General features: G+C 37.6%; 5 protein-coding genes and 1 non-coding gene across 6 annotated transcripts; 4 read left to right on the top strand and 2 right to left on the bottom strand.

The window, feature by feature from the left end:
- The first annotated feature begins 5,081 nt into the window (after window positions 1–5,081).
- LOC141722277 (small nucleolar RNA R71) lies at window positions 5,082–5,188 on the top strand. Its single transcript, XR_012575296.1, has one exon. It is a non-coding gene; the product is annotated as a small nucleolar RNA R71 (small nucleolar RNA).
- An 8,822-nt stretch (window positions 5,189–14,010) lies between these two features.
- Window positions 14,011–23,241, bottom strand: LOC141717975 (uncharacterized). The gene is made up of 14 exons (XM_074520291.1): window positions 22,750–23,241; window positions 21,950–22,024; window positions 21,745–21,852; window positions 20,925–20,957; window positions 20,751–20,840; window positions 20,231–20,356; window positions 19,226–19,369; window positions 18,603–19,004; window positions 18,088–18,222; window positions 17,627–17,848; window positions 17,219–17,494; window positions 16,386–16,523; window positions 15,976–16,275; window positions 14,011–14,635 (listed from the first exon to the last, which is right to left on the bottom strand). Exons 1-14 carry the CDS (start codon window positions 22,933–22,935, stop codon window positions 14,417–14,419), a joined length of 2,454 nt encoding a protein of 817 aa, XP_074376392.1. The 5' UTR covers window positions 22,936–23,241; the 3' UTR covers window positions 14,011–14,416.
- A 4,495-nt stretch (window positions 23,242–27,736) lies between these two features.
- LOC141718541 (uncharacterized) lies at window positions 27,737–29,411 on the top strand. The gene is made up of 3 exons (XM_074520922.1): window positions 27,737–27,929; window positions 28,284–29,229; window positions 29,363–29,411. Exons 1-3 carry the CDS (start codon window positions 27,737–27,739, stop codon window positions 29,409–29,411), a joined length of 1,188 nt encoding a protein of 395 aa, XP_074377023.1.
- Window positions 29,412–42,863: 13,452 nt separating this feature from the next.
- On the bottom strand, window positions 42,864–43,457 carry LOC141718540 (uncharacterized). The gene has a single exon (XM_074520921.1). It carries the CDS (start codon window positions 43,455–43,457, stop codon window positions 42,864–42,866), a length of 594 nt encoding a protein of 197 aa, XP_074377022.1.
- A 3,133-nt stretch (window positions 43,458–46,590) lies between these two features.
- LOC141718539 (uncharacterized) lies at window positions 46,591–49,521 on the top strand. Its single transcript, XM_074520920.1, has 6 exons — window positions 46,591–46,756; window positions 46,910–48,094; window positions 48,174–48,467; window positions 48,606–49,041; window positions 49,126–49,231; window positions 49,324–49,521. The coding sequence occupies exons 1-6, from the start codon at window positions 46,591–46,593 to the stop codon at window positions 49,519–49,521; spliced, it is 2,385 nt and encodes a 794-aa protein (XP_074377021.1).
- Window positions 49,522–61,147: 11,626 nt separating this feature from the next.
- On the top strand, window positions 61,148–61,501 carry LOC141718538 (uncharacterized). Its single transcript, XM_074520919.1, has one exon. It carries the CDS (start codon window positions 61,148–61,150, stop codon window positions 61,499–61,501), a length of 354 nt encoding a protein of 117 aa, XP_074377020.1.
- The last annotated feature ends 10,588 nt before the right edge of the window (window positions 61,502–72,089 follow it).

Here is a 72,089-nt window from a genome sequence, read left to right as displayed (position 1 = left end):
ATGTATATATAGGATGTGGAATAGGTGAAATTAGATTAGGGTTTGGGGATTAAGGGTTAAAATGATGGCGTAGTGGGAACAAATCGTGGGTTTATGGGCTACAATTGGTTTTTTTTTTCTGAACTTAAAAAAAAAAAATCTGGCAGTCCACCCCTGAGCAGTCGCTCAGCAAAGCTGAGCGGGCGCTCAGGGGGTCACTGGAAATTTTTTTTTCAGCCCTGATTTTCTGATTTTTTTGTGGTTTTGGATAGGTTATTAACTTCTAAGGGTTCCTGTAATAACAATTCATGGGTTGCCTCCCACGCAGCGCTTCTTTTTCGTCATTAGCTTGACGTTGCGTACCCTTCTCAAGTAGTCAACAAAATGGCGCTAGCCACTTCTCGGTTTGCCATGTCCCCATAGTAGTGCTTCAAACGCTGACCGTTAACCTTGAATGCTTGGTCCGGATCATTCTCAAAAATTTCCACCGCTCCATGTGGAAACACAGTTTTGACAATAAAAGGTCCAGACCACCTCGATTTCAACTTCCCAGGAAAAAGTCGGAGCCGAGAGTTGAATAAGAGAACTTGTTGCCCGGCACAAATAACTTAGGATGTAGCTTCCTAACGTGCCACCTCTTCACCTTTTCCTTATACATTTTGTTATTCTCGTACGCTTGAAGTCGAAATTTATCAAGTTCATTAAGCTGAAGCATTCTTTTCTTACCAGCTGCATCTAAATCCAGGTTCAACTTTTTCAATGCCCAGTAGGCCTTATGCTCAAGCTCCGCAGGTAGATGACATCCCTTACCGTACACCAACTGAAACGGGGACATACGAAGTGGAGTTTTGTATGCTGTTCTGTAAGCCCAAACAGCTTCATCGAGCTTTAAAGACCAATCCTTCCTTGACAGACAAACAACCTTCTCTAGAATGCGCTTTATCTCTCTGTTAGACACTTCCGCTTGACCATTTGTTTGCGGATGATAGGCAGTAGCCACTCGATGATTCACATTATAACGCTGCATCATAGAAGTGAACTTACGGTTGCAGAAATGCGACCCTTCATCACTTATGATTACCCAAGGTGTTCCAAACCTTGTGAAAATTTGCTTATGAAGAAAATTTAGCACTGCCTTTGCATCATTTGTCGGTAAAGCTTTAACTTCTACCCATTTTGATACATAATCGACTGCCAGCAAGATGTACTGATTATTGCAAGATGAGATAAAAGGCCCCATGAAATCGATTCCCCAAACATCAAAGACCTCGATTTCAAGCATCACATTTAATGGCATCTCATCCTTTCTTGTCAAATTTCCCACTCTTTGGCAACGATCACACCTTAAAACAAATTGATGAGCATCCTTGAACAAAGTGGGCCAAAAAAAACCTGCTTGCAGAATACGAGCTGCCGTCTTCTCACCACCATAGTGACTACCATAAACCGTGGAGTGGCAGTCTCGTAATATCCCCTCCGTCTCACAGAACGGGATACATCTCCTGATGATCTGGTCAGCTCCCTGTCTAAACAAATATGGTTCATCCAACATATACCACTTCACCTCATGCAGAAACTTCTTCTTTTGAGCGGAGGTCAAATTAGGAGGCATTACATTGCTGACGAGATAGTTTACAATATCTGCAAACCATGGTTCTTCCTCCTGAACTGCAAACAACTGCTCATCCGGAAAAGATTCATTGATTAGTGTCCTATCTTGTGAAGTAGAATCGGGATTCTCCAACCTAGAGAGATGGTCAGCTACTTGATTCTCAGTACCTTTTCTATCCTTGATCTCTAACTCAAATTCCTGAAGTAAAAGCACCCAACGAATGAGTCTCGGCTTCGAATCCTTCTTGGAAACCAGATAGCGAATAGCCGCATGATCAGTGAATACTGTTACTTTTGTACCAAGTAGATAAGATCGAAATTTCTCGAAACCAAAGACTATAGCCAATATCTCCTTCTCAGTAGTGGTGTAGTTCATTTGGGCCCCATTTAAAGTCTTACTCGCATAGTAGACCACATGGAAGAGATTTTTCTTGCGTTGTCCCAGAACTGCACCTACCGCATAATCACTCGCATCACACATCATCTCAAATGGTTCTTTCCAATCTGGTGCTGTAATAACTGGTGCAGTGATCAAACTCTTCTTGAGAGTCTCGAATGCTGCCAAACATTCCTCATCAAATTTGAAAGGCACATCTTTCTCAAGCAAATTGCACAACGGCTTAGATATCTTTGAAAAGTCCTTGATGAATCGCCGATAAAAACCCGCATGATCAAGAAAACTACGGATTCCTTTCACAGAATTAGGTGGTGGAAGATTTTCAATGACTCCCACCTTGGCCTTGTCCACCTCCAGACCCTTGTTAGAGACCTTATGCCCAAGAATAATGCCTTCACGCACCATAAAATGACATTTCTCCCAATTGAGCACCAAATTAGTTTCCACGCACCTTTTGAGTACGGCGCGCAAATTATTCAAACATTCATCATATGAATGTCCAAAGACGGAGAAGTCATCCATGAACACTTCGACATTATTTCCAATCATGTCAGAGAATATAGCCATCATACATCTCTGAAAAGTGGCCGGGGCGCCACATAACCCAAACGAAACTCTGTGAAAATCAAACGTGCCAAATGGACAAGTGAAGGTAGTCTTTTCCTGATCCTCTGGTGCAATACAGATCTGATTATACCCTGAATAACCATCCAGAAGACAAAAATACTCATGACCTGTCAACCTGTCAAGCATCTGATCAATAAATGGAAGAGGGAAGTGATCCTTCCTTGTGGCTTTGTTCAATTTTCTATAATCCATGCATACTCTCCATCCTGTAACTGTTCGAGTGGGGATGAGCTCATTCTTTTCATTTGCTACCAAAGTGATACCTCCTTTCTTAGGTACACATTATACGGAGCTTACCCACGAGCTGTCAGAAATAGGATAAATGATGCCTGCATCCAGCCATTTCAGAATTTCTTTCTTCACCACCTCCTTCATGATAGGATTCAGTCTTCGCTGTTGTTCCACAGTCGGCTTACTACCTTCCTCTAGCAGAATTTTATGCATACAATATGAAGGACTTATCCCCTTGATGTCTGCTATGGTCCATTCAATAGCCGATTTGAATTCTCTCAAAATCCTTAAGAGCTTGTCTTCCTCACTACCTGAAAGGTCAGCTGAAATAATGAGAGGTAAAGTAGATGCATCACCTAAAAAAGCATACCTCAAGTGTTCAGGTAATGGCTTGAGCTCCAAGGCAGGTGCTTCCTCTATTGATGGTTTGAGCTTTCCTTCAGCATTCTTGAGGTCAGAAGTACCAAGAGATTCAAACGGCATGTCCAGCTTTCGCTTCTAGGGAGAAGCGTTCAGATATTGTAATTGCTCATTGCCATCTTCATCGTCGCTGTCAAAATCCCCCACTAAGGCCTTTTCCAATGCATCAGACATTAGCATGCGATCGAGTTCCGAAGTAACCGCAGAATCAATCACATCCACTTTAAAGCACTCCTCATCTTCTGTAGGGAATTTCATTGCCTTGAATACGTTGAAGGTCACATCCTGATATTGTACCCGCATAGTAAGTTCACCTTTTTGTACATCTATCAAGGTACGGCCAGTAGCCAAGAAAGGTCTTCCCAAGATTATGGGAATCTTCTTATCTTCCTCAAAATCCAGAATAACAAAATCTGCAAAAAAGAAGAGCTTATCCACCTTGACGAGCACATCCTCCATTATGCCTCTTGGGTAAGTAATGGAACGATCAGCCAATTGTAGAGACATGTATGTGGGTTTTGGATCAGGCAGATCCAGCTTTTTAAAGATCGACAACGGCATCAGATTAATGCTTGCTCCCAAATCACAAAGGTACTTGTCAAAAGTCAAATTGCCAATGGTGCAAGGAATGGTGAAGCTACCTGGATCTTTCAGTTACGGTGGTAACTTTTGCTGCAGAACAGCGCTGCATTCTTCCGTGAGAGCAACGGTCTCAAGGTCATCCAGTTTCACCTTCCTTGAAAGAATACTCTTCATAAACTTCGCATAACTAGGCATTTGCTCCAGAGCCTCAGCGAAAGGTATATTGATGTGAAGTTTCTTGAACACCTCCAGAAACTTACCGAACTGTCTATCCAGCTTTTGTTGCTGCAATCTCTTAGGAAAAGGTGGTGGAGGATAGAGCTGTTTCTCCCCTGTATTAGCCTCAGGCAGAGTGTGTTCAATAGTAGTCTTCCTTGGTTCCGCCACTTTCTCCTTTTGCTTAGCTTCTTCATCTCTAATTTCACCTTCTCCTTCTTTTGCCTTTTCAGCATCAGCAACTTTTCCAGACCTTAAGGTAATAGCCTTGACTTGCTCTTTAGCTTCCTTCCTGCCTGGTACTTCCGTGTCACTGGGAAGAGTGCCAGGTTGACGATTGAGCACTGCATTGGCTAATTGACCGATTTGATTTTCCAAGGTCTTGATAGAAACCGCCTGACTCTTGCATAACAGCTTAAGTTCCTCAAAATCAGCACTAGTAGGTGCAGCTGTACTTCCCTGTTGAGGATATGATTGCCTTGTAGCATACTGCTATGGTTGCTGGAATCCAGGTGGGTTAAACTGTTTACTCACTCCTTGCTGATATGGTGGCTGAATAGCATTCTGATTATTCCCCCAGCTGAAATTTGGATGATTTCTGTTATTAGGATGATAGGTCGCTGGCACAGGCTGTTGTTGTCGCTGATAATTATTCACATACTGAACAGATTCGTTGACAAGAGAACATTGATCCGTAGCATGAGAACCTGCACAAAGCTCACAAACCATAGCTATTTGATTAACTCCATATGTAGCCAAAGAATCAACCTTCATTGATAGCGCTTGAAGCTGGGCTGCAATAGCGGTGGCTGCATCAACTTCCAGAATACCTGCTACCTTACCTGACGTCATCCTCTGAGTTGGGTTTTGATGCTCATTTGCAGCCATAGTCTCTATAAGATTATACGCCTCAGTATAGCTTTTAGCCCATAAGGCGCCTCCAGCTGCTGCATCGAGCATGGGCCGAGATTGGGCCCCCAAACCATTATAGAAACCAGTGATCACCATCCAATCAGGCATTCCATGATGTGGACATTTTCTCAACATTTCCTTGTAGCGTTCCCAAGCCTCGCACATAGATTCTGTAGGTTGCTGCGCAAACTGAGTAAGAGCACTCCTCATAGCAGCAGTCTTTGCCATCGGATAAAACTTCACCAGAAACTTTTGCGCAAGATCTTGCCACGTAGTGATGGACCCAGCTGGTTCAGAATGTAACCAGTCTTTAGCCTTGTCCCTCAGTGAGAATGGGAAAAGCCTCAACTTGATAGCCTCATCAGTCACGCCATTATACTTAAAAGTGCTGCAGATCTCGACAAAATTCCTTATGTGCATGTTGGGGTCTTCAGTCGCCGCTCCTCCAAAAGAAACAGAATTCTGCACCATCTGAATAGTGCCCGGCTTGATTTCAAAGGTGTTAGCTTGAATAGCCGGATGAAGAATGCTTGACTGAATGTCATCAATTTTTGGCCGAGAAAAATCCATAAGAGGTGGATCAGCTTGAACAATATGATCACCCATGTTTACTGGTTCTTTCCGCTCAGTTCCTGAATCCGAATCTTCAAAATCTAACTTCTCCGGAATATCAAGAACTTCGTCTGTCTCCTCAGCTGTTTCTAAAGTCCTCTTGCGAGTACGAGAACGAGTTTGCATAAACGCTTGCTAAAGTACCTGAAACACAACCGGAAACAATAAGTAACTACTACGTCCTAATCACTGAGTCCTAATGACCAATGATGGTGAGTACATAAACTAAACAAATACGCCGAGTCCCCGGCAGTGGCGCCAAAAACTTGTTAGGGCGAAAATACACGCTAATATTCACGCAAGTATACGCGTTCGCAAGTAATATAGAATACTTTCTAGTTCGTTCCCACAGGGACTCAGACTAATTTATTGTCTAATTAAACTCACTCACCAATGTATGATTACTTCTCAATGTTAAGACACTAACACTTAGAATTGTTGACTAAATATTAACTACTTAATTAATCACTTAATTAACACTTCAAATTATCAATAATAAAACACTCATGAGATCACAACTTCATTACTACTTCCTTCAATAGTCGTTGTTATTACCTTTAGCATGTGACAGTGATGATATTAATCGAATAACACAAAACTGATAAAAGCCAACTTTCATTGTACTAATACCATTCTACCAACATCCACAATCAAGATAGAAGTTGAATAGTCATCAATTATGTTGAGTTCCTATATGTCTACAGAAATTGACAACACAATGATTTAAGCACAAGTTATTCCTTTTGATTACATAGGGCAAATAAAACTGTTAGAGTTACCCACTAATCATGCACAACGTACATGAACCTATGCTAGCATGGCAAGTTCTAAATCTCAAGATCCACCGTCGCTTCACAAGAGATTAACACCCTATCTTATATGTTCGCGACGCACATAAGACGAATACGCACAACCAAAACTAGATATCATACAATCATCATACACTAAAGTATTAAACAATTAACTAAAGAATTCCATAATAAATCCGTTGCAACCCCATGATCAGGATTAGCCCATAATAGCACTTATCGTCATCATGGGTTCATATGAAATCATGATAAACAAACACAAGAAAATATAACTAAACTAATTATATTAAATCAGAGTACGTCACAAGAGTAAATAGGTTCAAAGTAAGAAAACTAGCATCCAACGTTACAACGAAACAAGAATCACAAGAAAATATGCTTCCTCTCCGTTGCTGTGCACTAAACGGTCTTCTTCCTTATCTTCTTCTCTCCTTGCATAATACCACGATCCTCTCTCGTGAAAACGTCTCCAAATCTACTTATATAATAGTCCCATAAAACTCAGATTACATAGAAGTGGAAGCCAAACAGAAATAGAAGTCCTAAAATAAATTATTTTTTTCCCCGACCCTGCGCGGCCACTCAGCATAGCTGAGCGAGCGCTCTAATATTCACGCAAGTATACGCGTTCGCAAGTAATATAGAATACTTTCTAGTTCGTTCCCACAGAGACTCAGACTAATTTATTGTCTAATTAAACTCACTCACCAATGTATGATTACTTCTCAATGTTAAGACACTAACACTTAGAATTGTTGACTAAATATTAACTACAATTAACTACTTAATTAATCACTTAATTAACACTTCAAATTATCAATAATAAAACACTCATGAGATCACAACTTCATTACTACTTCCTTCAATAGTCATTGTTATTACCTTTAGCATGTGACAGTGATGATATTAATCGAATAACACAAAACTGATAAAAGCCAACTTTCATTGTACTAATACCATTCTACCAACATCCACAATCAAGATAGAAGTTGAATAGTCATCAATTATGTTGAGTTCCTATATGTCTACAGAAATTGACAACGCAACGATTTAAGCACAAGTTATTCCTTTTGATTACATAGGGCAAATAAAACTGTTAGAGTTACCCACTAATCATGCACAACGTACATGAAGCTATGCTACCATGGCAAGTTCTAAATCTCAAGATCCACCGTCGCTTCACAAGAGATTAACACCCTATCTTATATGTTCGCGACGCACATAAGACGAATACGCACAACCAAAACTAGATATCATACAATCATCACACACTAAAGTATTAAACAATTAACTAAAGAATTCCATAATAAATCCGTTGCAACCTCATGATCACGATTAGCCCATAATAGCACTTATCGTCATCATGGGTTCATATGAAATCATGATAAACAAACACAAGAAAATATAACTAAACTAATTATATCAAATCAGAGTACGTCACAAGAGTAAATAGGTTCGAAGTAAGAAAACTAGCATCCAACGTTACAACGAAACAAGAATCACAAGAAAATATGCTTCCTCTCCGTTGCTGTGCACTAAACGGTCTTCTTCCTTATCTCCTTCTCTCCTTGCGTAATACCACGATCCTCTCTCGTGAAAACGTCTCCAAATCTACTTATATAATAGTCCCATAAAACTCAGATTACATAGAAGTGGAAGCCAAACAGAAATAGAAGTCCTAAAATAAATTATTTTTTTCCCCGACCCTGCGCGGCCGCTCAGCATAGCTGAGCGGGCGCTCAGGACCCTTCTGGAAAATTTCTGAGTTTGCTCCGTTCCTTCGCCGTAATCTTCCCATTTCTTCCCTCTCTCAATGATGAACACATGCCAAGGCTTATTCTTGATGATTACTCCCCCAAAATGCAACTAATACCCTGAAACGCATAAACACTAGAAAAATGCATCAAATACACAAAATACTTGATTTCAAGACACCAATTTAAGCCATTTTAAGACGTTCTAAGTGGTATAAAATGCCACTTATCAGTATACCATCATCAAATCTTAAATTATTCGAAATCTATGGATAGAATACTTCAATTCAATATTCATCAATGGTTTGATTTCCAGGTAGTGGAGGAGTCACATCGGTCTTGCTTAATACACATAGCCTTACAAGTTCGATGAACCCGTTTTTGAAAAAATCGCCCCATATCAGAAATAAAGAAAATTCGTATTTATTCCTTGTTTTTAAAACTTATTAATTTAAAAAGTTTGTTCTAGTAATTTATATAACATTCTAGATACCATAAATTACATGCCACGATGGGTGACGTATATATAATTTATATTCGTCTTTATGTTAAATTACATACAAACAATAATGGAGACCATGGGATTTTATTTCATATTAAATCCCTCTCCTACTTAGTATTTACTTTGAGGATTTTAATCTAGATGCATCATCCTATGTTATTTCTTCGAAGTCCACATGTATTATAACAACACAAAGAACACATAACATAATAGCATACTATCATGATTAAAGCATTAATAAAAACATCCCTATGTCCATGTCATTCTAGCATGCAAAGGGTTAGTATCACATGGCATAACAACACAGATAAGAAACAGATAGTAGTAATAATCAAGAGAAGCAGAAATTATGTAAAACATAATAAAACACATCCACTATTATGGCCCCAGAATTTATCCTTCGAAAAATTCTGGAAATCTTCGAGAGCACGGTTGGAGGCATAAACAGCCTCAAAACACCTTGAAATAATGGGTCGATGGTCTTTCGACCCTTTGATTTCTGATCGTCTCGTTATGCCGTTTCCGAAAAAGTATTGTACGCCCAAATCGGACATCGTATGCAAAATCTGCATCCAAAACAGCGAAGCACCCCGAAAACAGAATGTAGCAGCGAAAAATCTTTGTTTCTTGCAGCTCCATTGATCAAACAATTAGATGCAAAATAATACAGATGAACCAGCCTATTCTATTACATCAGATCATAATCTAAAACAATTACAAATTAATTTACAAGATACAAGATCAGAATAGGGAAAAACAAAACTATCACGATCAACCATCGTGATTTACAACAAAACCACGATAAACAACGTGGAATCCAATCAAAACAAAATAACCACGATTAAACCACGTGGGATCCAAACACATAATTAAAACATGGCCATAATAGTGAATAATAACCTGCATCACAGAATCAATACAAGCATACCACTATATACATGCATATATAATCATGACATGGACAACATATCATAAAATGCAGAACCTAGAAACAGGCTCTTGATACCAATTATTGGATCTATCTAATCTTGGCCCTGCGTTTTATGATATTAATTAAAAGAGTACGAATAGAACATTAACTTTAATTGCTACGGCGCAAGCGATTCAAATCCACGTCTTCTACTATATTCCCTGATTCTTCTTGGACGAAGTGTGGGCTTCGATCTCCCATGGTGTACCTCTCCCAAAGCTCCGAAATTCCAAAACCCTAGCTGGCTCCTTGAGAAAAACGGTTGCCTCTCTCAAACCCTAGGATGTGATTTCGTTTTTTGTGTGTTAACCCTAGCTTTAGGAGAATGAGAATATATATAGGCTACAGTAGGGATCATGGACCATTAGGTCAGGCCTTCCAATGACATTCTGGGCCAAGCCCAATGTCATTAAATATTAATTCAATCCACTAAAGAATTAATATTTGCAACCTTTCCTAATTCCGTAAATTAATTATTTAATTCGGCTCCCATATTAATTGCTTATAAATTCCCCATATTTAAGATATCGCATGTCCATTAATTAAATTAATTTCTGATAATTAATTTAATCAATATCTTTTATCCTTGATCATCCACTCAACCTTATAATTATGCAAAAACAAATCTGCCTGCAGGACTAAAGCATAATTATCTTTATGAGCTTTCAAGAGGACATCATCACCCGAATATATTTTTCGGACACAGTTTCCTTTTATAGTTAATATCTCACTCTGCATATAATGTCGTTTCCCATTACATAAATTCGTAATTTAAAACAAATTGCTTAATGTATGAATCAAGGCATGTGCATTAAATACAAGTGTCAATTACTACATCCAGATTAAGAACCTAAGAAATAATAATATCGTAGAATCTTAGTTCTTCTTTATTGTCAGAATAAAAGAAATAATTATTCTACTATTTTGATCCCATTCAATATACACAAAGTATACAAGTATTATTCAATAGTCAAGATAAACTATTTCTAAATAATACTTCAGCCGTTCTAGTGGTTTGTCTAATACCACTTAGACTGTGAACCTTTATTATATTATATAAGGAGTTTGATAATCTAATCTTCTGCTATCCCATTTGATACTAGATTATCTACAATATATATTCTACATACAATGTGAAAATATGCATTCAAGATTCTCAAATAATTATTATTAAAGTATATACTTCAAACGAATATTTCAGTATAAATCCTAACAAGAACATCATCTATAGTTTGAGACTTTTTTCTTAATTATGCATCCCTTGAGGTTGGAGATCGTTATTTTTTTAATCAATGGTTGGGTAATGGGGATCTTCGTTCCTGAGAGATTAGTCCCTCAGATATTGAGGTTTGGCTGCGGTGGAATCTCAACATTGGATGCGACGTTGCGCATCTCAGCAGGTGGTATCTCGGTACTTCTTTGTGCTTTCATGGTTGTCGTCGTTTTCCCACAGACGGCGCCAAATGTTATGGATAAAAAACATGTATTTATTTATTGTGTGTATTCAATGTTAGGGTTTGATAAGCTTCGAGCTTTAATGGCTGCGCTTGTATTTCGTGGCTTGAATCTGCCCTTACAAGATGCCTACGTACCTTGGCATATGCCAAGGATCAAGTCAAAACGTAGTTCTTGGTGATGCTTGCCCTCGGGGCTATGGCAGCGAGAGCTCATCAAGGACGTAATGACGTTAATGTCCTTCAAGGACTAAGTCTACAACGTTGTTCCAGGTAATGGCCTTGTGGCTTGTAGGATGCCTTCACGGCTTTGTGACGTGTGGAGCTCTTGTCCAGAAAAACGTCCTCCTGAAGTTGAAGGGGTAAGACCCTTTATATATACGTCGAGAGTCTAGAAATTAGGGTAGAATTGAGGACTTGGTGGACAAGTCTCCTTCTTTGATTGGACTTTGGAATCCTAGAAAGTAGGAATTAGTTTCCTTCTGAATTTAGGTTTCTTGTAGGCTACTTCTTGTAGAAGTAGTCACTTATTTGAACAATTTCGTTGGGTTGTTTAATTAGCCCCTTTATTAATTACGAAAATAATAAATAATTAGGGTTTTGGGCCTCATTAATTGGGGTTTTCCCTTTGACCAAATCATGTCTAATTAATCTGATATTAATTCTGCAATTAGGATTATTTTTATACCCTATAAGGTTGTATAATGAATATTCAAATCGATGTTAAAGGATGCGATTTATTTTTATCAAACTTTTGTTAGATATTTGTTTTTTGAACGAAAGTTGAGGGCTCCAAATTGAATTATAGCTCAAAAATCAAATCAAGCCATAATACAGTTGGGGCATGTGCTGTCTATTTCTTTATACTTTATTTTTTGATAATTTTTATAAATTTTACATTTCAAAACTTTTAAAATAAATAAAATTTTGTAATTTTAAAATTAACCATATTCACTCTTTTTCTCCATTATACTTATTCTATTTATTAAATATTGATCAATCGCATTAGTTTATCCATTTTTACTCGCTTTTTGTATTTACTATATCATATATATGTAATTGGCATAAGAGAGTTTACATAATTTCGTTGTCGAGTAAAAGTAGTAATTTAATAATTTGGATAAATTAGTAATTTTAAAGCAATTAAACATTACGTGTATGCACTGACTAGAGACGGCGGGTGCCATAAAACAACCTGCAGAATTAGAAAACAAAGGATATATCATTTGCTTGGACAAAGATGGAATAATGAAAAAGAAAAAAGTGAAATAAAATTTATGTAGCACCGGACATATTTGAATATACTGTGTCTATTTAATAATTAAAAGAAATTTAATTAACAAAAAGGTGAGATATTTAAAAATTTGTTAGTCTAAATTTTATAAATTACTTTAGAAAAAAATAGTGACCTCAAAAATATAAAATATAATTATTTTGAAATTTAGATTTTAAAAATTAAATTAAATAAACATTTTCATGTAAAAAAATATTTATAAATGATTTCTGCATCGCACGGGTATAAAGCTAATTTACACTAATTTGCACAATATAGAAAATTGTTTTTTCCCAAATAAATAAACAATTTTTATTAAATCATTGTAACACGACAAACCCCCAACTGCCGATATAATCAAGTTGGAACATACTAAAAATAATTACTCATTCTGTTCCACTAGATTTTTTTTAATATTTTTTTCTCTTATTCTGTATAAAAGTTTATATATTATATTTTTATTTAAAAGAAAAAAATAGTTAAAATTATTTAGGGAGCCATGTTTTACAGGAGTCTTAAAATGCGTGTCAATTTCCCGCCCCCAGTATAAAGAATCTAGTGAGACGGAGGGAGTAACTGATTTGTTTCCTGATTGTTTATTTAACACAGAGAATTAAGAATTCTTGAAACTAAAAACGAAATTAAAGACATTATAAGCGATCTAAACCATTGCGAGCCCATTGTTTAGAAACCTGAATCGCATAAATTGAGGTTAAAGCAGCAACACGTCATCTTTTTACATGCCAGAGATACCCAGTTATCTACATGCCGGACACCACCTATAAACATGCATACCGGAAGTATAAATCCCTAAAAGATTAACACTATTAGTTTGTGAAAGATAAGCTCTTGCAGTAATCGTCAACCTCCCTAATTCGATAATGGCTTTACAGATCTCCTAAAATATCAGTATAATTATTTTAAAATGATCCAATACCGAATATACTCAATAACTAAACAAACACGTAACAAAACACACCATCAAGAGCAGGAGAGACAAGACACACACTTCAGAAACAAACACCAAAAAATTAGATTTTATTGAATGAAAATCAACGAAAACGAAAGAAAAAAATAAGAGTTAGGGCTTTATACCGAAGAAAAACTAGGCCGAAGAAAAATCGGTGAAAGCCCCTCGGCTACTATAAAACCAAACGAAAATTTATTAATTCTAATATTTTATATAATATAGTAAGATTTTTAAAAATTTATCTCCTATTTATTTTTAATTTTGTAGTCAAATTTTTTATTTAAATAAAAATAATTGGTAGATAAATTTTTAAAAATCTCACAAAACCATCTAAAATATTTTGAATTCATAGCTTTTAATTTGGTTATAATAAGATTTAAGAAAAATATTTAGAACTCCATAAAATAAATTTTAATTCTCGAGTACATATTTTGAGATATATATTTGATATTTATTATGATTTTAGTGATTTAAATGATATCCTGTTTAATTTGATGATTAAATTGATAAACATTTTGATATTTAAACCTTTTGAAGTATACATACATACGTATTGATAAATGAACACCATTGGCAGTTTATTATCCATTTTTGTTCTAATGGCCTACCGAAAAGGCTCGATCCCCACAATACTTCGAAATTCCACTTCCAATTATATAGTTCAAAAACTAATGGAGGCTGCAGCTCTATGTGGAATAAGAAACTGATAGACATCTATACATTTAAACCATGTGCAAGATGTATGGGAAGTAAAGAATGCGTATCTCGGTACAAAAGATACCGATAATGCTAGCTGAATCATGACAGACATTAGGAAATTTACATAACTATTGACATTCAACAATATTACAGTATTTGACATTACCAGACAAATGCAGCCAACAAGATATAATGAGAATTGTGCCTATAATTCCCTTGTGGCCAAGAATTATCAACTCACGTACATTATGCACGAGAAAGTTGCAGACGTGGTCTTCTGTACCATACAATACTCGCTTCCTATATTGCAGTTGTTTGAGTGGCAGCTGTAATAATTTCCTGCACAATCAAGTTCTAATGCAAAAAAGATGGAAATATATGGTAATTAAGATTTGGGTTCAATCATCGGAAGATCTGTTTAGGGAAGGTGACGAGTTTATGACTTCCTGACCAAGCTCGTTTATCTTGTTGAGTAAAAGTTTCTGTTGAGTTTCAAGCTGGACCATGTACTCTTCTTCTGTATCATGGAGGCTTTCCAGCTCACTAAGCAGTGTATGGAGCTCTTCAACATTTTCATCATCGAGTAAAGATTGAAACTTGAGCATCATTTGCTTCATCTGAAGAGAAATCATTAAGATCTTAAGGAGTAATTAAATGTGATTTGCTAGGTACATGATTCAAACTTAGGTGCATAACACATATTCAACTGAGTATAAGGTATTGACATGTAGAGCTAATCACGCTTGGCTTGAGACTAAGTTGACGCTTGGTGTGAGATTGCTCCATCAGTAAATTAGCTGAGAGTGTGTTCTAAATTACGATGACCATTAAAGCAGAGACATAGAAGTCTCTTTATTAAATCTTGGGGTTAAAAATCGACCATTAAAGCAGAGACATAGAAGTCTCTTTATTAAATCTTGGGGTTAAAAATCAAAGTGGTCACTAAACTGAAAGCCATATATCAATTTAATCATTGAACTTAACTAGTTATCATTTCAATCATTAAAGTCAAAATAAATATCAAATAGATACCTCTAAATATGTGCTGAATAACAAAAAATTATTTTTATGGAGTTTTATACACTTTTCTTAAATCCTACTACAATCAAATGAAATGTATGAATTATAGTATTTTAATAATATAGTGAGATTTTAAAAAAATTATCTACTATTTATATTTAATTTTGTAGTTATTCTTTTCATTTAAATAGAAATTAATTAGTAGATTAATTTTTAAAAATCTCACTATATCAACTAAAATACTAGAAATTCGTAACTTTTCATTTGGTTGTAATAGGATTCAAGAAAAATGTATAGAACTGCATAAAAATAATTTTTAATTCTCGAGCACATATTTTGAGGTATCTGTTTGATATTTATTATGACTTTAGTGATTCAAATGATAACTAGTTTGATATTTATTATGACTTTCGTGATTCAGATGATAACTAGTTAAGTTTGATAATTAAACTGATATGGACTTCAGTTGAGTGACCATTTTGATATTTAACCCTTAAATCTTATAAACACATATAGAACTCGTCTTTTAGCAGCGACAAGTATTTTCAAATTTTAGCAATTCGAAAATTTATAACACACCAAACTTGTTTACATATGACACATAGATTTGTTCTCCTGTCTATGTTATTAAGTAATTTTTACTATAGTTAGGTTACAAACTTACAACAGGGTTGTGAACGAGTCAAACTGAATTCATGAGCTATTCTAGCCCGGCTCATAAATTACTAGAATTTGACTTGATACTAATCAAGCAGGGCTCAAGCTATGCTTTATATGTGTTTCTATTCTGGTTAAACTTATAGGTTAGTTATGAGCTATTTAATTCATTTTTATTAATTAGCCTAATGATACTTTGCAAATGTAAAATATCAAATTCTTTTGAAATTCCTCAACTGCATTAAATAATCGAAAAGTACATGCTGCTACATGTTGTTACCTGGTTAGATATCTTCTTTGCCTTAGTAGCTGATTCTGGGTCCAAACTTGATACTTTCTGTATTTCAGGAACTTTTCTAGTGATTTGAATATGGATTTCCCCCTTTTTGACTCCCTGCAGTGGTATCCACTTGTCGAACATCTCGTTTGCGGGCAACCCCTGGTATTCGACAACACAATCACCTATGTTTGATGCAGGTAGCACGGGATTGTGGTCCTTCACATGCAACTCTAAAGTGCTTCCATTGTTGGAAAATTCAAAGGTCTGGTTCCACTTTGGGTTAAGAGTTTTATACAAAACCTGCAAGGAGACGCATTGCCGAGCAAGTCACACAGTGCAATATTTTACTAGCTTATCATTGAAAATCATGGGGGAAAAGGCTAAATGCTACTGTGTTTCTTAATTTTCACCTTGGTCTTTCTCGTTACGTTTCCATATTGTAACCTAACATATGGATCGCTTGTCCCCCTAATATCTGCAGCCACCAGGTCTCGTCCTTCAATAAGAGAAATTTCAACCAAGCCACTGCCCGCAGCTCCATTTGAACCCTGAAAATGAGCAAGAAATGGTACTTGACAACATAACCAACTTTAGGCATGCAATAATACCAAATAGAAAGCCTTATCATTTTAAAGTCGGGAAATCATTACTAAACATATTATTAATACTGACCTAAACCAACATATCTTCACTCTGAAACATCAAGATAAACCTGAATTCTGATCAGCGTGTAAAATCTCTACATATTGCAAAATTACCAGATTTGGGTATTTAACCAAATGCAATTGTTTGTAGGAGCATTATTTACACGAAATGATGAACTCTCCAAATTGAAACTAAATATTGTATAGTGCTTTAAATTGAATATTAATAATCAGGAAGAAGCCTATACAAATGACAAACGTTGTGTTTGGTTGGGGAGAATGGAATAGAATGGAATGAATCAAATTAATGAGGAATAATAGAAGTTGGAGGGATGATCTGAGAAAAAATGTGTGAGTGCAAATTTGTTATCATAGAAATGGAAGAAAATAAGTAAAGTAAGGAATGGAGCATTCCTTCTCAAAATGGGGTGTTTAAACTTTAGTTTAGGGTATTAGAAATGGAATGGAGGAAAGAATATAAAAAGTGAATAATCATACATATTAAAGTTCAAATTTCATTTCATTCTGTCCACTTTCATTCATCCCAAGTCCCAACCAACCACAACATTAATAGATTGGGAAAAGAAATGAATGCATACCCTGGATCCTTCATTATCATCCATTTTTACTGCTTCTATTAGAAACCGGAGTTCTCCAGATTTAACTTTTTCAAGGGGTATCCACACATCCTTGATTGACCCTTCAATGAGTCCTTCCAAGTTTACTCGTGCACTGCCAATGTTATCATCTGAAAAGGTATCTTCACTATAGCACCGTATCTTAAGGTATTCACCCTCTCCTATCTCATCAAAATCAAACTTCTGATTCCACGTAGGATCTGAAGTACGTTGAACAATTTTGGTTCTTTTAAAAGTCTGAAATGAAGATTTACATCATCATAATTGCTGAGTTATCCAATTAACTAAACTTTTAATGCTCCATTCTATGTAATTCTAATATTAAAAGGAAAATACAGTACTAATTACCAAGGGGAAAAAAAGACATACCTTCCCGTATTGAAGTTTCACGTATGGATCACACTTCCCGAATCTGTCTTTTACCATTAAGTCCTTACCTTCAACAACAGTCACGTATATTTTCCTTCCAGTTCTTGTCAGCAAATTTGAAGAGCCATAGAGTGATGATGCTCGAGAGTTGAAATGGAAATTATTTATACTATGTGAACCGTCAGAAAACTGCCATTCTTTTAGTACAAGTTTCACTTTCAACTGCAATACAAATTTGTTAGCAAATTTACGTGGTAAGAAAAAAATATATATATGAATCTATAAAACATGTGTTTGTATAGCAAGTACAGTTTTTATTATCAAAAAAATATTTTATTACTGATTTTATGGCAGGATGTCAGGTTATGATACAACTCTGTATATATCATATTATTAGTTATATTCTTGTATAGATCAGTTTAACTGCTTATCTGAAAAACTGCATGGAGAGTAGATTGTACCTCTCCTGAATTTTCCACCTCAAATGGAACCACCATTTCAATTTCTTTGCCACAGAACTCAGCATGTTTGACTATGATACTGGAGTCTGCTCCAACTGCCCAGAACATGGTTGAATCATCGGCGACATATTTTATCTGTGATAACCAGACAAAAGAATACATATGCTCTTAAATATCGACAATACTTTATCATCAAAAAGAAGCCTTATCATTTTGTTTGTTTATATGCACATCTAGTTGTGCATGTTAATAAGGAGCTGACAAAAAAATGCACATTACACCAGGACAAGGTTCTCGGGTAGTAAAAGTCAAGAATTTTTGGCACATCTCATTTTATAGCTTGTTGTGCAAAGTGTGGAATAATTTACCAGTACATTACATGATCCAAATATAAGCATGACTAACACCCTCCCCCCTCCTTCCTGAGATTTTATTATCAGTTGCACAAATATTTGCAAATTAACTATTATGAAATTGGGCTGGTAATCCAAAATTCTTCTAATTTGCACCAATACCTTGATTTCACAGCTTGTTAGATAGACGTAATTTACATTGCCTGAAGTACATTCATAAAGATGGAATTTGACAATCCCTGTATCATCGTGTAGAACCATATTATGTGTTGAATCCCATTTAGGGCCTGTCCCAGATTTTACGCCTGTTCTCCTGGTCAACTCTTCGAGTTCGACCTCTACAAATGTCTGCATCAAAGTACAATGATTCTCTTCCACAAATCCATTATTATGGCACTGTTGACTTCTGGCACAGTTATCCTTTGAAAGTTTGCTGGCTGATATTACAGTCACATACACTGTGCCTCCAACAGCCCTCTTGTATAGGTCTACAGCTGGCATAGAGTAACATCGCCGCCGAGGTTCGACCATTGTCTTAGCTAAGCTGTCATTAATAACTTTAACCTGTGCAGAAAAACAAGAGGTACTTGCACTTGTAAGATATACCTAGAATTAGTAGTAAGATTTTTCACCAAGTTTTCTTACAATTAGCATTAGTAACAAACATAGAATTCTGTAGTTTTCTTTAGAACTATAATGTCTTTTTAGGAAGAGCAAGGACTCAATTCGAAGACTAATAATAAATATAATGTGATTGATATTAAAGCATGATACATTAGACGTACCAGCCAAGATGAAACCACCGGCAATTCTGTTGCAGGTAATGATTGGTTTCCACCACTTCCAAATGCGACATTTATTCTTACCTCGGGAGTCGACACAAAAGAGTACAATAGTGCCTTTCCTTCCAGAACTGGCATCAGGAATAGCTGAATATAAAAATTGATAAATAATTGAAGTAAGAATTTAACATACTCGATATCTTTCATTAATTTCATAAAATATAAAAAGAAACGTAAGTATGGCCAACATTTTTAGACTTACTAAAAGACTATCTAAACGATTTGGATCTAATTATTTTCCTTCTATTTGCACGATTTAATATCTTCTCGATTCAAGATATAACTACAAAATTTTCTTTGCAAGTACCACCAGTATACAAGCAAGGTGGCAGGTCACAATTTCATTATGAATCTTATCATAACTCGTTGGGTCTTTGGTTGGAGTTTAGATCTTCACAGATTAGTCATATGGCTGTATTGGTATTAACATTGCCTTGTCATGGTGCCTGGTGAATTAATTATATTTTGGGGGCTATCCAGCATTTGAAAGCATTTTCAGAACAGCATGTTTTAGTAGTTGCCTTATTAGAACTTAAAAGCCACAATATGGTACAAACGAGAGAGATAATTAATATATACTCTCCACGACATATGTGACTCAAACTTGAAGTAAATCAAGTAATATGGAGATCCTTTACAACACCGATTGCTAACAATAACAGAAACTAATTAATTTAGTTGCGAATTAATTTTCCATTTATATAGTGCAGTTTTCAGTACTGTAGGTTGTCATTTGCAGGTTATTAATTATTAAATCCAATTCACATTATCAATAATTACCATACTAGAAAAAAGATATAGTGAGAAGAGCATTACAAACGTATATGGTACTCAAAGAAAGTAGACTTAGTGATCCACAGACAGCATACATCTACTTCATAGAAAGAAATATTAGCAGCAGCCACATTTTACCACGGCAGTTCAGTAGAGTATTGCAATTGTACTTACATCACCCTTCATGTGGAGGCTGTTTACGACAATCCGAGCAGTTCCCAGTAATGGCTTTGCTAACTTAGCAAGCAACTTGATACTCACATCGTTAGTGTCCCAGTCAAAGCCCATATGCATGATTTTCTGAAATGTTTTTTAAGGTGTTGGTGAGTGTTGTGTACTAATTTTTTAGAATAAAGCATTATGTCATGTTTGACCTCTTAGCCATCTTTAGGATGACTTCTACTATCCTAACACTAATTACAACTTGAACTTTGGGTGCCTGAATAAGATATGTTTATTTTTATAAAAATTATATCAAGCCAACTTGGGCTATTTGGCCTTTCATATACTTGAGGCTTTGGAAAGCCAAAAACCAATTATTTATTCAATTTGTATTGATTAGTTTGCAAGTAGCAAAAAGGGCCTTTAAAGTCAATATCCACAGTAACTAGAATACTCAGATCTTATCCTGTATAGCATCCCAAATGGGAAAAACAAATTGTAGAGTATGCTAATGAAACTAATATAGACATACCCGATCACCTAAAGTAGACCACCTAGTCCCATGAAGCCCCAAGAGAGGAGCTGTTGATCCAAGTGAGAATTCTTGCAATTCTATTGTTTCCTAGAAGTAGCAGAAATAATCATTGTTAAACTTAGAATTCAGAATGCACTAAGGAATCATTGCTTCATCAGTATGTTAGCTTACAATTAGCCTGGATTTCCGGTCCTTTAAGCGCCTCTGCAGGAAAAAAATTGAGTATTATATCTTGAGCAAAAAATATTGTTTCTAAAAATGGCACAATGTACTCTAAACTCTACTTTTCAGAAAATTTTCAAAAAAACAGTTTTGTATACTTAAAGATAACCAGAATACAGCTTTGTGTAACTCAAGGAAAAGGATTCCAAATTAGTTGTAATAGTTACATCAATTGTAAGCGTACTTCCCCTTTATTGTAGATTTACAGAAGAAATATTAACCAGCATTTTTTAATCCTGCTCAAAAACATAGATGTAGTAGATATCCTAATCCAATTGGTTCTTTAAAAATGTGTTCAGGTTAAATGGAAATTAAGGAACTTCTCGTCAACGTTTATCCAAGTGGAAATGTCCAACCAGGTTTTGGCTGCTAAGCATGCTCTGTTCTTACTAAAACCGTTTATTTGTTAAATAAATATGTGAAAAGCCTTGCAGGTGTCACCAGTTTCACTTTTGAAAGCCTTGTTTCTAAAAGACCTTTTCGTTCTCTACAATTTTCATTCTTTATAAATTTTCCATAAAATATCGTTTAGAGGGTCAAATTGCTTAAATAAAGGTCTGATCATATTTAAATATTTTAAATTTCCCATAATACCTCTGAGACTTATAAACGGAAACGGTCAAAATTAATGGAAAGGGTGCTAATTGACACACCAAAAATAGTAAAGACATGCACAGTCCAATTATCCAAAGTATAGGTAATAAAGTGCATTTGGCTCAAAAGAGCCGCAATAGATGTGACAACTAGCAGGGAGAAGAGAATGATTTACCTCCACAATAGATGTGAACCTAAGAGAAAGCTTGGGGCTGATAAATTTGGGCCAAACTTCTATTAATAGCTTGCTAAGCCACTCACAGTGCTCTAAAGGAGTCTCAGCCTGAACAAACATTGCAAAGATGCTTCAACAATGTTGAATTAACATTACAAACAAAATTCAGTAAGAGAAATGGAATTATAACAAGCGGAAGACCTACTGATGTTTGCAGCATGACTTGCTTCCATTTCTTATTCAAGTCTTCCACAACAATACGCTGTTGATAACTCTTGTACTGCATGCAATTTCACATCTCATATTTATTTTGTGCCAAATTCATGAAAATTTGTGCATGCTTATGTGTAGAGATTACATTTTTTTCCTGTTCTTTCATATAATTTAATTCTAAACAAGAGACATAGCAAAATAGGATACATAAAAACTGCAGAAAAATACAAAATTGATTAATTCAACAGAACATGTATTATGTTAAAGATGGGTGATCCAGCTAAACCATACTTTTAATATCTAACGCCTGAACTCTTTAGGAGAGACAACGAGTTAACATGCTATCAGAGGTCATGTAATCTTGGAGGTCTCACTTTTAAGCAGCTACCTTCTTAATCCGTAAAGAAAGAAAGAAAGAAAATACTGCTCATCTAAATCAATCAGACGTACTTGAAATGCCTGAATGAAGTCAAAGAGGAATGCTAGCCCAGAAATAAAGTTCTATACAGGGATATGGTGTTATTATCCAGGTAAATGATGCACTTCAACAATAAACTTATATAAATGCACACTTGAAACTTGCAGCTTATCGAACTACACAAAATAGAAACCAGGCAATTACAATGCAAAGCTCGAACCAGCACCCTCCTTAAAATTAAATAACTCTATTAACACACAATATGTACATCAAAATGATTGTAGCAACAAACTCTAAAAACAAAACAAAAAGACTCATTTTTTTTAGTAAAAATTCAATAACTTATACAATAACCAAAAGGGAAAGAATAGAACCTGAAAAGTAGCCCAAACAGCCATAGCAAGAGGAACCCAATTTGACAAAGAAAAAACCCATTTCTCAATTGTCCAAACCACTAAAACCAAAGGAATCACAAAGGGAAGCAAAGGGTTTGTAACCAAGAAATTGTTAAAGAAAGCTATTGCATCATTCAAATCATAATATTTGTTCCTTCTCACCATTCTTAAAACAAAACCCAACTTTGTTGAAAATGATCAAGAATTTTAAACTTCAATAAACCGCAGAAACTAGATGTTGTGTAAAGTGGAAGGGTACAAATGATTCTTTACTTGAGAGAAGAGAATGATCTTAAGTAACAGTGTTTGTGGAAGGCAAAGCCAGGAAATGAGCCGAGGGAATTGTCACAATGACTGGGGAGAGAGAGATGAGAAGTCAATATAAGTCAGCAGAGTACTTTAATTTCAGTTCGTATATTAGTTTGTCTGAAACATGATGGGTCACTTTTAGTCCTGGTTTTTACATTTTGTAGCCCAACGAATTTCTAGGAGATATTCTGCCAGGAATACATAAAGATACACACTGCTTACTCCCCTGATGTTGTTTGATTTAGAAATCGACATGGTTTCAAATTAGGAATCTAGTTAGGCCGGTATAGGAATTGGTCTACAAATAGGATGAATCTATTTTATTTTAAATATAATTCAGATCTTATTTTGATTCTAATATTCTGTATAGGTATATATTGTATATTGAAAATAAGTTTTTACACATTTAAAAATAAAAATTTAATAAAAAAATATTTTATTAAAAGAATATAATTTAACCAATTAAATAATTATTTAATATTCTTAATAAATTAAATCTTACATATTGGCATTAAATAAATATTATTATGACTCTATTTAAAATTAAATAATTTTTCAAATTTAAAATATGTGTGCAGAAATTGTATTTAATCATAGAAATAAAGATGAATAATAAAAATAAATTTGATACCTCATACCCCTTCTTCATTCTCACCCTTCCGGTTACGTATCAAAATCTGATTCCCAGTGGGTTTCAGATATGGGTGTCGGCCAATAAAAATCATAACCATACACGAGGTTTTAAAATAAACGAAACCCATATGTGATACCCAAATTTTCTGAACCAAACTACCTCTACCTCGTTTTCGATCCCTCATTTGATTCAGGTTTCGAGTGATTTGGGTTTGAGTTTCTGAAACTTTTATTTATTTTCATTTTAAAATTATTCTTAAAAATAGCTCAAATGATTAAAGATATTCTATCGTCCCAATTTTTAAGTTTGATTCTCGCTCATCAGTCATCAATAAATTCCAGAGAACATATACTAACAGTTAAGACATGTAAACTTATTTTTTTCTTAAGGAAATTATGATAAACTATAATAATCGGAATGAGATATATAATTTATTTCAACCTCCATTTTAGTTATTCCATTCCACGACCGTCGGATCTTTTTAATTAAATAATCAGGATCGTTAGATATTGATATGGATAGAAAATACATCCTAAAGACATATTAAATATCGCATTAATTACACTTGGACTTCTTGTCTAAAAGTCCGGTATAGACCTGTTTGGTCTGAACTCATAGCAGACTCAAGACAGCCCATATAGACAAGGCCCACTAGCTGAGGTCGTCAAGGTCCACGAACACAAGATGTTCACGGACTAGGCCCAATACGGCTGGAAGAGTAGAGACGTGTGTTCTAAACGGACTCGAAGTCCTACACAGAAGGTTCTGGAGCTCCGTCCTCAATAGGACTCATAATCACCATCTAAGTTGGAGACTTGTCCACCAAGTCTCCCAACAGAAGTCTAACCCTAGACTCACCTCTATATAAAGGGCTCTTCCCCTCAACCTAGAACTACGTTTTTGGCTTGATTATCTACAATATAGAGATACGTAGACATCTTGCAAGGATTGATAGTCCTGAACGCAAGAGCAACCATTAAAGCTCGAAACTCACCAACCCTAGCATTAAATACTAACGCACTCAGGTTTTTGTTCCACAACATTTGGCACCATTGTGGGAAAACTACAACAACCATAGTGAATACACGGAGCAGAAAAAATAGTGGAACAGACACTCATGTTCCACTGCGAACAATCGCATCAGCGGTGAAAGTATCACCAAACTCAACTTATGCCTCCACCCAAGGAGGAACCCTGGTAAGGGCAACCGAGGCTCATCCACAAGGGACGAATCCCCTGGCTCCTCAAGGGACGAATCCCCTGGCTCCTCAAGGGACGAATCCCCAATTTCAGTAGCTACATGAACCTGTAAACTCTCAACCCATTGGGTATGAGTACTCGACGATTGTGACTATTAACCCCCCTTACGGGATGCCTCTATACCCCGAAGTTGGAGGGAGTGGACACTCTAATAGGAGTGAAGCACGAGGGCGGACGCCCCAATACATACGTGGCTTGGCTCATATTCCGAAGGATCAAGAATTCTCTGGACCTTATACTGAAAGAGACTCTGAATCATCGGATGATTATGTTGCTCCAAGAAGGAGGCGTGCTGGCAAAGAGCCGATGGCTGATACTGAACAACGCTCCGAGAGCACTCAAGGGACAAATCCCCAAAATATTCAAGAGAGGATCCGGGCCCATGAAGCTGAGATCCAAAGGCTGAAGCGTGACCTGGAGACACATCTGGCCCCAAGACCCGCACTCACTCCGAGGCGGAGAAATCCTCCTCCAGTCATAGACCTGGATGGTCCAATACCAATAAGGCCAGTTTCCCCAAGGGTTGATCCAAGTGATCTTATGCCCCTAGGAGATCCCGATGATCCAAACCCACCATTCACTGATGAGATAATGAATGCCCACATCACAAGGAAGTTCAAGATGCCCATCATCAAAGCATACAATGGTACTGGAGACCCTGCTAATCATGTTAGGACATTCTCTAATGCCCTGTTGCTACAGCCCGTGAACGGCGCTATTAAGTGTCGGGCCTTCCCTCAAATCCTATCGGGCATGGCTCAAAGGTGGTGCCGCCGTCAGCCCCCAAACTCTATTGGATCCTTTAAGGACTTGAGTCAAGCTTTTATCAAACAGTTCATAAATGGCAGAGTGCACGAGAAGAGTTCAGTCTCTCTCATGGGCATAGTCCAAGGAGCGAATGAGTCCCTAAGGAAAATTCGGACGTTTCACCAAGGGTGAAGAGGCTGGAGCCCAAAAAAGAGACAATGATCGAAAAGATGACGATCGAAGGGGTAACGATAGAGATCATAACCCACAGCCCCCAGGGCTAGTAATCAATATGATCTCAGGAGAACCTACAGCAGCTGGTACTACAAGGAACTCCCGAAAAGCTTATGCAAGAGAAGTAATGAGCATAGTTGGAGAGCCATCCAAGCGTTCTAAGTCAGAGATGACACTTGAATTTGGTGATCCAGGCCTTGAAGGTTTGAAATTTCCTCAGGATGATCCTCTGGTTATCACTCTGATAATTGGAAATTGTCCTATTATGAGGGTCCTAATGGACAATGGAGCTTCCATGGACATTTTGTTCCATAACACATTCATAAGGATGGGCTACAATGATTCTCAACTAACTCCCTCTAACGCACCCATCTACGGGTTTAATCATGTGGAATGTAAAGTCGAAGGAGCAATACAACTTCCCGTAACTATCGGGGAAGAGCCCAGGGAGGCCACTCAGATGTTAAACTTTCAGGTTGTTAAGGCAACCTCTACTTATAATGCTATCATGGGTAGAACGGGGATCCATGCTTTTAAGGATGTTCCCTCAACCTAACACATGGTACAGAATTTCCCAACTAGAAATGGTGTTGGAGAAGCGAAAGGAGATCATAAAATGGCCCGCAGTTGCAATGTTGCAGCACTTAGGCCCGATGGAACCGGGGGACAGGCTCTCCCCATAGAAGACATGGATTTCCGAGAGAATGACGAACTGCGAGGGAAGCCAGCCGAGGACTTGGTCCAAATTCCTTTAGATCCTTTAGACCCGGAGAAGGTCACGTATATTGGGGCATCTCTGGACAAGCCCTTGAAGGGCCGAATGACAATTTTCCTCCAAGGAAATAGTGATGTATTTGCTTGGACAGCAGCTGATATGCCTGGGATTGACCCAAACCCTATAACTCATAGGTTGAACATTGATCCAACTAAGAAGGCTATAAAGCAAAAGAAGAGAACTTATGCCCCTGATAGGCTGGAAGTCATTAAAAAGAAGGTTGAGAAGCTTTTATAAGCTGGATTTATTGAGGAAGTACAATTCCCTGAATAGTTGGGCAACCCCGTAATGGTTAAGAAGGCCAATGGGAAGTGGAGGATGTGCATTGACTTCACTGATTTGAATGATGCTTGTCCGAAGGATTGTTACCCCCTACCAAGGATTGATACTCTGATCGATGTCATTGCTGGACATGAGATGCTAAGCTTTATGGATGACTTCAGTGGTTACAATCAGATTAGAATGCATAAGGATGACACCCCCAAGGTATCCTTCATATCTGACTTTGGTGTATTTTGTTATCTTGTTATGGCTTTTGGACTTAAGAATGCAGGAGCTACTTACCAAAGACTGGTAAACAAGATATTTGACCATCTAATTGGGAAGACCATGGAGGTCTATGTAGATGACATGTTAGTCAAAATCCTAAGCAAGGTCGATCATATTAGCCAGCTCAGAGAGCCATTTGAAGTGCTGAGGCACCACGAGATGATGTTAAACCCAGCCAAATGTGCTTTTGGCATTGGGTATGGAAATTTTTTGGGTCGCATGGTCTCTAAGGGGGGAATAGAGGCCAACCCTGGAAAGATCAAAGCCATGTTAGACATGGATCCACCACGCTCTCCATCAAGGACATTCAAAAGCTGACAGGAAGAATCGCAGCTCTAGGGAGGTTCATCTCCAAGTCTGGAGACAAATGCCTGCCCTTTTTCAAAACCCTTAAGAATGTGAAGGACTTTGAATGGAAAACTGAGAGCCAAGAGGCCTTTAAAAAGCTAAAGAAGTACATGGCCGAAGCCTCGTTATTGGCCAAACCAAGTTCGGAGGACACTCTTTATTTGTACTTCGCGGTATCTGAACAAGCCGTGAGTGCAGTCCTCGTGAAGGAAGAACAAAAGCTCCAGAAGCATGTGTACTACGTAAGCAAGGTGCTCCATGGAGCAGAGTTGAATTACTCCACCATAGAGAAGTCTGCGCTTGGTCTCATCACAGCCTCGAGGATGTTGAGACCATACTTTCAGACTCACAAGATCGAAGTCCTGACGGACTAACCCTTGAGGAACATTCTTCATAGCCCGAAGGCCAGTGGGAGGCTCATCAAATGGGCAACTGAGCTAGGAGAATTTGATATCAAGTACAAGCCTCGAATGGCCATCAAGGATCAGGACTTAGCAGACTTCGTGGTCGAATGCACCATTAACGACCAAGAAGTCGGGGGGCGAGAGATAATAACCCCAAAAGGAGGAGAGAAGGAAAAGGATGAAGAAACGACCTTGAAAGAGTATTGGGTTCTCCATTTTGACGGAGCGTCAAAAAAATAATCTAGTGGTGCAGGCCTAGTATTGAAAAGCCCAGAGGGGTTTATGATTGAGTATGTTTTGAAGTTGGATTTCCCAACTACGAACAACGAAGCTGAATATGAAGCATTAATAGCTGGCTTAGGCTTGGCTAGAGCCGTAAGGTCCAAAAACCTGAAGGTCTGTGGAGACTCAAGACTTGTAGTTTCCCAAATTAATGGAGATTTTGAGGCTAAGGACGATACTATGGCCAAGTACCTGAGAGTCATAAATCTGATAACACTAGTTGGTGTGGCAAGCTGTTGGATAGACCCAATAAAGACCCACTTAGAAACTGGGTGGCTCCCCGATGACGCCCAGGAGGCACGCAAGCTATCGGTTAGAGCATTAAGATACTTATTGATTGAAGGCCTTCTTTACAAAAGGTCATTTGTTATTTTGTACTTGAAATGCTTAAGACCTCTTGAAGTGGAGGAGGCACTTAAAGAAGCCCATGAAGGGATTTGTGGACAACACTTGGGGGGCAGGGCCCTCACTCACAAGATAGCTCAGTTGGGATTCTACTGGCCAGTTATGCTAGCCGATGCAAAGGCTTATGTAAAGAAATGTGACAGATATCAGAGGCACGTTCCAATAGTACGACAACCCCTAGAGAGACTTACATCGATCAGCACACCCATCCATTTTGCAATGTGGGGAATGGCCATACTTGGACCATTTCCTGTAGCATCAGGACAGAGGAAGTTCATTGTGGTAGCCATAGACTACTTTACAAAATGGATTGAGGCTAAGGCACTAGCCAAGATAACCACTAAGAAAATTGCCCAATTCTTCTGGGAGAATGTGATATGCCGATATGGAATCCAACGCATCCTTGTCACGGATAATGGGAAACAATTTGATAATGCAAAATTCAGAGAGTACTGCGATGATAACAACATAGAACTTCGCTTCACCTCGGTTGCACATCCTCAGGAAAATGGGCAAGCGGAAGTTGCTAACAGAATCATCTTGATGGACTTAAGAAGAGGGTTGAACGCTCGAGAAACACTTGGGTGGATGAGTTTCTGCCTATACTATGGGCATATCGTACCACCTGTAAAGTGACAATTGAAGCTACCCCATTCATGCTCGCTTACGGAGCCGAGGAAGTGGTGCCCCTTGAAATCACACATGTATCCCCTAGGATCGAAGCCTACGATCCAGAGACCAATGAAGAAGGCATGAGGCTCGCTCTCGATCTCACACATGGTCCCGAAAATAAAAGACAAACATGAAATGAAATTTAACAAAGTGCATAGATTAAGATCCTGAAGGATCATAAGTTAAAGTCCCGAAGGACCAATAGTTTACAGACCAATAATGTTCGAATAAATAAGTTCTAAAAATCAAAGCCACATATGGCATTCAAAGCCATGCAAGGCCACATCATTTGCTCATCAGAAGAATCCTCCCCCTCACCATCCGAGCCTTTCTCAGAAGAAGAACCACTGCTCCCTGGAATCGGCTCCCTAATCTTCCCGCGAAGGGCAGCCCTAGATTAAGGGCTACCCGAGGGGGCCTTACCCTTAGAACCGGAACCGGAACCCTTGTGATTGGAACTTGATTGAGACCTCATGCAAGGAGTCAAGGGCATAGATCCGGAAGCTTGTCCGGATGGATCCATAACAGGTAGCTTCCAGGGGAAAGATAAAAGGCTTGGATCAACCACATCCGGCCATACGCCCTGAGCGTCTTTGATTCTCTTATTCCAACATATGGCCAGGTTAACAGGGCACATCTCATTATCATGCTCGTCCATTATTTTGGTGAACCTAGAAGATCGGTGATAAGCTCCCTCGAGGTCTTTCCACTCCTTCTTCCTCTTCTCCTCTGAACTAGCATATTTCCTCTCCATAATAGTGAGTTTGCCCTCTAATTCATGATCCTTGGACTCCCACTCCCCCGTGGAGATAGTCATTTTGTTCATGGAAGTTTGCAGTGCAGCATAGTCACCTCTCATCTTGACAGTCTGGTTGGAAGACGCCGCAAAATAGGCATTGGCCTGACAAGGAAAACATAAGTTTAGTTATAAAAAGTTTAAGTAAGAAGGGCCGAGCCCCCAAGGAGTGATTCCTATAACATTTTCCTAGTTCTAAGAAAAGGAGAACTTAAATAAAAATTTACACAAGGAGAGGTATACCTGATACAGGGCCTGAGCCCCTAGCATCTCGGCCTCGAGAAGCTTCTCACCAGAAGAGACAAATAAGAGGTCAGGAGGAGTAATGAAGTTATTAGACCACTCAAGGGCAAGGCCCGGGTTGCCAAGAACGGAGTCATTGGAGGAGATACCCCATCCTGGCTCAAAAGGGGTCACGGCGCTCCCGTCAAAGTCTTTAGTCATCTTCTAACCAGATCCCGACGCCTTAAGGAAGGCAAGAATCTTAGGAATATGGTTGGCCTTCTTAGCTGCATCTCAGGCCATCCTGCCCGTAACAGCATCGCTCGCTTGGGTTTTGGCATCGAGAGCCTCAGCAGCTGAAATAAGATAGAAAGAAAACAGATATAAGAATAAACTTGCACAAAGTAAGGGGAAACAAAGATAAATACCCTCTGTAGAGAGGCAGCTAAGGCAAGCTTCAACAAGCTTGACTTCTGTCATGAACTCCCAATAAGGGGTTCTCCCGTCATCATCAATGAGGAGATCTCGGGCCAGAAGCTCGGCATCCGAAAGGTTGAGAATGAAGTGAGAATTATCAACTGGGCTGCTAAAGTCACGTCTGAAGTACGCCCCGCTATCTCCATCCTTCCACTCAACGACCACAAACTTCTTGTTCCACTTGTGGTTTGAGTCGTTAAGAGAACTGGTGCTCAACATATGAGGAACGTAGGCTCTGTGTTGTATCACAACCCAACCGGGCCAATTCAAAGGAGAAGCCTTCATCATGAAGATACTACGGAACATCGTCACACTCAAGGGGATGCCTAGGTCATGACATCTCACTATGAATAGAATGATGAAAGACCACCCGTTAGGGTAAACCTGGCATGGATGAATCTTGAGTTTAGCTAGAAGCCTCAGAGTGAATGGGTGCAGAGGAAACCGTAGCCCGGACTTAAGGGACGCCATGAATACAAATAGCCTTTGGTGGCAAAGGTTACAAGCCCTCTCACTTGGCTTAGCTTTACGAACCTTTAAGCAGTCGGGCCAGAAGTAAATCGACTTAATCTCCTCGACATCCTTCTCACAGAGCATACTTCTGTGATAAAACGCATCGAAATGGACAATACTAGGGTACTCGTCCACCCTCTCGTCTAACATACTCTTCAAGCTGTTCGAACAACGGTTAATGGAGAAGGGGGAGACAAGAGCTATACCTTGGAGGGAGCGAGGAGTAGCCCTCTTGTGCAGAGCTTCCTTCTGGGAGAAAGAGGACTTGTTAGGACCTTGTCCGCTAGACATTCTTGAAGAGCTTGAAGAAAATAAAATCTTGGTAGAATTTAAGAATTTGAGAAGTTGAGAAATGAAAGTGTGAATAAAAATGAGCACTTCTCATCTTCTTTTATAGGAAAAAGGTCACCTGCTACATCAGGTCATAAGTCTTCCTGGTTCGCGCTAACAGGTACCTCAATAAAAGAACACCGAAAATGGTGGAGAAGAATGGCATAACAAATGAAAAAAAGGGTGCAGGACATCGCTTATCGTATTAGTCTTTCGAAAAAAGCCTGGCTGAAACTGAATACAAGTCATTAGTCTTAACTAAAGGAAAATTATGTTAATCACCATGATTGGCAAAATTGGTAAAGATTAAGACCAAATTAGCTTTTCGGCTGAACTTACGAGTACGATAACAGAACGTTCTCCTCCTGACGGATCAGACTACCCTACAGGAGACTCTCAAGGTCCACTAAGAATACTCCCGTCCGACCATCCCACACATGGGGGGCATATGGCATCATATGGCCAACCAGAAGCCTCCGTATCAGAGCCGTGACAGCCATAATTTGCATGCGGGGAAGCTCCGGTTGAGTAGCCCACAAGTTGGGGCCTTTTCGCCTACCAGGAGCCTCCGTAGCAGAGCCATGACGGCCACAACTTGCCTTTGTAGTGGCCTTGGCCTACCAGCCAACAAGTTGAGGCCTTTTAGCCTATCAGAAGCTCCTGAAGGAGAGCCCTGAGACCTTCAAAAGTTGTTCCGGAGACCCTCTTGAGAGGCCCTTTGGAAATTTCATGAAAAGGATAACTCTCAGGAGAACCAAGTTTCGTGAAGACTAGAACATCTGCGAGAAAAAGTTCGTTGAAGTGCATAAGATCCTACAAAGGAAGTTTGGACAAGTTCAATGAAGTGTAAAGACTTCCTATAAGGAAAAGTTTAATGGAACACAGAATGTTTAGCAAGAATGAGTATCAAACGTCCACTAGGATGAGTACAGAACGTTCACTGAAACATCCGTAATAAATCCATGAGGAACTCAAAGGCAACCATGAAATTAATTCCATGGACAACCAAGAGCAACAAGGGCATGATAAGGTATGTAGAAGACCCGGACTCTGAGTGGGAGATTCAAAAAAAACATTTGGTGGGCAGGGACCCCTGGGAAACCTCCTCCAGGCTGACCAAAAGCCTCTGCTCTAACAGGCCAACCAACCCTCATTTGGGGGCATGAGGCCAAGCGGAGCCTCCTGCAGTAGGAGGTTCTGCTCAACCCCGGTGACCCCCCTTCAAAAATTTTGAAATTTTTTGAAAAAAATGGAAAAAAATCAGAACTTTTTTGAAATTTTTAAAATTTTCAGGATTTTAAGATTAAGCCCAGATTAGGGTCGATTAGTGAAACTAGGCCTAGGGCCGATTAGAGAAATTAGGCCTAGGGCCGATTAGTAAATATTAAGCGTAATTAGCCCGAATTAGGGGGAATTAGTGATTCGTATGACCAAATTAGCCCAGATTAGGGCCATTTAACCATTCACTCTTATAATTAGTGTGAATTAGGGATAATTAGTGTCTCATGTATACTGATTAGTCTTAATTAGCCCCGATTAGGGCAGATTAGCCTAGATTAAGGCTAATTAGTACATTCTAGCTTAAAATTAGGCTCTTTTAAGCCTGACTAGCAAATTGTAGATGGAAATCAGTCCCGATTAGGGCCGATTAGCCCCGATAAGGGCTAGTTAGAAGCTTTCACCCTATAATTAACCTTGACAAAGGTTAAGGGGTGATAAACACTCGCTTTTTAGCCCCGGATAGGGCCGTTTAGTGTTAAACACTATCCAAATAGCATGTGCAAAGGCCTTAAGTGTATATACTCGTACTAGCAAGTTGTTGTAAATGTGTAGGTCGCTCCACACTTTGCGATAAAATGACGATACCCATGAAGGGCTGATACCCATGAAGGGCCGATACCTGAAAAGGGCCGAAAGTACCCCGAGTCGTGAATAGACCATTATAACTTTCACAAAAACTTGAGCAGTATTCACGGAAGTTAGGGGGCAAATGGTATGGATAGAAAATACATCCTAAAGACATATTAAACGTCACATTAATTACATTTGGGCTTCTTGTCTAAAAGTCCAGTACAGACCTGTGTGGTCCGAACTCATAGCAGACTCAAGACGGCCCATATAGACAAGGCCCACTAGCTGAGGTCGTCAAGGTTCACGAACACAAGTTGTTCACGGACTAGGCCCAATACGGCTGGAAGAGCAGAGACGTGTGTTCTAAACGGACTCGAAGTTCTACATAGAAGGTTTTGGAGCTCCTTCCTCAATAGGACTCCTAATCACCGTCTAAGTTGGAGACCTGTCCACCAAGTCTCCCAACAGAAGTCTAACCCTAGACTCACCTCTATATAAAGGGCTCTACCCCTCAACCTAGAACTACGTTTTTGGCTTGATTCTCTACAACACAGAGATACGTAGGCATCTTGCAAGGATCGATAGTCCCGAACGTAAGAGCAACCATTAAAGCTCGAAGCTCACCAACCCTTGCATTAAATACTAACGCACTCAGGTTTTTGTTCCACAACAGATCTTAATAATTAAAATAATGCAATACTCATATTCACAGGTTCGAATTTTTCTAACAAATATTTATGTTATTATTTATAAAATTACAAATAATTATTAAGTTTCGAATGCCAAAAACAACAAACAGTATTCGATATTAAAAAAATGGACCCAAACTTTCAATTTCTAATCCCTCCAACACCAAAATATCATATTTTTCACCGTAAGAAGCGTTTATATTTTTTGTAGTGTTAAAAATAAAATTAATATTTTTTTATCGTAGGTATTAATATTTTAAGTTTCTCATAAACAACTTTACTATTATATATAATCTTGAAATTACATGCATTCAAATAAAATTTATATTCATACAGTTATTATTTAATATATAATCATTTACATCAAATTTTTAATAAAGTTTTTATAATATAAATAAAATATATGAATATTATTACTGTTTTTTATAAAGCATTATCTGTTATTATAAATGATACATGGTTATTATTACTTCCTCCATCCTATTGAGATATATACAATTGGTTCGGACACAGATATTAAGAAAAAGTGGAATATTGTAAGAAAAAGTAATAAAAATGGGTGAAGTAATGGGATCAATCAATATTTAATATATAAAGTTAGTGTAATGAAAAAAGTAGTGCATATAAGTGGGTGTAGTTAATTTTTGTATTATAATTTTTTTATTTTTGGTAAATTTTGAAATGTATATAATTGAATTCAATTATCTCAAAAAAAAATGTATAAAAATAAATAAACGACGAGGTACTTAGATGCATGTCACTAATAGTGGGAGTATAATAATGTACCAGGACAACAACTATAAGTTAGTAATATTTGTTTTGGCACGTTTTGGATCTCACTGCTTCGGTCCCCATAAAGTGAACGTTTCTTAACTGCCTAGTTTTCATTAATAAATGGTTAACCAGAAAAGTTGTAGAAATTTCGTAATTCCAATTTGTTAACCTGTCCAAATACAAATGTTAAAATTTTTTAATTATTGAGTTGTTAAAATTTTATGGGTGAAGAGTTTATTAATTATGATGAACCCTGCATGCACAAATATTTTCATCAATAAAATTTTGACAACTCATTAAATACGGATTCTTTTATCGTGTGCCCTAGTTAACTAGAAAAGTTGTAGAAATTTCGTAATTCCAATTTGTTAACCTGTCCAAATACACATGTTAAAATTTTCTATTTATTGAGTTGTTAAAATTTTATGGGTGAAGAGTTTATTAATTACGATGACCCTTGCATGCACAAATATTTTCATCAATAAAATTTTGACAACTCATTAATTACGGATTTTTTTTAGCGTGTGCCCTTAGATACACACTAGAAAAATTGTTCATAACTTATAAAATATTAATGATTAGGGATGACAATTTGTACCAAATCGATGGATATCTGATATGTACTGATCTGATTGGATTTTACCGAACCCTATTTTTTTGGGTATGGGTTCTGGTTCGGATTTAATTATTAAACTTGAACTAATTTCTAGTCGGGTTTGGTTTTGGACCGTACCGTTTTAAACCCGACCCGAAAACCATTTGTACCGATCCGAAACTGAACCCGATCCAAAACCCGTATTAATATATAAATAATTATATTTCTATATATGTATTATTTTGTAACCATAAATTATATTTTAATATAATATGATATATATAGGGGGTTGTTCAAATAGAAACAACCTTAAAATAAAAACTAGAAACTACTCTAATTAAATAATAGCCCAACCCAACTAACAGCCCAGCCCATTTGTCAATAAAAACACGCACTTCGTTATCAGTTATCACTTTCCCCATCTTTTGTTACAACCAACCTACCACCATCTCAAATCACTGTCATTATTTTTAATCACTCCGTTCATCTCTGATCTATCTACGACACCATCTGTGATCTATCTCTATCCACCACCATCTCCGATCTATCTTTGTCCACCACTATCACCTACCACTAAATTTTACGATTTCTATAAACACCCACCTTCAATCATCATTTATATTACGTAAATCACTAATTTTTATAGCAGGAAATGATGAATATAATCGAAGCTGAATGTATAGGGGAAAAAGTGTTGGAGTTCTGAACAATTACGGTGAAATATGGGGATATATATTAGAATGAAATATAAAAATCATTAAAAAATTAACAATAACCCCTAATTTTCAATAAAAATTACCTGATCTGAAATTTGATGATATATGAGTAAAATACCAATTCGTATAAGATAAACCACAAGATCTATGATTCAATCACTAACGACAATCACTGATTTATATAACACAAATCACCATATTATATTATATATATCACCAAATAATATATACGAGACATATACATACAAACATATAGTTTTCTGTATTGATAAAAATTGTCAATCTTGTTGGCCGTAGAAGATATAGAGATGGTGGATGAAGTATTTCGATTAGTGATCGGATATAAAGATTATATGATTGGGAAAATAGGTTGAACGATGGAGAAATGATACGGTGATGGACAATGAGGAAGGGGTGACTGTTACAGGACTTATATAAGTGCTTTCTAGTTTTTATTTTTAGGTAGGTTTTTATTTGACCATGAGTCTGTGTGTGTGTGTGTATAAGTAAAATTTTATGGAGTCCACCTTTTTATTTGAGTCCTCGGAGTCCATCTATATTCTGCAAATAAAATTTCTTGTAAAAGATGTTATCTTGCAAAACATGTTTCACAAATATCATTACTTCATAAAATCATGCAATTCTCATACATTTACAAGTACAATATGTATGTTCTACAACTAAAAAAGTATGTTATGTAATTTGAACATTTATGTTTTGCAAACTAAGTATGTTTTGTAGAATAATATATTTTACAATAATATATATCGGTCGTATGGTCAAAGCTACTTGTGTACTGGAGGTTAATCAAGTTGGATAAACTAAGTATTTATATTGATTCATGTTTAATTTCTAAAAGACTTATAATAACACACAATCAGACCATTAAACTATCCTCACCTGATAACTCCTGGTGGCGGGGCTGCTCCCTCAGTGTCGTACCTGGATCCTTCACCGCGATGGTGGTGTAGCTGTCGTGGGGTTCCTACAAAATAATACCAGAAGGGGGTTTGGGTCCCGCGGCGCCTTCAGTTTGGGAGTAAGAACTCGCTTTTGGGGAAAATGAAGATAGATAGAATGCAAGGTGTCTGTGTGTGTATATGAGTGTAAGAGAATGATTAAACCCAAAACCTTTCCTCCTTGGGATATTTATAGCCCAAGGATAGTGTTTTGGGGTTGGTACCTTTGAATCGTAGTCGTTGGTTCTAGGAGTAGAGGATTATTGGCCGGGCCGCCGGGGTGGATGCCTTTCACGTGTCAGGATAAGAATGGTTGAAGAATGTTCTAAGGATCTCCTGACACGTGCCCTGATTATGCTCATGATTGATCAATGACAGTTGTCCCTATCAATAACAGTTATCCCTGTCATGCGTTTAGGCATGTGCCCTACATGCTAGGACTTCCCAAGGTTGGGTTGCCTGGACTAGATAGTCCGGATTAGTGGTGTGCGAGACTGGATGGAGCTGGAATCTGGACCTAGTCCTTCTAGGAGCCATATGTACTATCATGTGCCCCCACTCCCTTATGCAGATTTTATGGATTGGGGAGAAAGGTTGATGGTGTTTGTAGTTTGTTGCTTGTGAGACGAATTTTGAGCTTTCCTTTCCGTCCAGTCCGAGTTGTGTTGAGGTTGGCCAAGATGGACTAATGTAGATTGTCTTTAGAAGAATTTGAGCTTTCCTTGCCCCCAGTCTGGATTGTGTTAAGGTGGGCCAAGCCGGAGTAAGGTAGATTGTCTTTAGAAGGATTTGATCTTTCCTTGCCACCCAGTGCAGATTACGCTGAGGTAGGCCAATCCAGACTCGGGTTAATTATCTTTAAAAGAATTTGATCTTTCCTTGCCCCATAGTCCGGATTGCGCTGAGGTAGGCCAATCCGGACTAAGGTTGATTGTCTTTAGAAGAATTTGTGCTTTTCTTGCCCCCAGTATGGTTTGTGTTGAGGTAGGCCAATCCAGACTAAGGTTGATTGTCTTAAGAAGAATTGAACTTTTCTTGCCCCCAGTCCGGATTGTTTGTTTATGTTTTTTGTTTATATGTATGTTGGTTTTGTTTTTGATGCTCATTGTTTAGAATCTGTGTAAGTATAGGTTTTTCGACCATGATTTGGTGTTTGATTTTGTGTGTGGGGTATTTCTGGTGTTAGGGTTTTGCTGATGAATCCGGACTATTGAGTTTTAGTCCAGATTCATAATTCTGGTTTTAGCTTTGTACTAGAGGTATGCTCGTGTTTGTGGTTTTGTCTTTATGTCCGGACATGTAGTTTGAGTCCGGACACGTTTTTTGTATGTTTAGGTGATATTTGTTTGGAGTATTTATTTTTATATTTGGTTTTGGGATTCAGGGAGTAGTTTGCCTTAGGCGGGATACCTTCCCAGACTAGTGGATTATAATTTAATAAAATTGAACTAGGGTAGTCCGGACCATTGTAGGCTATAAAAATAAAGAATTTTTAGCTATTTAGACTAACCAATCTCATTAGTTTTAGGTTTATGGTCCGAAATAAAGCTCGTGCCAAGGTGTACTTCTCCTGCTACCCGGGTCCTTCTGATTCTGAATCTGATTATGATTCTGACCGGATAGAGATGGGGAAGAGAGCTTCTACTTCAAAGTTCCACGTGATTAAAAAGTTGAAGGTTGCTGAGATCTCTCCTGGGAAGGTCCCTTGCATTCCGGACGGAACTGGGTAGATATTCTGAACTACTTTATTACTAAGAGTTCCGAAATTGAGAATAGCTAGTCCTATAGAAGTATTAGGTCTGGGTACGTGAGACAGCCTAATGGGAGTTCGGGCAAGTATGATGAGGCTGAGTTCGACTGGAAGTTCCAAGGGATGATTGTGGCCAAGGAGATGTATTCTTTAAAGGAAGAATACGCAGATTTGGATCATGTTGTGCATGACTCCTCTGTCTGAGCTGCTTTCCAACTGGATTCCCGGGTTGAGTGGAGGTGGCCGCTTCCCGGAGAAAGGATTTATCACCGGCCCGGTGATGGCTTTGTTCCCGTATGGTTGGAACACTTGAGGTCTGTGTGGAATCCTCATTGGCATCTGTTTTTGAAACACCTTTGTAAGTATTTCTATAGGTTGTCACCAATGCAGATAAACCCAAATGGTATAAAATGGATGTCCTGGTTCATTGCCAGTTGTAATAAATTCCAGGTTCAGCCGACCTTCAAGCTTTGCCACCATATTTTTCCTTTAGTTAGGTCAAGTCAAAGGCCTTTGTATGAATTGCGGTTCTGGCTGCTGAGTGCGGCTATGGGTCCGAATTTCGGCTAGTTATTCAATAGTCTTCCTTGAAGCATTGGAACCGGGAGATGATAATGTTCAAGGGTTTGGACCTATTTTACATGCCTCATATCGCCAGTGAGGGTGTCTAGACTCGTTTTCTGAGGGCCGAACTCAGGGGTGAAGCCCTTGAGTTAATTTTCAATTTCTGTTAATGTCTTGGGGTTCAGGTTAGCCAGGATTCCTTTATGAACTATAAGTTGATGAACCGTCTATGCTATAAGTTGATTTTCCTCTTCCCCGGAGTTGTTTACTTTGTATGTATCCGGGGCCATATCTTTTTCTTACTTGTCCAGACTAATGTGTTTTTTTATCTGGAAGGTCTTCCAAACTAAAATCCGAATATGTCTGTTTCTACATACAGCGACGCTCTGTTGGGTTTGGGTTCAGCTTTCAAGCTGACCAAGAAGGCTTTTGCTGGTGGGTCTGGATCTCAGGCCCATCCCGAAGAAGGGTCCCAAAGGAATTTAGTCTCGAAGCCGGACTCTGCCGAAGATGGTTGTGTTGCGGACCAAACTAATGATGTTGAAGCTGGGGATGAGTTTGAGAACCTTGAGGAGATAGAGCTGCTGGGTGAAGTTCCTGAGGTTGATGAAGTCCGGAGAAGGAAGAGGCTCTGGACTGTTGGTGCCAGACCACCCCGATCTGGCAAGGGTTGCACCAATTCTGGTGTTGTTAGGGTTCAGGAGAAGGGGAAGGGCGTTAAGGAGGATGATTTGAGGAAGATCGGCCCGAAGCTGGAAGAGAAGGTGGCCCGGTTCATGTCAGAAGGCATGAGATGAATAAGGTTGGGTTTGATGCAGTTCTGAAGGATTGTACCTGGGTTTGGGGTCAGGTACTATTATCGCTCTTTTTTGTTTTTTGACTTTGCTTTTTACCTTTGTTTGATTTTGATTTCTATTATTTTTTTTATCTGCAACTGGGATCTTCTATGGCCGGGGCGGCCGCGATCTCCTATTTGGAGCTGAAGCATCTTCATGATCTCCTTGATGATAAGGACAAGGAGATCGGGAATCTTGGGTCCTCAATTTCTTCTAAGGATACTTCCATTTCCAGATTGAATCAGAATTTACTTGACGTCACTCACCAGGCTAAGTCTGCTTAGAAGGAGTCCGAGGATCTAAAATTTGAAGTTGTTGAGTTCCGGAGGGAGCTTAGTGCGGTGAGGTCGGAGTCTGAAATCATAGATTCCTACAAGAAGTCAGAGGAGTATGACCGGGATTTAGCTAATGCTGGTACTCCCGAGATGACTTGCTATTGGACTGTTGCCGAGCGTTATATCAAAACTGATCTGGAGGCCGACTGGGGCAGCTTTGTGCATGAGTTTCTTAAGGCAAAGAATAACGTTGAAACTGGACTCGGTGAGCCAGAACCGTATGATGGTCCGTGTCCGAGCTTCCACCCTGCCACTGCTTCGAGCGCCTAGCTAAATATTTGTAAGTTTTGAATTTTTGTATCTGATTTGGTCCTTTCCTTTTAAACGTGATACTCTTGTAGTGCTTTTGTCCGGACTTCTCTATGTCCGGGTGTTTATTTTAATTTGTTCTTGTTGCCTTTGTTATGCTTTTATTTTGATTAATTTTTGTAAGTGTTTGCCTTCCTTAGAAAGTATTCTAAGTGAATGGTGACTGCTTTCGCCTTAGAAAAATTTGAAAATTTTTAAAGTATAACTTTTGCTTATAGTCCGGATTCAATGTTGTTTCCGGACTGAGGTTTCCGAGGTTGCTTTTACTTAGAGAAATAACTCTAAGTAAAATAGGTGACTGGTCCGGGTTCAAGATTAGCCCCGGACTAAGGTTGCTTTTACTTAAAGAAATAACTTTGAGTAAAATAGGTGGCTAGTCCGGGTTCAATGTTGGCCCCGGACTAAGGTTGCTTTTACTTAGAGAAATAACTCTAAGTTAAATAGGTGGCTAGTCCGGGTTCAAGGTTAATCCCGGGATGAGGTTGCTTTTACTTAGAGAAAAAACTCTAAGTGAAAATAGGTGGCTGGTCCAGGTTCAAGGTTGATCACGGACTGAGGTTGCTTGACTGGTCCATGTTCAAGGTTGGCCCTCGACTAAGGTTGCTTTTACTTAGACAAATAACTCTAATTAAAATTAGGTTGCTGGTCTGGGTTCAAGGTTGATCTCGGACTAAAATTGCTTGTAAAAAATTGCTGAGTAAAATAAAAAGTGTTTCTCATTGATTTCAAGTTTGCTTCATACAAAATGTAGATTAATAAAGAGTTTGTTTTCTATAGGCTAAAATTGTTTAGTATCTAGGGTTGCTTTTCTCCTTGCTACTGATAGAACTTTCTTAGCCTGAGTCCATGCCATGTGTTGGGAACTTCGGAGTCATCCATGTTTATTAGCTTGTAAGTTCCCGGTCTTAGGACTTCTTTGACCTTATATGGTCCTTCCCATTTGGGCATTAGCTTGCCAGTGTTTGTAGGATCCGAGACTTCTGTGTCTCGAAAACCAGGTCTCCAACTTGAAAGTTTTTAACTCTGGACTTCTTACTGAAGTGTTCTTTTATTTTCTCCTTATATTTCTCCATCCTTGCTATAGATTGGTCCCAGACTTCGTTAATTAGCTCGATATTTGTTCAGAGTCCTTCTTCGTTTGCTATTTTGTTGAAGTTTTTTGCTCTGTGAGAAAGGGATCGCACCTCAATGGGTAGCATTGCTTCTGTGCCATAGGCTAGCTTGAAGGGAGTTTCTCATGTGCTTGTCTGGGGGCTTGTCCTGTAGGACTATAATACACTTGGCAGTTCTTCTAGCCATTTTCTATTGTTTTCTTTGAGTCTTTTCTCGATGCCTCGGAGCAGGATTCTGTTTGTGACTTTTACTTGACCATTTCCCTTGGGATATGCTACTGATGACTTTTTGTGCTTGATACTAGGAGTAGGAATCAAATTCTGATCTGACGAACTGTGGCCCATTTTCTGATACTAGGACTCTTGGGATCCTGAACCTCATCAAAATATTGTCCATAAATTTTATACAGTCCTGTTGGTTGATTGTCCTCATTGCTTTTGCTTCAGCCCACTTGGTCATGTAATGAATTAAAACCAGCAAGTATCTAAGGTCTCCTCTAGCCCGGGGGAATGGTCCCATGATATCTATGCCCCAAACATAAAATGGGATTGGAGAGAGGACTGAGGAAGGTAAGACTGGGCTCATCCGGGACACATTGCTGATGAGTTGGCATTCCTTGCATATTTTCACGAACTCTACTGCATCCTAATGAATAGTTGGCCAGTAGTAGCCTTGTCTTATGATCTTATGAGCTAGGGCTTTTGCAGACATGTGATCTCCACAGATCTCTTCATGGACTTCCATCAAACAATAGTTAGCTTCTTTTGGGCCGATACATTTCAAAATAGGGGATGAGAAGGTCCGTCGGTGTAGTCCTTCTTCAAGAAAGAACTTGGCTGCTTTGGCTCTTAGTCTTTGAGCCTTTCCTTTATCTTCTGGGAGCTCTCCTTTTTCCATGCAGTTGATGAAAGGAGTCATCCAGTTTTTGTTATTCTCAATTTCCATGACTTCTTCAACTTCAACATATGGTTTTTGCAATTCTTCGAAGTAAACCGAGCAGTCTAGATCTGATGAGTTCCGGACTAGCTTGGACAAAGTATCGGCTTCTTCATTTTCTTCTCGACATATTTGCAGGACTTGATGTCTTGGGATTGATGCTAAGTAGCTTTGAACCGGGGCTTGATACTTTTCCAGAATCAAGTCTTTTGCCACATATTCTCCGTTTGTTTGCTTGACCACAATCTGGGAGTCGATGTAGATATTTAGGTCCTGGACCCTGAGGGTCCTGGAAAGCTTCATTCCTGAAATTAATGCCTCATACTCCGCCTGGTTTATTTCCGGAAAGCCGAAGGATATAGTTGTTTGTATCACGAATCCCTCATTTGAGAATTCTGTAGTAGCTTGTATGAAGCATCAATCCCCCTTATTTCTTCTAGCCCATCTAGATAAAAATTGATGTCTGAGAGTTCTTTGATGTCACCTATAAAAAGTTGATCCTCCTTGTTGAATGTAGGCTTAGGCTTGGAGATGGATTTGAATTAAGGTGGATTAGAATTGATTCCTATGTTTTTTTGTGATGCCCTCCAAACCCTGGTTAGAAGTTTGGGGTTCACAACACACACACACAATATATAAAACTGTTTAGGAAATTAATATATGCAATGATCCGACTTACCATAACCACGGATCACAACAGGTTAAAGTATGCACACAAGCCACAACCTTAATTACATTACAAACGTACCAATCCAAACTACTTTAACTTATGAAAATAAAATATTCTTACAAACTTTCAAACTAAAAACTAAAAAAAAGTCTTCTGCTAGCTTATTCCGCCTCAACCTGGAATCCTAGCTCGTACACTTGTCTGGGGATCCTCGCTACCAACAGTTTCCTTCTTAACTGGAAAAGAATATAAACAGATTCACAAGAGTGAGCTAACTAGCTCAGCAAGTCACAATGACAATACTGAGACAATGATTGAATGAAATGATTTAAAGAATTAAGCTTCATGTTAAGCAATGATTAGAATTTGATATTCACTTTTATTTTAAAACCAAGGTTAGGCTGCTGATTAGTTATGCACTAACCCCGAGCAAGGCACACAACTCTGCTCTATATACTGGATCCAAGGCACATATTGGCCTAATACGACCACGAATCTGGTCTGACCATGAATCTGGTCCACATTTATAAAATAATGCAATTCCATAATAACAACATAATAAACAATGTAAATCAATAAGTAGAATCATAAATAACATTCGTCTCAAAACATAGGGTGTTTCGTAAACACCATAAAGGTATAACAAGATGTTTACAAGGATTGGCTTCTACTCTATAAAATAATCAGATAATATAAGAACAAGGGTTTGATGATTACAAAGTACAAAGCTTTGTATGTTAAGCAAATCCAGATCGGTGATCTATATATGGTGCATATGTATTTGTGGAGTAGTATCGTATAACTGTGGTTCGTATCTGGGTATTCAACAATAAATGGCTAACAAAGAATAAAGCTTACGGCTCAAAGATCAATAAGTAGAATCAGGATTTAAGGTTAAATACTTCAAATCACTTGCAATATAAAATAGAACTATTCCGAATACATATCAGGATTTAGGGTTAAGTACTTCAAATCACTTGCCTTATCTCAACTGGCTTCACTTCACTTGCTCTCGTCTATCGTATCTATTCACTGACTATCTGTTTTCCCTTTCTACGCTTCGCTTCCTCTACTAGACATCATAAGTATCTATTTATACTCATTCTCACTTTATTCTATTCGTCACATAGACGTTATAAGCTTTTATCTACCCACTACAAGAATAATGTCAATAGACATCACACATTAGACATCGGTTAACTTTGCCACTGATGTTAAAAAAAGTATTGACATCACCCCGTGTTTTTGTGATGTCTTTGTTCTTTGTAGACATCGGTTATAATTAAACCGATGTCTAAAATTCACCAAAAAAAAATAATTTCGCGCCCACCTTTTCAATCCCCCGTTAGTGAAATTTTCATTCAGTTTTTAGTTCTACATTCCCCCCAATCCCAAAATTCTCCCCCCTTAACCAAATTTTGGTTCCCCCCAAATCAATTTTCAGACACAACAAAATCAAAACAAAAAACTAAAAACTAAAAACTAAAAAACTAAAAACTAACTGAAATTTTCTCTCTCTCTCGAAGCCCCCCCTCTCTCTCGAACTTCTCTCTCTTGATCGAACCTCTCTCCCCTCACAATCTCTCTGAACTCCGACCATCATCTCACCATCACAATCTCTCGAACCTCTCTCTCTCTCTCTCTCTCTCTCTCTCGAACCTGTCTGTGGAACCTCTCTCTCTCTCTCTCTCCGCTCTCAATCTCTCCGTTAAGCCTCTTTCAGTTAACCTCTCTACTTCAGTAAGTGTTGTATCTACTTGAATCGAACTGGTCTTCTCTGCATGAAGACCAGTTTTAAAAGTTGAGGATTTTTGAATTCAAAGCCCTAATTTTGTAAATTGGGGTTTTATCTAATTCGAAACCCTTATTTTTTTTAATAATTTAATGTCTAAACTTGTTACTAATACTTTTCTTCTTGTTGTATACAGGACCTAATTTGAGAAAAAGATTTAAAGCTTTAGGTAATTTGGGTGTTTTTGGTTGTACATTTGTATTTTTTTATTTTTTTTATTTTTATAAATTAGGTTTTCATTTGTTTGTAATGTTGTGATTTGTTTTTGGAGGACATTAGTGCTGTTTAATTTTTCGATCTTCGGTGAGTTTTCTTTTCCAACTCTGTTTTGTACGCTTATACATTTGATTTATTTTGTTAGTTTTGATAGTGTTTTTTTTGTCTATGTGCTATGTAGTTGGTTCTTATGTTGATCTATGTGTTGTGTATAATATGCATTATGTATTATATGAAGTCTCAGTTTTGTTTTATTTGCAATTATGTGCAGGAGAATTCATTTTGGTATTAGTATGTTATATTTAAATGTAGTCGTGTTCTGAATTTTGTATGCAAGTGTGTGGTTAATTTAGTCATTGTGTATGCAAGTGTTTAGTTGTAAATAATACATTTATAATTTGATAATCTGCATCCGTGATCTGACTATTATACTATGGTTAATTATATAGTGATTATACATTAAGTACTGAATGACTGGTTAATATATAGTACTAGTACTATAATTGAATGTATAATATGAATTACGTAATGCATTACAAATCGATTCATATCATATTATAATAAAATATATAACATTAAAATATATAATATGCATTATGTATAATATGAATTCTCAGTTTTCTTATGTCGTTCATAGTCTGCCCTATGTGTGGATGTCATACTTAAAATCAAGTTAGACTTCTAAAATAAATATTAGACTTATAAAATAAATATAAGCCTTATACAGAATTTTTTAGTGAAATACCAGGTGGTTTTAAATGGATAAGTCTTGGATAAAAGCCGATAGGGATTCTCTACAGTATGAAATTGGTGTTGAAAACTTCTTGATATTTGCCGAGGAAAATGCTAAAAACCCCAAGAAAATTCCTTCTCCTTGTGCACACTGCTCTAACTTCAAAAAGTTTTCTGTGAATATAATCAGAGGTCATCTTTATGAATCAGGGTTTAGTTTAGGATATTCTGATTAGATTTGGCATGGAGAAAACCATGATAATAGTACTAGGTCATCTGTTGGTAGGACTTGTCCTCCCTCGAAGCCCATACTAATTTCAGAAACATTTAACGTGTGTGAAGCAGCCTATAGTAGGGAAGATTCCGATAAAGAGTCAGATAACTTTAAGAGGTTTGTTGCCGATGCAGAACAACCTCTGTTTGAGGGAAATGAGTGTACTAAACTGGAGTCGGTCTTAAAATTACATAATTGGAAGGCTAGGTTTGGAGTTTCCGATAAAGCTTTTACTAATCTGCTTCAATCAATTGGATCAATTCTTCCTAAAGATAACCTGCTTCCGTCTAATATGTATGAAGCCAAGAAAACCTTGACTGATTTAGGCCTCAAGTATATTAAATTCCACGCTTGTCCAAATGACTGCATATTATACAGGGGTCCAATTCTCGAGTCTTCTTCCGGGTGTCCCAAATGCCGTCTCTCTCGCTGGAAAGTTGGGAAAGATGGTGAAGTTAGGGTAAATGTGCCAGCTAAGGTTATGTGGTATTTTTCGATAATCCCCAGATTTAAAAGAATGTTTAAATCTTCATCTACTGCTGAATTAATGAGTTGGCATGCAAATAATCGATCCAAAGATGGAAAGATGCGTCACCCCTCTGATTCTCCTTCTTGGAGAAATGTAGATTGTAGGTGGCCTGAGTTTGGTAGCGAGGCAAGAAATATACGTTTAGGATTAGCGGTCGATGGTATAAATCCATACAACAATGGATTAAATAATCGGTATAGCTGCTGGCCAGTTATGTTAGTAACATATAATCTTCCTCCATGGTTATGCATGAAGAGGAAGTTTATGATATTACCAACATTAATTTCAGGCCCACAAGAGCCTGGTAATGATATTGACGTATATCTCCAGCCACTGATCGATGATTTAAAAAAATTGTGGGAGGAAGGTGAACCAAACGTGTACGACGCCCATACCAAATCCTTTTTCACTCAAAAGGCAATCTTGATATGGACAGTAAATGACTTCCCGCGATATGGAAATTTATCGGGGTGCATTAATAAGGGTTATAGGGCATGTCCAGTATGCGGTGATCAGACCGTGGCTAAATATCTAAGTCGTAGTAGAAAAATGAGCTACCAAGGACATCGTCGGTATTTAGATCTTTATCATCCGTATAGGAGACAAAGGATAGCTTTTAATGGAGAACAAGAATTTGGTTGTGCACCTGAACCACTTAGCGGAGAGGAAGTGTTGGGGCAACAACAGAAACTTAGGTTCAGTTTTGGGAAGGGGGAAGCCAAAAAAGGTGGAGTCTCCATGGAAAAAATAGTCAGTTTTTTTTGAGTTAGAGTATTGGAAGTTTCACCATGTTCGACATTGTTTAGATGTCATGCACGTCGAAAAGAATGTGTGTGATAATATAATTGGGACACTTCTGCACATGAAATTCAAGAGTAAAGACAGCCTTGCCTCGCGTCTTGATTTGGTTGACATGGGAATACGGCCTGATTTAGCTCCAGAAGTAGGTGAGAAAAGAACATACCTACCTCCTGCCCCTTATACTCTCTCCCGGAAAGAAAAACAAACAATATTGGCATCATTGTACGGCATGAAACTTCCATACGGACATGCTTCAAATATAAGAAACTGTGTATCGATGATTGATATGAAGTTGTATGGTTTAAAGTCCCATGACTGCCATATCCTTCTCCAACAACTACTACCTGTTTGCATTCGTTCAGTGCTTCCGATAAATGTTAGGGTTAGTATTATAAGATTGTGTTTTTTCTTCAACTCTTTGTGAAACAAAATTGTAGATGTGTCGAAGTTGAATAAATTACAAGAAGATGTGATATTGACCCTGTGTGAGTTAGAGAAGATATTCCCTCCGTCATTTTTTGATGTTATAATACATCTTATGGTCCACCTAGTAAGGGAACTGCGATTATGTGGACCGGTTTTTTATAGATGGATGTTTCCATTTGAACGCTTCAATAAAATATTGAAGAGTTATGTAAGAAACCAATTCTATCCAGAAGGTTCTATAGCTGAAGGTTACCTCAAAGAAGAGTCAATAGAATTTTGTAGTGAGTTCTATAGCGGGAGTAGTAGAACAGCCGGTCTTCCGAAAGATGAAGAAAAAATTTATGGTCCAATCGGTGGTGTGACTATGAAGTCAGTTGCGGAAAAAGAACGAGATGAGGCTCATCTTTCAGTTCTTCGTAATAATTCAGAAGTGGAACCATATGTTATGTAAGTAAAACATAAAAAGTATACATATAATTGTTAAAGTTGTATTTGGTATAGTTTAGTCGAATCTGATGTAAGTAATTTCAGGTTGCATAAAAAATATTTGGAAGAGATTTATCGAGGGAAAAAGAAGAGTGTACAGTGGCTATTGGGAGAGCACAATCGACAATTTGCCGATTGGTTTGAACAAAAAGTTGCTTTACATTCTTTTTCCTTCTCTTTTATTTTTATAAGTCGTGTTTTTAAATTTGTAGCCACTTATATGTATCAATAAATTATATGTAGGTCAGTACAGAAATGAGGGAGAATGCGGAAGCCGTATCTGAAACTATAAGATGGTTGGCTGGGAAACCTTCATTTTCAGTTTTGACTTACGAAAGTTATGCTGTTGAAGGGGTCCGATACCACACAAAGGATCGAGATAATGCAAGGGTAGTTCAGAATAGTGGTGTCATTAGTTGCGAGGACAATCCAAGTCTCTAGTGCTAAGGACATGAATCCTATAGAGAGTGATTTAAAATTTTATGGGGTGATTAGGGAAATATGGGAATTAGACTACCACGCATTCAAGGCCCCTCTGTTTTTATGTACATGGGCAGCAAGTGACAAAGGTGTCAAGTCCGATGATCTTGGTTTCACCCTTGTCAACTTCAATCGACCAGGTCACAAAAAGAACAAATATGTCTCTGTTGACCAAGTCAACCAAGTATTTTATATTGAGGATCCAGTTGATGCTAATTGGTCCATTGTGTTATCAGCGACAACTCGAGACTATCATGATATTTACAATGAAGATGCTCCTGAAGACACCTCCTGGAACCCTCCCCCATTCTGTTCTAATATCCCTACATGTGACCCTACTAATATTGATGATGCAAGTGTTTGTAATAGAAGAGAAAATGTTGAGGGTATATGGGTCAAAAAGTTATAGGAGTCTAGCTATATATTCTCCTTATTTGTAATTTTTCTTGTTATTTGTAATTTTTCTTGTTATTTGTAATGTATCTTGTGATCTCTGTTTTCTTGTAATTTTTCAATGTAGTTATAGAAGTCTATCTGTAATTTTTCTTGACAATTAAATGAGAATTTTGTTTAATTTTCTGCATATCTGTTAGACATTATACCATGAACGGTGTAGTTGTTCTAATCTGTTAAATATTAGTTAATTTTTCAGATTAGAGGAAGAGGAAAGAATGGCACCAAAAAAGCAAATGTGAAAGCAATCAGAAAAGACTGCATCACAGAATCTTAGCGGTGGAAGCCCCAAGCGGCTGGAGGATGTTCCGAACAATGATGAAAACAATGAAGGGCATGCAATGAAATCTCAACCGACTAACTCAGAACAGACAAATACTACAACTAATACTGCTACAAGGAAGTCTGGGGGTAAGCGAGGCGTATGCGCAATATACAAAGTGATTGTCAAGAAAGCTCGCGGGAAGAAAGTTAAAGTCACTGCCAATGAATGGGGGATTCCTAATGGGGAAACTAGAGCCCGTTTGCAGTCTTACATTGGTATGTTGTCCAGGACTACGATTCCAATCGACATTCCTACGTGGCCAAATGTAGACCCTGAATTAAAATCAAAGCTTTGGTTAGATCTCCAGGTACTAGATCAATTGTAAAAAATTATTATCAAATGTAGATCTTGAATATAAGTTTTTCCTGTTATGATTTTGTGAACTTGTGTTTTTTCAGGCTACCTTCAAAGTTAAACCAGAAATTGAAAACATGGTCCTAAAGTCAGCAGGCTCTAAATGGCGACAGTTTAAGACTGATTTGACGAGAAAGTATGTGCTACCATTTATTGGAGAAAAGAAAAAGCTGAGTAAGCCGACAAGAGGCTATGGTTATGTTAGTAAGGCAACCTGGAAAAGGTTTGTGAGACAGAGGACTGATTCTAAGTGGAAGGTATGTTTTAATTCTGTAATATATGATTTTGGTGATTTTTTTGCATCGTCTGTTGTAATTTTTGTAATCTTGTGACATGTTTTTAGGAAATTCATGAAACACAAAGTGAAAGAGTGTCTAAGAGAAAATATCATCACCGGTTGTCAAGAAAGGGCTACATCAGTTTAAAAGAAGATGATGTGAGAAAAGTTCGTTTAATTGCATAGCTGTATTTAATTTATAATAGGTCAGTCCATAATAAATTAGAGTCCTACATTTTTTAGCCCTGGAGTTATTTGTATTACTGTATTTTATTTTATTTGTAACAGATAAAAAAAGGAAGGTTGAATCCGGGAGAAGAACCGAATAGAGCGATTTTTTGGTAAAAAGCTCGTAAGCGGAAAAACGGACAAGAGGTCGAAGAGGTCGATGAAGATTTGGTTGTTGTATGCGATAAAATTGTAAGTTTTAATTTTGGTTAAATTACATTAAAGTAGGCGAATCAGTAAAATTAGGACGATATAAATCATTAAAGTAGGCGAATCAGTATAAATAGGACCCCTGTCAATGTTTTGTATTGTTTTTTCATGTTTGATTTAGCAAGCTTGTGTAATTTAAATAGGCTTAGTTAATTGGCTTTAATCATATTGATTACAATTATGCGAAATAATTATTATTTATCTTTTACTGAAAACTAGTTAACTCCATTTTGGTTAATTTATTTTCTTTTAATTTATTTTCTTGTTAACAGAACGCATTGTTGGAAAAAAAGAAGAAGGGTGAGATTCAGTTTTCTGGTGCTGAAGATGTTCTGACAACGACTTTGGAGAGTCGTGAGCATTCTGGGAGGGTTCGGGCTGTTGGAGGGTACATCACTCCAAAATAATACTTTAATTTGCCGAGAGAGCCAAAGCTTCGAATCACAAAGGCAGAGTTGATGGCCCGTGATCGACAAAGGGATGAACTGCTTGAAAAAAAACGCAAGCTCTCGAGGCAGAGATTGATCGCTTGAAGTCAGTGATCGAAAGTGGAGGTACTTTTCACTCTCCAATGCCATCTGAAAAGGCAAGTTTTGATCTGGAAAAGGATAAATAAATGAAGTCAAATTCACCACCTGCAAGTGGAGTTGTGTTGGTATATGAAGATGATGACTGTGTTTTTACAGATGGCCCAACTAGGCCTTCACCTCCTGGAAGTCACGTAAGTTATTTTAATTTTGTGAGAAACCTTGTCATTTATCTTACTAAGGTAAATCATTGTTACCTTAATTTTTTAATTTTGTTTATTTAAATATTATAGGCCCAACGATCTTGTGAGCTATTTGTCGAGAGACTAGAGAATAAGGTTGCATTTGGTATGGTATATCCTCGCGAGGATAATTTAACTGATTTGGTACATGGAGTTGATATACCAATTGGACATCAATGTGTCTCCGTTGATGGCCTCATAAAACCAGATGCCTTGTTTCCAGCTGAGACATGTGGTGATGATGTGATGACTGTCCGCGATGCTCTATGATCTTTTTTAGCATGGCCTGAGGAATTAATTAGCTACACAAATATTGCGGTATGATGAATAATATATATGTATAATATTGTCTGAATTTTGAAATTAAATTGTTCATTTCAAGATATTAAAAATTAAGTGGCATGTACATTTTATTTTGGTTTTATATTATCATCAGGTGCAGAAAAAAGAAAGGCCCCGAATAAGTGCTGAAAAAATAAAAAAGAATGACGGGTTGCAGGATTTGAAGGCACAATTTTTTCAAGCAAAGCCAGGTGCGAAAGTGCCAAAGGGCTTTAAGCTGTTGTATAAACATGCAACAACTTGGATGAAAACTACCGGGGTCAGTATCCAGGTTCGATGTGAGCCGAATGTGTTTGGACATGAAAAAATAATTTATTTGTTGCATGAGAATGTTGTGTCTTTATTGGAGTTTGAAATGTTGGGCCAAGCAGTAGTTGCAAGTTACATGGCGTAAGTTACCTTTTTTTTCTTTTTAATGATCATTTCTTTTTAATGTTTGTAATTTTCCAGAACTTGCATTTTAATATCAGCACTCTTTCGATAGGCACTTGCATTCTGAGATTAGTGAAATACCAGAACTGGCGGAGACATTTGCTTTTATTGACCCGGATCCACATATCATGTGAATGCTGATTTTGAAGCATACATTTTAAACCGGTTGAGAGAGGGTAACCCGGATCGCCTATTCTTTCTTCCGCATAATCAGAAGTAAGTACTTATTGTAATACTGAAAATTAAAAATATGGATAGTACAGTACAAACTTCTATGTGATGTGTCCTATCTGTCTTTGTTTTTTTGTGAAAATAGTATGCACTGGATTTTGGTCGTTATCTGGGAAGGGGAAATATATATTCTGAATCCACTACCTCACCCGACACAATTTTCAGAACTAGAAAAGGCGTTATCAAGGTAAATTTTTATTAAAGTAACAGTTTGGTATAATTGCATGCTCATTTATGTACATTGTATGAGATTTTATGTTTTTTATGCAGGGCTTTAAAAAGTTACAACTCTGAAACCGGCAGGGGTAACAAGATGTCCAAGGCAAAGTTTCTTAGTGTAAGTACAATAGATCGAGTACCTAATATTTATGCTTAATATATATGATTTATTTGACATGCCTGATTTGTCTTTTAATTAATGAAATAGGGATCTCCCAAACAACCCGGTGGGATTGAATGTGCGTATGTAATAATACGATACATGAAAGAAATTATCAATGATGACAAGTTGAATTTTGCTAAAAAGGTATTACTTTGACGCTTCCAGTTTGCTATATACTGAGATATGGTTACTTTTCGATATGGTTACTTTTCATTCATGTACTGAATTTTGTTTGTTTGGAATTTGTAGTGGTTGGCCAAGACTCGATCGTGTTACAACATTGAACAGCTAGATGAAGTTCGCATTGAGGCTCTACAGTTCATCCAAGAGCATATCTGATCAATTCTTGTACTCAAGGTCTTTTCTTTTGCGTAGTCGTACATTTGGTAATTTAGACGGTTCTGTGTAGTAAGAATGTAAGTGTATGAATGCTGGGGTTGGTGTATAGGTTTGCAAATGCTGGGGGTTGTACATTTGGTAATATAGATTCTGTAGTTTTTGAATGATTGATGTAGATGATGGGGTTGGTGTTGGCGATTTTTGGATGATTGATGCAGATGATGGGGTTGGTGTTGGTGGTTTTTGGATGATTGAATGGTTAAATGTATGAATGATTGACTGGTTGGATTTGTATGGATGCGTGTTATTCCAATGTTTTAGTTTTGGTTATGTAGTAAAGGACATCGGTTTTATTTATAACAAATGTCTATTAGTAACAAGTACATCGCTTTTTTAGAAAATTAGTGATGTAAAACTTTACACCATTTGGTCTATAAATTTCTTACACATCACTTTCAATTAAGAAAAGCTGATGTCAAAAAAGATAATGTACATCACTTTAAGGTAAAAAACTGATGTCAAAGGAATCCAGGTTCAAGTCTAAATGAAACATAGAAATCACTCTGTTTAAGATAAAACTGATGTCAAGTGACGTTATAAACATCACTTTTAACCAAACAAAACTGATGTCAAAAAATGCAATGTACATCAGTTTAAGGCAAATAACTGATGTGAAAGACTAACATGTTCAAGTCTAAATGATACATAGACATCACTTCAATCTAGAAAAAACTGATGTCTATACGCTTAATTAGACATCACCTTTCATTAATAAAACAGATGTTTAATATGCCATTTTACATCACCTCTGTCAAAATTATCGATGTTTTTGTGACAAAAACCATAGCTCAATATATGTTTAATATGTTTTAATAGGTTTAATTTAGTTATTAAATAATTTTGTTATAGCATTTTTTGAAAAAATCATCACATAGACATCAGTATTTTTCACTAAAATCGATGTTTTTGTGATAAAAACATAGCTCATGATGTGTTTAACATGTTTAATTGGGTGTAATTTAGTTATTAAATAATTTATCTATAGCATTTTATGTAAATAATCAACACATAGACATCTGTTTTTTTAACTAAAATCGATGTCTAATCGAGTATAGATATCGGTTATCCGCCGATGTCTAGAATAGACATCACCGACATCAACATCGGTTGTGAAACAGCATAGACATCGGTCAAAAAGCGATGTCTATGGACTTTTTTCTTGTAGTGACCCTTCGTTTTACCCATATCCGATTTACGGATTGAAAGCTATGACTAAACCACTCAAATAATGAACACATAGGTATATAACACACCGATCAGATTATACATAGCATATAGCATGCAAGGTATTCGATAAAAATATTTTTTCAAAAGGATTCGGGGTTAGAATGATTCTCCCGGTATTTAATACTAATTTTTGAATATTTTTTGGAATTAAAACGGGTACCAGAATCATTTTATAAATGGATAACAAGGTTCGAATACCCGAATCTGACTTTAAAATCATGTAATAATAATTATCTAGCCTTGAACATAATTTAGAAAAATATTTTAAAACTAGAAATCATTTTCCAGAATTTTTAAACTAAAAGAAATAATTAAATCTAATTAAATAAATAATTAAAATTAATTAATAACTAATTAAATCAATTATCAATTAATATTTAAATTAATTGATCAATTAAATAATTAATTATTAACTAAAATTAATTAACTAAATAATTCAGATTTATTTTTGAATTAAAAATTGATAGGGAGAAAAATAAACCCTGGTTGCGCAATTAATATCGCATTAATTATGCCCGGGTTGGGCTGACAATAAAGCCCATTATAAAAAGCTCAAAACCCTGAATATTAGTCAATTTTTTAATTAATTAATATGGGTAAAATCAGCTGATAATCAAAGTCCAAATAAGGATATAATTCCTTGGAGATTGGCCTCCAAGGAACCTCAAGGAATCAATTTTCTACATTCTAGGACTCCAAAGTCTACTCTAAATCTGAGACTTGTCCACCAAGTCTCCTAAACCTACTTCAATTCAAAGGCATCCCATGCCTATATAAGGGGGCTCACCCCACAAATCAGAACTACATTTTTTGACTTGATCCTTGACAAACAGCAAGGTACGTAGGCATCTTGTGAAGGCAGATCGAGTCACGAGACACGAGAGCAGTCAAATCAAGCCACGAAGCGCATGAACCCTAGCAATAAATACACCCTAGTTTTTTATTAATAACATTTGGCGCCGACTGTGGGGAAAATTGTTAGTCGCTAAGCACGCGATAATAATTCACGCAAGTATACGCTATCGCAAGTAATTTAGAATTATTTCTAGTTCGTTCTTACAGAGATTGGTTTGATTAATTTTGTGATTTATGCACTTATGGAACAATGATATGGCTATTATTCAATGCTAAGATGAATAACAATTTGAGTTTTTATTATACTACGATTAACTATTGAGAATTATACTAGAGAACATTAACTAAGAGATTAAAGAGAGTTGAATAATATATGACACAAACATGGGATTCTAACTTCATTAAATACTTCATTCAATAGCCTTTTTGTTCTTAACGTTAGCATGTAATGGTGAAGACACTAATCATATAACACGAAACTGATAAACGCCAACTTTCATTGTAAGAATACCATACTACTAGACATCCATAAAAGAGATAGAAGCTGAATAGACACCAACTATATTGAGACCCTATATGTCTATATAATTTGACAACATAAAGGTTTAATGCATAAGTTATCTATCGTGATTACATAGGGCAAGTAAGATGGTTAAAATTACCTACGAATCATGCATAACAAATACATGAACCTATGCTAGCCTGGCAAGTTCTAAACCCTTAAATTCACTTTCGCTTCATTAAGAATTAACACACTATCTTATAAGTTCGCGACGCTCATAAGATGAATAAGCACAACCAATACTAGGTTATCATGCAATCACACCACACTAAGGCATCGAAACAAGTTAACTAAAGAAATCCATAAATAAATCAGCTAGAACCCCATAATAACGATTAGCCCATAATCGGACTCATCATTAACGTGGGTTCTGATGAAAGCATGGTATAATAAACGTAGTCTTTATACTGAATAAATAATAAACCCAGTACGAAACAAGAGTATATGTTCACGAATAAGAAAACTAGCATCCAAAGTTACAACTTAGAACAAAGAATCACAAGTAGAAACTAGATCTTCTTCGCCTTCGTTGAATTGTGCTAAAACGGTCTTCTTACGCCTTCTCCTTGTGCTCTAGTACGTCTCCTTACAAAAATGACCTTTATTTAGGTATATATAGCAGCCCATGCGTAGTATAAGTCCTCCAATCACAAGCCCATAAGAATCAGGATTCGGAAATCCCGACCCGGCGCGGGCGCACGCTTGATCAGCGCGGGCGCGATGTGTCTCTGTACTTCGGGCGCGGGCGCGTGCTATGACAGCGCGGGCGCGCCGACCTTCTGGGGAAAATTCTTTTTTTCTTCTTTTCTTGCTATAATGATTTGGTCTTCACGAGCTTTATTCCTTAGACACCATCCTAACACCATATTATTATCAAATCAATGCTAATTCACTTGAATTCTGGATTAATGCCTGAAATACAAAAACACTAGAAAACACATTAAAATACCAACAACTTGAGTACAAATACTCCAATTCAAAGCTTATTGGAGCGTTATAAAGTGTCATAAATGCCACTCAACAAAAATATAACAACAACCATGGTGAACACACGGAGCAGAAACAACGCCCCTGAAGGAACACTGGCTGGAACGACCCAAGCAATTTCATCAGTGGTGGAGATACCCCCGCATTCAACCTATGCCTCCACCCAAGGAGGAATTTGGTGGGAGCAACTGAGGCACAACCTCAAGGGACGAATCCCCCGAATCCTCAAGGGATGAATCCCCAATTCCAGCAGCTACATGCACCTGTGAACCCTCAACCAGTTGGGTATGAGTATTCAACAATCGTGATCACAAATCCCCCTTACGGGATGCCCCAATACCCCGAGGTTGGAGGAAGTGGACACTACAATCGGGGTGAGGCACAAGGGCGAACACCCCAATATATACGTGGTTTGGCTCCTATTCCGGAGGATCAAGAATTCTCTGGACCCTATACTGAAAGAGACTCCGAATCATCGGATGATGATGTTGCTCCAAGAAGGAGGCGTGCTGGTAAAGAACGGATGTATGATGCTAACCAGCACCCCAGGAGCACTCGAGGTACGAATCCCCAAGATGTCGAGTAAAGGATCAGGGCTCATGAAGCTGAGATCCAAAGGCTGAAGTGTGACTTGGAGGAGCATCTAACCCCAAGACCCCCACTTTTCATTAGGCAGAGAGACCCTCCTCCAATCATAGACTTGGATGGTCCAATACCAAGAAGGGTTGTTGCCCCAAGGGCTGATCCAAGTGACCTTATGCCCCTAGGAGATCCTGATGATCCAACTCCACCATTCATAGAAGAGATAATGAATGCCCACATCTCAAGAAAGTTTAAGATGCCCAACATCAAAGCATATGATGGTACTGGAGATCCCGCTAATCATGTCAGGACATTCTCTAATGCGTTATTGCTACAGCCCATGAACAATGCTATTTAGTGTCGGGCTTTTCCTCAAACCCAGTCGGGTATGCCTCCAAGGCGGTACAACCATCTACCTCCAAACTCAGTTGGATCTTTTAAGGATTTGAACCAAGTTTTCATCAAGAAATTCATCAGTAGAAGAGTACATGAGAAACGTTCAGCATCTCTCATGAGCATTGTGCAAGAAGTAAAGGAGTCCTTGAGAGACTATCTGAACCGTTTCACAAAGGAAGCTCTGAAGATCCCAGACCTCGATGGCAATGTAGCTACGATAGAACTGCAGCAGGGAACTAGGATGAATTCTTCAAGATGTCCTTAGCCAAGCGCCCCACTGAAAGCATGTTACAGCTCCAAGATAGGGCCGAGAAGTATATCAAAGTGGAGGAAAGCATGAGGAAAACGGTGGTGAACAACAAGCCAGCTGGTGGCAAGAAGCAAAAGAATGATCTGGAATATAATGCCAAAGACAAGTATCCTAGAATCGAGAAAGACGCTGACTCAACCTCGAAGAAGGGAGGACCTGGATAAAAATTTACCGAATATGCTAGGTTGAATGCTCCTAGGAGTCAAATCTTGATGGAGATAGAGAGAGATAGGGAAGTCCGATGGCCTAAAACCTTGAAGGCCGATCCTGCTAAGCTAGACAAGAGTAAGTATTGTCAATTTCATAAGGACGTTGGCCATGACACTGATGAGTGTAGACAACTGAAGGATGAAATTGAGTTCCTCATTTGAAAAGCAAAACTGAGTGAGTATACTGGAGATGGAGGAGATAGGAACAATAATGGAAGAAAGAAATTTGATGATCCTATAAAGGATCAAGATGATCAGGGGAGAAATCCCCAACCTCGGGGGCCGATGATAAACACAATCTTTGGAGAAGCTCAGCCCCGAGGGCCAGTAATAAATACGATCTTTGGAGGATAAACTGTTGTCGGATTATCTAAGAACTCAAGGAAAGCTTATACTAGAAAAGTCATGCACATAGTGGGGGAAGCTCCGAAAAGAGCCAGGACAGGAGTAGCAATGGTGTTTTATGATTTCAACTTGGAAGGAGTCAAGTTTTCTCATGATGATCCCCTAGTCATAACACCCATAATAGGGAACAGTCCGGTAAAAAGAGTCCTTGTATACAATGAAGCATCGGTGGACATCTTACTCTATGATACTTTTATAAGGATGGGTTATAATGATTCTCAATTAACCCCAACTGATATGCCAATATATGGTTTCGCTGGAGTCGAGTGCCCCGTAGAAGGGATAATTAAGTTGCCTTTGACTATGGGTCTGGAACCAAGATAAACAACACATATGTTGAACTTTGTAGTAGTAAAGGCTGGATCAACCTACAATGCAATTATGATAAGAACATGAATACATGCTTTCAAGGCAGTCCCCTCTTCCTACCATTTAGTGATGTAGTTTCCCACTAGTAATAGAATTGGAGAAGAGAGAGGAGATCAAAAGATGGCAATGAGTTGTTATGTGGCCTCCCTTAGGGCAGATGGAGTTGGGTACAGGTATTGCCTATTTAAGACCTAGATACTCGCGAGAATAATGAGAAAAGAGGAAAGCCAGCTGAAGATTTGATCTCGATCCCTTTGGCTCCCGAGGATCCTGAGAAAGTGACCTTCATTGGAGCATCGCTGGAGGAGCCCTTTAGAGGAAAGTTATTGAGGTTTTTATAAGAGAATAATGATGTGTTTGCATGGTCAGTAGCTGATATTCCTGGCATAGACCCAGAGTTGATCACCCACAAGTTGAACGTGGATCCAAATCGAAAGACCGTGAAACAGAAGAAAATGAGTTTTGTCCTGAGAGGCAGGAAGCAATCAAGCAAGAAGTAGAGAAGCTCTTAGAGGCTGGTTTCATTGAAGAGATACAATTTCAGAATGGTTAGAAAACCCTGTTATGGTAAAAAAGGCTAATAAAAAATGGAGAATGTGTGTGGATTTCAGTGATCTAAATGATGCATGTCCAAGGATTGTTTCCCATTACCAAGGATAGATACACTGATAGATGCGATCGCTGGTCACGAGATGCTGAGTTTAATGGATGGATTTAGTGGATACAATCATATCAAGATACATAAGGATGACATCCCCGAGGTATCATTCATCACTGACTTTGGTATTTTTTGTTACCTTATTATGACATTTGGTCTTATGAATGCAGTAGCCATGCACCAAAGGCTAGTGAATAAAATTTTTAAAGAACTTATTGGGAAAACTATGGAAGTTTATGTGGATGACATGTTAGTCAAGAGCCTTGAAATGGAAGATCATGTAACCCATTTGAGGGAAGCTTTTGAGGTCTTGAGGAAACATAAAATGATGTTGAATCCTGCCAAGTGTGCATTCAGTATAGGATTAGGGAAATTTCTAGGATTAATGGTCTTCAAAAGAGGAATCGAGGCCAATCCAAAAATGATAAAGGCTATCCTAGATATAGAACCACCACATTCCATAAAGGATGTTCAGTAACTCATTGGAAGGGTCGTGGCTCTGGGTCGATTCATCTCCAAATCTGGGAACAAGTGTTTGCCCCTTTTCAAGACTTTGAAGAAAGTGAAGGATTTTGCATGGACTGATGAAAGCCAGGAGGCATTTGAGAGATTGAAATAATATATGATGCATACACCGCTATTGGCCAAACCACTTCTTGATGAGACCTTATACTTGTATTTGGCTGTTGCAGAAAATGCCTTGAGCGCGGTATTGGTAAAGGAAGAACTTAAAGTCCAGAAGCCTATATATGATGTAAGTAAGATCCTGCATGGAGCTGAGATGAATTATTTGATTGAAAAGTTTTCTTTTGCTTTGGTAATGGCATCAAGGAAGTTGCGTCCTTACTTTCAGGCTCATAAGATTGAAGTGTTGACCAATCAGCCTTTGAAAAACATTATACACAGTCCCAAAGCCAGTGGGAGGCTGCTTAAATGGTCCATAGAACTGGGAGCATTCGACATTAAGTTCAATCCATAAACGGTAATAAAAGCTCAGACGTTGGCTGACTTCGTGGTCAAATGTACCATACCCAACCAAAAAGTCGGGGGGGGGGGGGCAGGACGATACTGTACCTCAAGACACGGAAGGTAGAAAAGGAAATAAAGAAGAGGGTGTTAAGGAGAAGGAGTTCTGGGTTCTTTATTTTGATGGGAAATCAAAAATAAATTTGAGTGGAGCAGAGCTGGTGCTACAGAGCCCCGACGGTTTCTTAATTGAATATGCTATGAAGTTAGATTTCCCAACTATAAATAATGAAGCAGAATACGAATATCTGATAGCTTGTCTTGGCCTGGAAGGAACATTAAGGGTCAAGAACTTGAAAGTTTGTGGAGATTCAAAGCTTGTCGTATCCCAGGTCAAGGGGGAGTTCGAAGCAAGAGACGAGACCATGGCGAAGTATGTACGTCTAGTGAGAGCTGTGATGACTCAGTTCAACGAGTGTCATATTGAGCACATTCCAAGAGAGGACAATGCTAAGGCAGATGCGCTATCTAAGTTTGCCTCATCAGAGATAGAGAAAAGTTTAGTGAGTGTGTACTTCCGCCTTTTTAAAATACAAAGCATTATTGTTAAGTTAGTAGCCTCTATAAGGCTAGGGACATCATGGATAGATCCCATCAAGGCCCATATTCAAACTAGTTGGCTCACAAATGATGTGACTGAAGCACGAAAGGTTGTTGTGCAAGCACTGAGATATTCCTTGATCGACGGAATTTTGTATAAAAGATCTTATGTGGTTTCTTACTTAAGATGTCTCAGGCCTGACGAGGCGCGTTTCGCTCTCGAAGAAGTACATGAAGGTATTTTGTGGGAAATACTTGGGGGTAGGGCTCTAGCACACAAGATAACCCGTTTAGGCTTTTATTGGCCAAAAATGATGGATGATGCCAAAGAATATGTGAAAAAGTGTGATCGTTTTCAGAAACATGCACCGGTTGTTCGACAGCCCCCCAAAATGTTGACTTCCATAAATTCCCCCATTCACTTTGCTATGTAGGGAATGGATATACTTGGGCCTTTTCCCATGGCCACAGCGCAAAGGAAGTTTATGATTGTAGCTATAGATTATTTTACTAAGTGGATTAAAGCTAAACCTTTCGCTAAGATCACAACCAAGCAAGTTGCGCAATTCCTATGGGAAAATATCGTGTGTAGATACAGAATACCTTGTATTCTAGTCACCAATAATGGAACACAATTCAATAATGAAGAGTTCAGGAAATACTGTGAGGAACACGAGATTGAGTTGAGGTTTACCTCTGTGGCTCATCCACAAGCTAATGGACAAGCGAAATTGGCCAATCGCATCATTCTAGATGGACTGAAGAAGAGGATTGAAAAATCAAGAAATAATTGGTTAAATGAAATACTTCCAATACTTTGGGCTTGCAGGAGTACTTGTAGAGTCACTACCGGAGCAACGCCCTTCATGTTAGCATATGGTGCGGAGGCAGTTGTTCTTATGAAAATATCGCACTCGTCTCCTAGAATCCAAGCATACAATGCTGAAGAAAATGAGGAGGGGAAAAGGATATCCCTGGCTCTGATTGAAGAAATACGAGATGAGGCACATGCAAAGATAGCAGAATATCAGAAAAAACATTTTTTAACTACAACTTAAGAGTGAAAAAAAGGTTCTTCAAACAAGATGACTTGGTTCTAAGGAAGGTGGAAGCTTCTGGTGTAGCGCAGAAGGGAAAACTCGCCCCAAATTAGAAAGGACCGTATAAGATCAAAAGTGTTCAAGGAAGAGGATCCTACAAGCTGGAAACTATGGACGGTTTTAAAGTCCCAAGGACTTGGCATGCTCAAAACCTGAAAGTCTACTATGTATAAGTCTGATGGAAAAGATGTTCACTTTTCAAAGTGGAAAATAGGTTGAAAAGCATATTGAAGCTCTGCTTGCTTAGGATTTTATGTTTTAGTTCTATAAGACTATTATCTCAAGTTTTAGTTATACCAAGATTTATGCAGGGGGTGAATCCCAAGAGTTTATGGAATTTATAAAGTTTTCGATATGTGGTATTAAGTTCCTACAACACACAAAGTTATAATTAATAAACTAAGTGCATGCATTCGAATAAAAAGAGACAACGTTCGATAAATGAAACAGTTACGAAGGTCCTCGACATAAATAAGGATGAACAAATACAAATAGATAAGCCGCGCAGGGCTAATAAGCCTCTAGGGGGCAGCATAATCCACATCATCCATATCTTCATCATTCCCGCTCTCGCTGGATGTCACGATAGTGGCAGTATCACCCGAAGAAGAGTTGACATCGTCCGCAGCAGGTCTGGAAGATGACTTTGGAGTGGGAAGGAGCTAATCATGAAGGATATCATCTGAGACAACTATGCGGGTACGGAACCTATGTAGTAAGGTCTCATCATCGGGGTACACGTAGTCCGCCGGGTTAATGTTGGGACAAGCCTCGTTCATGGTCCTGAGGACCGTGTCCCAGCCAGTCCTGAAAAATCCATGGAACACCGTGTTGTCCCTATCCCTCATAGACTGATCAGACTCCTCCGTATCCAAATAAGAGTCGATGACTCTGTCCTTTTCAGCCTTCAGAATAACTAGCTCAGGATTAGCCTCCCCTAGCTCTTCCTCCTTGTGCTTCATCTTCTTCTCCAGTGCAACATGTTTCTTCTGTTGCCTCCTGAGGGCGTTATTTGCTTTTTCAGAAGGTCTCTTCCAGGATTCAGCTTGTCTAATAGAAGCTTGGAAATAGGCGTTGGTCTGAAAGGAAAAAGAGAAACAAAAGGATGTAAGGCAACGGGAATAAAAGAAGTTAAGGCAAGAAAATATATACCGAGGCATAAACTGAGCCACCATAAGCTTCACCCGCTCCAAGTCTGGGCCTGCCACCATGTCGGGAAAGTCCTTGGGGGTGATGGAATGGTAGGACCAGTCCCAAAAATGCTTCATGGAACCAACTACAGTATCTTCACGGTGAAAACCCCATAGAGGCTGAAATGAGCCTGTAGGTGTGGCAGTAGGCACGGCTGGGCCTCAATTCCCGCAGAAGAGGCCTTCGCCATAGTCTCTTTATGCTTCTTCAAAAAGATAGGCTTTGTTACCTTTCCCCGAGAGTCAAGCACTTCTAACCTAGCCTTTTTCATCCTTTTTGTTTCCTCTACTACAGAAAAGTTCTCGCTATTGATTACCTTAGCCACTAAAAAGAAAAACAACAGACAAAGATAAGTGGTGTCAATGAGGCATGAAAAAGAAGAAAACATGGGAAGGGAAGAAAAGAAGTACCCTGCGCAAAGACTGAGGAAAGTCCCACTTGAATCAAATAAAATTCCTCTAACAAAGTCAGTCCGGGAGTCTATCCATTATTCTTTATAAGCTCATTATATATGATAGTTTCATTGGGAGATAGGTGGATGGTTTTGGGGTTGCCATCAATGAACTTCCCGAAGGAGGATCTACAGAGTGTGCCCCAGTCACTATTCTCCCATCTGAGCCTAACAAAATTATCCCTCAAGTGCTGGTTGTTATCAGGGATTGAAGCACTGTTGAAGATTTGTGGAGACTTAGTTCTTTGTCTAATATAAACCCAACCGGGTTGGGCACTATTATAACATTGAATTTTTTTCCTAAACACAACTATAGAAAGGGGAAAGCCACTCCTATAGCATAAAACCATGAGACAAGGGATATTCCTCTAGGCATTAGGGGGAAGTTGGAAAGGATTAATTTGCAAATTAGCTAATAATCTAGGAATGAGCTCATGAAAAGGAAACCCTAGCCCCGCGGTAAGGGCATCCGCATAAACAAATAGAGTGTTAGGCTTCCAGTGGCATGTGTGAGCACCACCTTCAGCAGGAACTATCCTAAGGGGAGGACGCACATTATAAGTTATGTTAAGCTTGTTAATAACATCTGCCTTATACCATTTGTTACAATAATCAAAGGAATCTAAGTGAGCATTATACGGGTATTTATCCCCCTAGTGTTAATCATATCAATCAATGACATATATGAAGAACAAATTTCAATGTCGTTACCTAGTTTGGAAGATGAAGCAATCTTGGCTGCCCTCTCTGACCTTTTGTCCGCCATTAATGGAGGTTGGATTAAAGCTTGAGGATGAAGATGGAGGAGAAAGGTGGCCAGAAAAGAATGAATTCACCAAAAAACTCTAAAGGACTTGCAGAAGAAATGAGATGAGAGAAATGAGAAATAAGAAATAAGGAAATGATTATGAAATCTTACTTCACTCTCCCCCTTATATAACCCCTCTTATCCGGTCAATGGGCTGGTAAAACAAGAATTTCAACCGATTATAATCGGTTAAAAGCCCAGCCTAAAGACTCGAGCCCAACTCTAGAGGATTCTGCAAGTTTTCTGAGAAACAAAAATAAAACAAAAAAATATATAAGTGTATATGTATATACACAGTTTCCAGAACATTATGGATAGAAATTGGGCCAGGAAAAGCCCATCAAGATATAGCCAATTAAAATTGGTCAAGCCAAATATAAAGTCCACAAGTCAGAAAATCAAAATCATAAAAAAGGGGGGAAGGAAAAAAGAGCAAAAATCTAAAATCTTAACCGAAATTCCTGATCGAATCATCTTGATTGAAAGATGGACGACTAAATTATTGGACCTTAATTCGGTCAGAAAATTAATTAGTATTAAATCCTGACTGATTTCGGTCAGGAATCCTGATTGAACCATCATGACCGAAATCTCCACGACCAGAAAACATGGGAGCATAATTCGGACAGAAAACAAAGTCAACCATAGTTCCTGACCGAATTCGGTAAGAATCCTGACCGAATGCTTCCTGCCCGGAATAGCTTCGACCAGAAACATCTGGACCATAATTCGACCAGGATCCTGGTCGAATGGATACCTGATCGAAATTATATAAAAAAGAGAAGGAAAATTTTCTGGAAAATTCCGAAAAATAATAATTTTTAAAATAAATTCTAGAAAAATTCAAGAAAGTTTCAGAAAAATTGTAAATATTTTCTGAAATTAGGAAAAATTCCTAGAAATTAAGGAAAAATCCTAGAAATTATGGAAAATTCATAGAAGTTAAGGAAATTATCCTAGAAAATGCCAGAAAATTCCTAAAAATAGGAATAAGGTAAGAAAATTAATAGGGAAGTTCCAAAAAATATCCTGAAGCCTCGTATAAGGCAAATCGTTGTAAATGTGTAGGTCGCTCCATATTTTACGCTGAAAATGATACCCTATAAGGGAACAAATGAACTTAACTCCTGCAAAAAACTTTTACGATTTTCCAGATGTTGGGGGCAAATGATAGGGAGAAAAATAAACCCTGGTTGAGCAATTAATATCACATTAATTACTCCCGGGTTGGGCTGAAAATAAAGCCCATTATAAAAATCCCAAAAATCTGAATATTAATTAATTTTATAATTAATTAATATGGGTAAAATCAGCTGATAAGCAAATTTCAAATAAGTATACAATTTTTTGGAGATTGGCTTCTAAGGAACCTCATGGGATAGGGAATCAATTTCCTGCATTCTAGGACTCCAAAGTTTACTCTAAATCTGAGACTTGTCCACCAAGTCTCCTAAACCTAATTCAATTCAAAGGCATCCCATCCCTATATAAGGGGTCTCATCTCACAAATCAGAACTACGTTTATTGAATTGATCATTGGCAAACAGCAAGGTATGTAGGCATCTTGTAAAGGTAGATCAAGTCACGAGACACCAGAGCAATCAAATTGACTCAAAACTCACGAATATCTAAAAATAAATACACCCTAGTTTTTAATCCATAATAAAAATAAATCTTGGAATCAAAATAATGAATTTTGGAATTAAAATGAATTTAAAAAATAAAAATAGAATTTTTTAATTATTTTTAAAAAGAAAATCAAGAAACAGTTTTTGGTTCTGAAGTTAAACAAAAGGAAGATCAAAACCGGGTTTTCTGGCGGGTCAAAATCGGGTCAACCGGTTTGGGAAAAACTCAATAACACACCAGAGTTCTTCCCAGATTTCGGCAACAATCAATTTTCGGACAAGCTCCGTTCTTGGCCAATACGTAATCATTTGGCTTGGTTCAGGTATGGTTTTCATTCTAAATCATTCCAGGAACTCAAATCAAGCAACAAATAACACAAACAATCCCTGGAATTTAAAATCCGGCGAAATCGGCTAAGAAACCGGCGAACTTCATTCTTTTCCGGTGAGCACAAACCAGGAATCCTCTGTACTTCAAACAACAATCAATTAATTCCTTTTTAAATGTTCTATAAACTGGTATCATCTAATTAAACCAATAACCCTCGAATCAAAATTGCCTAAATCTCAATCAAGAACATTCAAAGTATATAAACCCTAATTTAATTAATTCGAGAATCAAACGATGATTTCTCGATGACATGGAACTCAAATTCAGTCATATAATATATGAAATTGACTAAAATCTCATGATATACAACATGCAAGCATCAAAATACATCAACAACTTCAAGATCAAAAACTCCTAATTTAACCTTAATTTAATTCAAATTTAAATAAATAATTATAAAATAACCTGTTAATTCTCTAGTATACGGATTGAAGAACTTGAATCTACTCATCGATAGCTTCGATTTGACTATTTGCACGCCTTCGATTTGACTACTTGCACGCCCAAATCGGAGTTCGATAACGCCTTCGAATCCTCGTTTGATTATGAAGAAAGCGATGAATTATAAGATTTTACTGTTTGTTTATGATTATCAGTACAAAATAAGATACTGTATTGGCTATTTATATTTTTGAAATATGGGTACCTCACTGGATCACATCGGACTTAATGGTTAAGTATTAATAAAACTGATTCAATTCGGTACCGGTTTTAGGATAATTATCAAAACCGGGTTTTTTTTGTACATACAATCTTGGTCTCAGCGCTTTGGTTACACGAATTACGAGAAGATAATATAATAGTTTAATCAAAATATCTCATCTCTCGAAAATACGACGGGAACCACACGGGTAAAACCGTACTCCGGATTGAAAAAGTCAAAACATGGAAAATGCTCGGAAGAAACATATTAGGTTAGAAAGGAGTCTTCCCGAGACTTCCGGGGTGTAAAAACATAAAAACGGTTGAAGTTGGAAAATTTCCGATTATACAAAATAATTTATAATTAATCGGAAAAATAATTTATCAAATCCATAAATCCATTATAAAACTATATAACAACATATAAATTAATAGAAAAAAATCAAAATCATCTATACTTTATTTTGAATATATAAAAATTAAAATACTCAAATTTTACCACATTTAAACATTCAAACACAAATACCACTCAACAGATAATTCACCAAAATTCACATAATAATCACAGAATATATATTTATTGATAAAAATAATTACACGATATATCCCGAATATTACATCCTGCTCCCCTTAAAAGGATTATGTCCTCAGAATCTCCTAAGTAAACAAATGAGGGTATTTTTCTCGCATGTCACTTTCTAACTCCCAAGTTGATTCTTCAACCCTTGGGTTTCTCTACAGTACTCTTACTAACTTTATAACTTTATTTCTTAACACCTTCTCTCTCTTTTCTAGAATCTCTATTGGATTATCTACATACGACAAATATGCCTGAAGTTCTATTGGCTCGTACTCGATTACATGCCTAGAATCTGGATTATACTTCTTAAGCATAGACACGTGAAAGACATTATGAATGTGCTCCATATGCGGGGGTAAAGCCAATTCGTAAGCTACCTTGCCGACACGCTTCAGAATTTTAAAAGGTCCAACGTATCTAGGATTCAGCTTTCCTTTCTTTCCAAATCTGGATAATCCTTTCCACGGTGACACTTTCAACAATACTAAATCCCCGTCTTTGAATTTCATAATCTTTCTGGATTGATCTACATATTTTCTTTGACGATCATGCACTACAATCAATCTTTTCTAAATAACCTCGATAATTTCCTTTGTTTGTTACACCAATTTGGGTCCAAGTATCTTACATTCCCCTACTTCACCCAAATACACTGGTGATCGACATTTGCATCCATAAAGAGCTTCGTAGGGAGGCATTCCAATACTAGCATGATAACTATTGTTTTAAGCAAATTCTACTAAGGACAAATGCTCGTCTGAACTTCCTTTAAAATCAATAGCACAAACAGGTAACATGTCTTTAATTGTCTGAATCGTTCTTTCACTTTAGCCGTCAGTCTGTGTATGATAAGCTGTACTCATATTCAATCTGGTTGCCAAACATTCTTAAAAACTTATCCAAAATATTGAATTGAATCGTGGATCTCGATCAGATACAATAGACACAAGGACTCCATAATGAACTACTATCTCTTTCAAATATATGCGAACCAACTTGTCCAATGAAAATCTTTCATTAATAGGCAGAAAATGAGCAGACTTAGTTAGTGTGTCCACTATAAGCCAAATGGCGTCGTGGTTGATTTCATCCTTGGTAAACCGACTATGAAATCTATAGAAATGTGCTCCCACTTCCATTCTGGAATCTCTAACGGTTGCAATAATCCACTTGGTCTCTAATGCTCTGCATTGACTCTTTGACATGTATAACATTTGCTAACCCATTTCGCAAGTTCTCTTTTCATGTCTGGCCACCAATAATTCTCCTTTAAATCTCTATACATCTTGGTACTCCCTGGATGTGTCCTAAGAACTGAAATTCCTGTAACCAAAACTCATACTTTGAGAATTTAGCATACAACTTCTCCTTTCTCAAAATTTTTAAAGATATCCTTAAATGTTCCATATGGTCTTCTGTTGACTTTGAGAAGATCAAAATATCGTCTATAAACACAATGACAAACTTGTCCAAATATTCCTTGAAAATTTTGTTCATCAAGTACATAAATGCTGTTGGGGCATTGGTCAATCCAAAAGACATTACTAAGAATTCATAATGACCATACCTTGTTCTGAAAGCTATTTTTAGTATATCTTCAAGTTTAATCTTTAATTGTTGATATCCGGATCTCAAATCAATCTTAGAAAAATACTTGGCTCCTTTCAGTTGATCAAGCAAATCATTGATTCAAGGTAATGGATACTTGTTCTTGATAGTAAGCTTGTTGAGTTCCTGATAGTTGATGCATAACCTCATGCTTCTATCCTTCTTCTTAACAAATAACACCGGTGCACCCCACAGGGACACACTGAGTCTAATCACTCCTTTTGAACAACTCTTGCAACTGCTTTGCTAACTTCTTCATTTCAACGGGCACCATTCTGTACGGGGCCTTAGATACTAAATTCATTCCAGGTGCTAAGTCGATTGCAAACTCAATTTCTCTATCTGCAGTAAGTCCTGGTAACTCATCTTGGAACACGTGTAACGCCCTCCAAATTCGCGGTTTAGATCTGGGGGTTACTTGCCAATCACTAACATAATACAAACCTGTTTAATAATTATACAAACATATATCCACCCCTTTATATTCTCTTCAGGATCTTTAAGGTTAAAGTATGAACACAAGAATAAACACAATCTTTATTACAAACTCAAATTAAAAGTCCCACAAAGTTTTCTTTATTCAAACCAGCTATCTAAACATGTTTTAAACTAAATTCATTTTATTCCATTACATACTACATCTATCTACACTACACCCGCTCAGGAAGCTCAAAGCTCACTTCTTTAATCGGGATTAGCACCCTTGGTGCCAGAGGATCCTGCTTCTTGACTCACATCTTTACCACTCGGGTATGAATGAGTTTCATTCTCTACCTTAACTGAAAAACAAATAAATAACAACAATAGGGATGAGCCATAATTACTCAGTAAGTCCACAATATAAATACAATATTATAGGAAAGATAAATAAAACAGTAATCTGATTATATACGAAACTATGTATTTCTGCAAGGAATAATGAAGACCACTATTGGCGATTATCAATAAACTAGATTGGACATAAGATCAACATTTGCGCCAATATCCTACTTATTAGTCAGGATACAGTGCAGATCTATACTTACCTGTATAGATCCGTTCAGGTACCCAGGCTTTATAGCCCAAAGCAGGGATCTGGTTAATTCCCGGCCCATAAGATCCAGTTTATACCTAGTCCTTATCATCACCATCCAGTCCATAGATGAGCATCCGGAACAATCGGTATGCTTTGATGTATCCGAACATCAAAATATATCAGGATATATATATAATGTGTAATCTATTGGAATATGAATAGGATATTCAACGTATTAAGAAATCATTAATCAAAGTGAGAATATAATTAAAGGAACAGTAATTATGAATCATTGTTTGTGAACAGGAATTATCAATGTTTATCGAGTGGAGAATTTGAGTAAAGTAAAATAATTCACCATTCTAGATTTAGAATAGGGAAAAAAACTTGCCTGGTATGCGATCTACCTCAGGTATATAACAGTTCCCTAATACTGGCTTGATCTGCCTTGTTGGATTCGTATCTATCAAAGAAAGATACTCATTTAGCCGACTCATACCTTAATCGTATCTCAATCCAACTCCACGTAGCTCTTATCGTCTACCCATACGGTTATAACTGACTAGTATAATAATTATCTAGAAATT

Source organism: Apium graveolens, chromosome 4, assembly GCF_009905375.1.
Source record: "Apium graveolens cultivar Ventura chromosome 4, ASM990537v1, whole genome shotgun sequence".
NCBI classification, from domain to species: Eukaryota; Viridiplantae; Streptophyta; class Magnoliopsida; order Apiales; family Apiaceae; genus Apium; species Apium graveolens.
Note: the sequence above shows the minus strand (reverse complement) of the source record. Positions and strands in the feature narration are given on the sequence as shown.

What these genes read in the sequence shown, in the direction of transcription:
- LOC141718541 (XM_074520922.1), top strand. Translation starts at nt 27,737, where the DNA reads ATGGCCGAAGCCTCGTTATTGGCCAAACCAAGTTCGGAGGACACTCTT. An exon ending in CATAGAGAAGTCTGCGCTTG is followed by an intron (nt 27,930 to 28,283) that starts GTCTCATCACAG and finishes CTAGTGGTGCAG; the next exon opens with GCCTAGTATTGAAAAGCCCA. An exon ending in GCACATCCTCAGGAAAATGG is followed by an intron (nt 29,230 to 29,362) that starts GCAAGCGGAAGT and finishes TGACAATTGAAG; the next exon opens with CTACCCCATTCATGCTCGCT.
- LOC141718538 (XM_074520919.1), top strand. Translation starts at nt 61,148, where the DNA reads ATGCATACACCGCTATTGGCCAAACCACTTCTTGATGAGACCTTATAC.
- LOC141718539 (XM_074520920.1), top strand. Translation starts at nt 46,591, where the DNA reads ATGGATAAGTCTTGGATAAAAGCCGATAGGGATTCTCTACAGTATGAA. An exon ending in GAAGGGGGAAGCCAAAAAAG is followed by an intron (nt 48,095 to 48,173) that starts GTGGAGTCTCCA and finishes GACATTGTTTAG; the next exon opens with ATGTCATGCACGTCGAAAAG. An exon ending in GAAGTGGAACCATATGTTAT is followed by an intron (nt 49,042 to 49,125) that starts GTAAGTAAAACA and finishes AAGTAATTTCAG; the next exon opens with GTTGCATAAAAAATATTTGG.
- LOC141718540 (XM_074520921.1), bottom strand. Translation starts at nt 43,457, where the DNA reads ATGAAGCTTTCCAGGACCCTCAGGGTCCAGGACCTAAATATCTACATC.
- LOC141717975 (XM_074520291.1), bottom strand. Translation starts at nt 22,935, where the DNA reads ATGGTGAGAAGGAACAAATATTATGATTTGAATGATGCAATAGCTTTC. An exon ending in GGTTCACATCTATTGTGGAG is followed by an intron (nt 20,958 to 21,744) that starts GTAAATCATTCT and finishes TTTTTCCTGCAG; the next exon opens with AGGCGCTTAAAGGACCGGAA. An exon ending in AGGTGGAAAATTCAGGAGAG is followed by an intron (nt 17,849 to 18,087) that starts GTACAATCTACT and finishes TTTGTATTGCAG; the next exon opens with TTGAAAGTGAAACTTGTACT.